The sequence below is a fragment of the Patiria miniata genome, unplaced genomic scaffold (assembly GCF_015706575.1).
Source record: "Patiria miniata isolate m_02_andy unplaced genomic scaffold, ASM1570657v1 HiC_scaffold_26, whole genome shotgun sequence".
Taxonomy (NCBI): domain Eukaryota; kingdom Metazoa; phylum Echinodermata; class Asteroidea; order Valvatida; family Asterinidae; genus Patiria; species Patiria miniata.
The window spans coordinates 3,246,681-3,318,769 of NW_024037065.1; the positions used below are offsets into that span (position 1 = coordinate 3,246,681).

At 39.9% G+C, this 72,089-nt stretch overlaps 2 protein-coding genes across 2 annotated transcripts; one reads left to right on the forward strand and one right to left on the reverse strand.

The window, feature by feature from the left end:
- Window positions 1-22,170: 22,170 nt before the first annotated feature.
- On the reverse strand, window positions 22,171-46,236 carry LOC119733831. The gene is made up of 6 exons (XM_038207201.1): window positions 46,173-46,236; window positions 45,428-45,526; window positions 44,282-44,346; window positions 43,785-43,801; window positions 39,035-42,312; window positions 22,171-22,388 (listed from the first exon to the last, which is right to left on the reverse strand). The coding sequence occupies exons 1-6, from the start codon at window positions 46,234-46,236 to the stop codon at window positions 22,171-22,173; spliced, it is 3,741 nt and encodes a 1,246-aa protein (XP_038063129.1).
- Window positions 46,237-54,865: 8,629 nt separating this feature from the next.
- LOC119733779 lies at window positions 54,866-59,031 on the forward strand. Its single transcript, XM_038207141.1, has 5 exons — window positions 54,866-55,078; window positions 55,441-55,581; window positions 55,833-56,045; window positions 56,269-56,327; window positions 56,713-59,031. The coding sequence occupies exons 1-5, from the start codon at window positions 54,911-54,913 to the stop codon at window positions 56,879-56,881; spliced, it is 750 nt and encodes a 249-aa protein (XP_038063069.1). The 5' UTR covers window positions 54,866-54,910; the 3' UTR covers window positions 56,882-59,031.
- The last annotated feature ends 13,058 nt before the right edge of the window (window positions 59,032-72,089 follow it).

Genomic DNA, 72,089 nt, shown 5'->3' on the forward strand with positions numbered 1-72,089 from the left:
TTATGAGAAAAAACTTGCAAAGGGTAACACATGAATAGATTTTTTATTAAAACGAAACTACACTGGAACTAGTTTCAATGGAAGCCTGTCCCACTCCTATTAGGTTGGGATGTGTGTGAACCTTGATATTTGTTAATGTTGAGTACAGAATGCTAGCAACGTCAATGAAACTTTTAAATGAAAAGAAAAACCCTCAGGGGAAAGGTATGAACTTTGCCCCTATTGAAAGATCGAATGAAAAAAATCGTGGCAAGCATAATCAACTTTGCCACCATTGTCGTGGCCGAGGTTATTTTTTTCGGGTCAAAGCTTCCATCATGGCGGAAATATTATAGACATGTCATGATTTTAGATAGATTGAGAGAAATATCGATTCTGCACTGCCTGAAATTTAGAAAATACCCCCTCTTGATATTTTACAGTGTTACTTTGTGCTAGACGTTCGAAGCGCCGCGCTTAGCCGCGGCAAAACTAGAAACGAACAAAACGAAGGAGATATTTTTAGAGCAAGCATAATGTATAGCGCAGCGGCGCAATTTCAACGTCGTAGAAACTGCTGGCTGGAACACATTTTGCCCGGGAGTAGGGGGTGCTGAAGCATATTTCAGCACTCCAATCAAAAAAGTTGGGGGTGCTGCAGCACCCACAGCACCCCCCCCCCCCCCATTCCCGCGGGCTTGTTATTTCCGTTTCGGACTATTGAACCTTCGGACTGATTAACCTTATTCTAAATTCGAACTATCGAACCTTCGGATAAATAAACCTTCAGACTGATGAACCTTCGAATTAATGAACCTTCGGACTTTAGCATCAAATGTTCGGATTAACGAACCTTATTTCATTTTCGGACTAACGAACCCCCCTTATGGAAATTTTGTGCATTTTAACTATCGAACCTTCGGACTAAAGAACCTTCGGACTATTGGACCTTCGGATTATCGGGCGGACCCCGTTTGTAATACATTGTTAAAAGACGTACGATCACCATTTCCGGCCACTCTGTTAATCTATTTCAGGTTACCACGTTCCTTTCTGTCTGGCTCCTAACCCATACCTCATTACCCGTAGTATACAACATATATAAGAATGTTACGTCTTCAAGCTATAGTACATGGTCAAAACAAATGTATGTGGTAAAGACCAAATTTAAGGAGCCGCACAATTTCACACAATTTATTTTCTGCGTGACAAATACCGTCATTATAGCACTTCTGTCCATAATCAAAAATGCTTAGATTTTTCAAGAAAATTTGAAAATAGTGACGTCACTGCAACGGCAAATCTGCTTATTTTTACTTCAATGTCACTAATTATATCACTCTTTGATTCCCTGACCCTCAAAATGTCATATTAATTACTTGGAATCTCATCATGACGCTTCACGACCTTATTTTCTACAATTAATTACTGTACGAGCTCGGAAGTGTATTGTGACGTCATTATTACGTCATAAAGTACCCTTCCTGCCATCTGAATTTTGCATCTAACCCTATTTTTGATCGTAACACATTGGCAAGGCTTTGGTGAAAAAAATGGTGCTTTTAAATACCATGTTACGATCCTTAGCATTTTTGTTACTTATTAGCTCGCTATAAGATGCCTCACTTTTCCGCTTATCTTTGGAACAAGTTTAAACATAATGATACTAATAATCAATTACAAAAACACTTTTGGCATAGAATTTGAACTTTTCTCTCGAACTTAAAAACAACATCTCACAATACCACATACTGTTTGCATATTTAAATAAAGTGTCAATGTGACTACCCAAAATCCATGATTTTAGCCTAAAAAACGTGTCTTTTGACCAAAAACGTTTTTTTTTACCCACAAAATCACCCTTAACTATATTCCATCCCCATGACATACCACTCATATGAATGAGCTTGCTGTCCCCTTTAATTTGATACCACATTTGTTGCTGTAATGCTTGTAATTCTGAAGATTATTATCAATTTATTTTTTTTCGTGTTATAATTAGCTAATGACGTCGTAATGACGACAAACATGCCCTTCCCATCATCCAATTTTGTGCGTCCGTCTTTTTTCGAAAAGGTATACCATGGAGATGCTTTGGTGAAAAAAAATTGTGCTTTTGTCCACTGTGTCACGATTTTTTCACTAAGGTACCTCACTACAGACCCCGCATAAAAAGAAGGCAGGCCGAAATCAAAGCACAAATAAATGGTATTTGTATATTTGCGTTGTTATTTCTTGTAGTCTTTTTTATCCATACCGGTGTATATCTTCGATATATATTTTCCTAAATCGACATAATAAACCCCCCAAAAAATAATTTTAAGTGCTTTTTCCTTCAAAGATTGATGTTCCTTTAAATTAAAAGGCTTATTTATAGGTGTAATTTCTGCTTATTGGGGTGCGTTCAAATCACTTTTATGGAAAAAAAAACATGAGTTTATCACTGTCTAGCATTTTTGCAATCTTAACAATTGAAGTTCATGCACCAGATTATATTGGTTTACACAACAGATGTTCTCATCAGTGGAAGTGACATCAAATGTGCTATCAAAGAGCCGAAACAGAACTGCAGTCTTTCGTTAATGGTAAAAACCAAATTTAATTTGAAAAAAGGACCAGATTAACTCCTGTCAACATTCACTCGGTAAACATGATGAAGGGAAACAAACACAAATATGTACCTGTGTATGCTACTCTGATTCAGAACGACTTTCAATTCTTGTAAGTTGTAGCCGTTGAAAGAATCGGATAAACTTTTGAGGATACATTGCAGTTTACAACTTGCAAAATTGCAGTTTCTTAATTGTTTAACTTTGACGTTAGCATTTTTACCAATACAGTGGCTGTAATTTAATCATGTAGCCTCTTTCCACTTGGATGAAAACTGATGATCAGCTCATCAGTGGCCATCAGTGGCCATCAGTGAAGATGGTGACTGACCTTTTTTTATAGTCTTTTCCAAAAAAATCACAAAAATCGTGAGAAAAGTGCACACGAAAATAGTGTACTTGGACGTGTGTCCATTGTGTAAAAAATAAGATCCAACTTTGGGACTTTTACAACGTCACAATAGATAGGAAATTTAAGAAAGGTTTTCCAGTAAATTTCACACCACCACAAAATTGAGTAGGGCTAACCTAGCAGATTAATTGTTATGATGGATGTTACAAAAAATCCCTGTGACTGAAACATCTTTTCTATGTGATCTCCCTAAATTGTCTATTCTGTACAGTTAAGTGCCCCTCCCAGCCTTTGAAGAGCAACGTCATCCAGATGCGTAACTTGATCATTTTGAAGGTAGTGGGGATGCAGGCACCCAGAGCAGGTGTAATCGAGCACGTTACTGTTGGGGAGTATCGAAGACGCAAGACCGTTGTGGCCCCGGACACTTTCGAGGATGTGACAGTTATAGAGATTGATAACGAAATATTTGTACAAAATGTGTCCTTGAGCACTATCATAGTGACTACAGGGTAGTTATTTACATCTCTTCAGTTCATTCTTCAGGCAGATTAAGTAAAATACTTTCGTGTCGCCCAAACAAATGTTTGGAGGTCAAAGAACATCTAGGGGTCATTTGAGGTTTTTTAAAAATGCACAAAATTTGACTTTTTTTAAGAACACAAAAAATATATCTATCGGGATTGACTGCGGAAAGGGCGACACACATTACACCCTTATACACTGGGTTTTTTTCTTCAAATTGAATAATTTAACATTATGTATGTACTTGATTGATAGACAATCATTTTCAATATTGTGTTTGCACTATAACCAGTTCGTGCCGGATTTATTTTGACAGTGACCAGGCGCGGATAATTTTTCTGAAGGTCGATGCCAGACGGGTTAAGGCCAAAATCCGTAAGTAGCACACCCTGATATTTCTGGCCTCGCTCGCTGTAAGCGGGTAGCTGATATTTATGGCCTCGCTCAATGCCTGTTTATCAGCCATCTGTTTTGATACCGCAAAACCTTTCGGTGTATACACGTCATTCGACGCGAAATGGTTAAGGCAACTTTGGGATGGCTATGGCTATGACAGGGATGGCTATGGGGGCAACGTAGTTTGAGCCAATTATTTTTCGTTTGCGATTTTCTGACTGACACAGTTGTCTTTTTTGTACCATAGGTTAGTAATCACAAAACATCCCACGCAGGACCAGCGACCATAATTCTCAATGACATACAAGAGAATCAGTTAATGGTCTACACCCGAAAGTTTCGGCAGTACACAGAAGGATGCCACGGTAAAAAAAATACGTCCATGATATACATATAGTGTCCAAAGAGTCCATGCTGCATGGTTTACAATATGTGTCTTTAATTGTGACTTATTGTCCTTGTGAGTTAGCTAGGACTCCCTCAAGTATTCAGTTATGATGAATCATGGTAACATCGATTATAAATCAAGTGTAAATTTATGTTGTGTAAAACTGTTGTGTAAAAAAAGGGTCATTTCTGCCCAATATGGAGCAAAATGAAAATTTTGCTTGTACCTCCTACTTGTGTCAAATGTGTTACACATGAAAAGGGTAAAAGAGTACCCAACGTTAACTACAAGTCCCAGCAGCACAGGCAAAAAGTTAAAATCATCGTATTATTACCCAAGTGATGGGTTAAAGAAACTGAATTTACCCCACCACTGTGTAACAATTCTTTCATTGTACATGTCGAAGAGTAGAATTTACCACGACATTAGTAAAATGTTACCAATGTGTGGGGTAATCTGACGCACGTGACAACGTTTACCCAATATTGTGCACGCGTCATCACTCATGTGCAAGATGGCCGCCGCTTGTGAGACCTTCAACAATATGGGGATTTTGAAGACATGATTAGTTTGTTCCCGGTAATTCAGTGAAATGAATTTCAGTGTTGTTTCCTCCAAATGGGATGCTGATGTATGATGATTAATATCGGGGAGATTGGAGAAGTGACATGCTTATTATTTAGACATTTACTTGCAACTTGGACGTCACGGCTCTGCCAACCACGATTCCATGCACATGATGCATGCGTTTCATGTACCGTATAGTGAGTGTTCTCAGATCTAGAAACACGGAGTAAAGTGACCTACATTTGGGGAATTGTTTTTGAATGAGTTGATTGAGGGAAATTCTAACACCCCTACCAATCATTTAGCCCACGCTCCTCGTAAAAGTCCTCATGCATCAGCACCATATTTCGGGAAATATGATCTTATTCATTTTACTGACCTTCCAACCCAGGACTCAGTTATTGAAATCCCTCGCGATTGATGTCTCTAGCATGCAATTCACATTGCAGAATTCAAAGTTGAATAAAACCGCAAGGATCAATAACAAAGGTACACAACATCTAATTTAAAAACAACCCGAGTGATGGGTAAATTAAGTACCCAACAATGTAAGGTAAAATTAGAACCCAATATCTGGGTAAGAAACTGACACAACACTTGGGTAAAAGGAGGGTTGGGTAAAGTTTACCCAATAATTGAGTTCAAAGGGAACATGGTCGTCACATCGATAAACTTTCTTACCCAACTTTGTTGTGCAAACACGTAACACAATTATGGGTAAAAGTTAATTTTACCCAATATTGAGCAACTATTTTTTAGAGTGTATATTCAATAGGCCATATTTTTGTGTAAGCCAATCACTGTAACACCACCATTTTCTGTGTACAAATACTATTTAAAGAAGTTTGTTGCCTTTGTTCAAATCAAAATATTACAGATTGCAAAAATATAACTTTTGCCTTGAAGTAACAATATTTAAACTAAAATAGATTTACAGTAGTACATTTACATGAAAGTAAACACAGGAGTGCAGTGTATTCTAATTATCCCTTTTTTTCCTGTACAATACTGAATAGGTATGGACATAAACGCAGAGCACACCCTACTTTTTCTTGGGACAAACTGTCGGGGGACAAACTGTGTTGCAGCGTACGTACCTGGAACTCTCTTGGGCTAACAGGGAGTATAACCCCTACTATTGTTCGAAAGACAGCAGCCACAAAGGTAAGAGTAGTAATCGCAAGGGCGCAGACGTTCGAGTCTGACGCGTCATTTTTTTTGGAATGCACCATCAACTTAGGGAAGCCCTCATATGTTGTGTGAAATAAACCAATTTCGATAAGTTTTGCCTGTGTGTGAAGTGTATTCTTTCATTGGTGTCCTGTTGACCTATTTTGAAAAAAGGGTTTTTAAAAGCTTTAAAATTTCTCTTGTGAAGTTTCCTCTTTGCGTGGAGCGCACGCGCGTCAGTAAACATCGCGCGCAAAATTCCCCTCATTCGCGAGTTGGCCGAAAACCCCCTACTTATAAATCGATGAGGACACGACTTCCACCCAATACATGTCAATGAAACTTCCAAATATAGTTCGTGTGACCTTGAACCCCAGCCGTTGGAAAAAAATATTGGATTCGACAAATTGCCGTTACGGACTAAGCCACAGGATTGTTTTTTCCTGCCAAGTCGAAAGATCGGAGGTACCAGAAGAAAGAGTAAGGGGACATTCAGAATTTTCAATGTTTTAAAATTTCGACTTTTTTTTCCAAATTATTTTGACCCACCCACCCACCCCTAATTTCGATTAATAAAACACTGAACATGTACATGTACATGCACTTGCATGTGCATATACTTGAACATGAACATGTATACCCATGTACATGTGTGTCTAGTTCAGTGACGGCGTGAAGTTGTCGGTCTTCCTCTTTTGCACTGGTGACCTTCAGTTTTCTTGTGTTTTGCCAGCTGATATGCTGTTGGGAATGACAGGTTGCAGTTTTGGAAGCCACAAAGATGACCGTGTTTTTGTCGTTTTCTGGATGAGGTGGATGACATGTGACATACGAGGTTGTGCCTGTCACGTGAGGTAGCTGAGAAAAACATTCGCTCGTACCCCCCCCCCCTGTGCTTACTTTATCACCAGTGCTTACTTTATTTCCAACCGCGTTTCCAATAGTAAACCCTGGATAGGACACTTTCTTCCTGTATCCTGATTTGATACCGCAATTGGCTAGTAATGGATTTTTATCGTGTACTTGGTGCTATTATTCACAACGTGCAGTACGTGTTTTCGCGATCATTCGTCCACGCCTTCTCGAAAATACTAATTTCCTTTACAATTTGCTCATATTAATATAAAATATGATACTGCATGTTGTCTCGATAAGATCGTAACAGTTTGATTTCAAAAATCGTGTTTTCGTAACTCACGCCGTGCTCGCTCTGCTACGAATTGACTCTGTTTTTACCCAAGACACCGCATACAAAAACAAACGCTAATGTGTAACGCTTATCCAGGCACCAGACTGTTCCTCATTTGCGTACGTGTTCAAAAATCTTGCACATGCAAATGATCCAATACCAGGGTGAGAGAGCAGGTAGTGGTGGGCGCGTACTGCTCGACACCCTGGGGACGAGGTTGTCACATCACAGGCTGCGGTCCTCGTAGTCTTGGAGTCCAGTCCAGTTTTTATAGCGATTGGTAATCGACGCCCGCGGCGTGTTATAGAGCCGATCTAGTACACCTGGTACCCTGCTGCCTCTGCAAACGCCCAACGTCCAAGTCTACTGAAAAACCTCTCATGCCACAGTGGGTCTATATACACGTACATGACGTACATGTACAGTACATACAGGGGACGAAGTTGGAAAAGAAACACGCATCGCGATATCGGAACGCTTGCGCGTAGTTCAGGCAACTCAAAAGATCTATCTTTCTATTCTTTTTTTATCTTTTTCCACGGAAAGTAAATTTCGATTTTCAATTATTTAGCTTGACCCACCCACCCACAATTTGGAAAAAAGATCGAAATTTTAAAACATTGAAAATTCTGAATGGCCCCTAAGACCCCCCTTTTCGAATAATACCTAATTTAGTCAAATATCTTCTGTTGAAGACGTGTCTTTGGCGCGAAGAGTAAAACAATTTTTCATTTGGTCGACAGCCTTGACGAAAACGCAACCGCGGCTGTGATGGCCGCTTGACGGCAACGTCAACGCTATCCTTGCCATAACTGGGTGGAATTCCGGGGAGTTGTCAGCTCTTATAACAAACAGTATGTCCACGTATGTTTAAAACCCTGTAGTTTAGTATTAAGCATTTTGTTTTCATGTTTGTGTTGAGAAATAGTGATTATTTTGTTCATTTGAATTCACGATGAAGAAGAAATTTCACCGCAACGAAACGGTGGGTGTCATACTGCACGAAGTAATTTCCCATGTGCTTGCACACGTTCGTGCATGTTTTCGCTCCTGTTGGGCTGTCCGTTTAGTTGCCTGGGTCATCTCTGATGACCGAACTCCCCCTGAAGAAATCTTTCCCAACATGAACATTGCTTTGTTCTCTGGCAATAAGGCATTGATTTGAAGACGCATGTTAAACACAAACTGGTAATCGAATTTGTGGGAGCAGCCAAGACCTTGAGTTGGATTTCTGCACCTGCACTTGTTATCACGAACAAACGCCAACTCCTTTGCATCATCTTCAGACAGCACACAATTCAGTCCTACGGCTTGCAGGACATCTTCAGCCAAATCTAGGGGTTCTTCTTCGGGTTAATCATTGTCGGGGAGGCCTACCTCTGCGTCACTGTCCAAATCCATGGGCTCTTGCTCGTCGAGTTCGATGTCTGGTGTAGTTTCGAACACTGACCCACTTTCCACATCATCATCGCTGTCCTCGTCTTTGTCGTCTCCAAAATAGTTACATATTATAAGTTCTCGATTTGTATTGTCTTCATGTCCAAGACCAAGTGTACGGATGAATTTAGTGCCTCCAAAATCCGGCTCTCACTAGCCATGCTAGCGGCAACGGGAACCGCCGCAAAGCCTGTGCTGGTCGGTGAACCTTCACTGTTCCGGCCGAAATTGGTCACAAGAATGTCGTGATCAGAAATCTAAAAATCATTTTTTTTTAACGACAAACCTCTTATGATATAATGTCGTTGTTAGTTGTAAGCAGGAAATTTACCAGAAAACTTCCAAATCCCTTAAAATTGTCACTCTTGCTGCACTTGTTGCTTGAGATCGATACATGAAAAAGCTAAGTCACGACACGTACTTCGCGTCCTCCTGTGTTTATATCACTACTGCGCAAGGTCAGTTGGACACGTGGTGTATTACTCCAATGAAAAGAGTGTTTCTAAGGACTTCGTTCCGATTGTTTACTGACAAAAGCTTTTGTAAAACAGCTTGTTATTGGCCAGGAATGTCATGAAGCGAAAATAGTCAGTGGGAAAAAGATTGCTGAAGCTGTAAAGTTCGTCTAGGTACCAAACTTGTAGAGGTTAACGGACTCTATGTGCTGGTTGCAATAGCGGCAACTTCGTGATATTTTTGAGACATTTTCGTAAGTTACAGCTGGTTTCATACACGTTTCTGAACTGAGGGCCCCCAAAAACATAAAATTAACTACTTTTAGAATAAGCAATCATTTCCATTTTTTTCTGAACTAAGGGAAAATATTACAAACTATACATTTATGAAAAAAAAGGAAAACAACCAACTGTCTGATTTTTCGAGCTTTTCGTACCGTTGTGCACAACTTACAAGTGCGACTTTACAGCCCATCGGTGGTGGACGGTAACATTTAGCATCCAGCCCTCCCCCACCCCCTCCCCCTGCTAAGCGAGGTTTGAAAGGCCAGGTGTCCTGAAAAAACAACGAGTCCACCTTTCCAGAAGAAAATAATATCCGTTGACCCCCCCCCCCCACCCCTTGAAAAAAAGTCCCGGATCCGCCCCTGATTTTATAACAACAGCATTGAGCCATGTTTTTGGTCAGTGTCCACCCTCAAGAAAGTGTCCCTCTGATTTAGTTTTTAAAAGTCAGACTTATGTTTGGCACAAACGTAAAGTAACTCTAGTCTGGTCAAAAGTAGTCAAGTATGGTATGAAAATAAAGGACACGATGTTAACTTTTCAATTACCTCGCCATCTTGGGCAGCCACTGCAATATTCGGGTACTTTTTGGAGTATATCTTTAGACCCGAACGAAATCTAAAAATAACTCGCATCGCCTTGCTAAAGATTAAGCGTGACAATGGACCAAGAAACTGCGGTTAAATACGTGCCCGACACGGTCATTGACCGGCTCAACCTATTACCACCAACCGAAAGTTATGTTACGACCGCGAAAACACACCCCTAGAGGGTCAGCCCCTGGGAAAAGCCGGAGAGCGCTTTGTTCATGCCGACAGATCCACCTAAGCCCTGCCCCCCCCCCCCCCCCCCCCCTGTACAATTCTGAGATATTATTGGTCACAGTAACACATAACCTGTCAATCATTATGCCCCTGGAGCTGCTGCACCTGGGGACAAACAACACAGCTGGCCTGGCCCAAAGCCAGACTACTACCATGAGGTTGGCTGGCCTCGGGTATCCTCTGACTTTTTTGTTTGTTTCAAGCTTAAGTTAAAAAAAAATTCTTTCTATATAGAGAGGGGGGGGGTTGAAGATCGCATGAGGGAAATATTGCCGGGTGATTTTAGATGGTCGAAAGAATGCATGGAAGTAAAATAGCATCTACAAAGAAATTCCCCCCCCCCCCCCTCACACACACAAAATACACATAATTTTTGGGGGGGACATTTCTTAGGGGAAAATGCAAACTTGCAAAGAAAAATTATAAAGGTCTGCTCAACTAAAAAGTCAACCCACCATTTCCTTTCACAATATTACAAGACTGAACGGTCAATAATTGACTTCAGGGTCATGCATTTAAGATAAATCTTGCCTTTTCTTTAATTAACTTGAATTTTTTTCAACTCGCAGTTAAAACTTAATTATGACAGAAAAGTTTTGTGTTTATTCAGATTACAAGTACACATGAACATAAATTGCATATTTTAAAGTTATCAACCTAACCATTGCTGTAACAACCTGGCAATGAATGTATGCTCGAGGGGCCTGTTTCGTCAAAATATGCAAAAGATCTGCTTTTCAGGATCTCACTTCTTTTTAGATACTTGAGGTTGTCAACAATTCCACAAATTTATAAATACTAGGATATAGCTTTCCCTGTATAAAATATCTGCAAGACTAATTCTCAAAATTCAGCTCTCCCTTTTAGAAATCTGCAAATTTTCTAAAAAGTGTGGCTTGATTAAAGTTTAGCGTAACAAGATTTGTCAATAATAAAGAGAAATTGTCTCGGCTCGAGGTCATTTCAGATTACTGTGGCATTATGTTATTATTACACATAAAACAAAAGGCAAAGTTTATAGAACATGTCAAGAGGAATTAAGATAAGCCTCTTGTAAAAACTCTTTTCTTAAAACGCTAAGTATAAACGGTTTAAACATGTCTTTAAAGTTGAACAAAATTGCATGTCAGAAACAGATGCACGTCAACACGAAAACGTTTAAATACTTCTTACTTCCACAGAAGAACACTCGAAGTTATATGTTGTAGAACTCGTTTTAAGTCTTGAAAAAGTTTTTCAAGCAATAAGTTGTTACACTTGTGTCACAAAATCAAAAGGATTTATTTTAATGTCATTCTAACAATACTTGGTCTAAAATGTGAGCAGAACAGAATGTTCTATTCACACCTCCCAAAAGAGTGTTGAGCCCCTCCTGTCAACCAAACAAAATCTAACCTTATTGGCCTACAACTAATCCTAGTTTTAGCGATAACACCACTTTTATAACATATACACAAAGAAAACAACATAGCCACATTCACGTCTGTGGTAACAAATCCTTCTCTTTTGACAATAAACTATTTCTGTAGCAACATCCATTTGCACACAACTAGTGTTTTCTGCCCTAAACTTTTACCCTAAAAACACAGTATAGCAACGATCTTCAAGTTTGAGGCTCAAAGCAATAACAAATAAGGGTTTGTCGATGTCTTCGGCAATGCTTATACTCACTTCAAGTCTATTCCAGCGAAGTTGTATATTCCTCGTACAGGGGGCATCTCTGAATACATCCCCATTGGATCATATTCATCTGGGACCGCCCTACACAGAATACATGACTGCATGTTGTCACATTTCTTTATACATTCATAACAACCTGCCACATTCAAACAACACTTTGTAGTGAGAACTGGGTGCTTGCTTGTTTCAAAGCAATGTTGCATTTGAAAATGGCCGCGATGTCATCTGTACCTTTTAGACTTGGACAAGTCCTTGACTAGTTCTTCTATTTTCGTCACACCTTTGTATAGTGACTGAAGTGTTACTGGCGGCGATCCCTCACGAAAACGCACCGATTCATTTTCCGACGAGGAAGATGTGGATGTAGGAAGATTTAACCCCTTCCGTTTGCTTTTGAACCAGTCTGAGGTGCGCACAACCTTAATCTTCCGATTTGTTCCCCAGTAAGTGCGGCCTGAAGAAGAAAACATATAAATATCATGACATTTTAGAAAGTTGTATTTATAGTGTTCATAAGGGAATAAATGTGTGCTTGGCTGGTCTTAAACATAAGATAATGACCTGAGCCAAAGGCAAGGGTCATTATCAGCTTACAAAGCCCACCCAGTCTTAAACAGACTTGTTTAAGGCCGGCCAGGTACACTTTTATTCCCATTCATCATTACCTTTGAGCATGCTTTGAGTCAGAAAGTCAAAACAATTAAAAGAAATTATAAATTTCTAACGACTTTTCCAATTTCCAACAATCTCGAGTGATGTGACGCACAGCGAGTCGGCTCTATTTTTAACTGTTTAAGACCCGCACGTAACGGGCTCTTGACCAATAGGAATGGCTGAACTGTTTTAGGTATTGTGGCGAATCCCGTCCGGGTCGAGTTTGACTCGGTACTGCACAGGCGAGCGGCAGCCCTACAGCACTGTGGGGGAGGTCGTTTGGCAACCATATATCGCCGCGCGCAACACTTTTTCCCGGGGACCCTATGGAGCGGAGATAAATACCAGGCAGAGCAGCGCAGGAACCCAATAATCTGACAAAGAGAGATCACTCAAGAGCCGCGGGGTTTTCCCTTTATTATAACTAAGACGCCTTAATCACTTCAGTTAAGTTGCAGATTCCTTAAGGGATTGCTGTTCCTTAAGGTATAGCCTTGAGGTTCCTTAAGGGTTTCCTGTATCCTTAAGGGATATAATCGAGTTTCCTACTGAGCCTTAGAATTACTGATAGAGAGGTTTATTACTGAAGGCACTTAATAGAAATTATTACTGAATGTGATAGAATGTGGGGAGGTTCAACGATATCGGTCCTGAACTGTGCTCGTCACTAACTTTATCAAATACGTCAGCTTGACATACCCCGCGCTATGAGCTGCTGCAACTAGATTCGGCAAACCGCCGCCGCCACGGACTCTCTGACACGGCTCCGACAGTCCCGCTGTCTCAGACACTCCGATCAGCCTCTCTCACGCTGCTCTGGGATCCGGCGGTCGGTCGCTATACCGCTCCGCCTCGCTGCTACCAGCTCCCACTACACACCAACAGCGACGCTGACGCACACAAGCCTAGCGCCCTACAACAACTCTCTTAGAGCTCCGCCGTCACACGTCTCTTCAGTCCGCTAGCTCCACAGCAACTCCCGCCACGTACACACACGAGGCACAGCGCAAGGAAAATCATGGAAAATCAATTTATTCCCAGTGAAACGAGTAAATGAATTTAATTTTGACTCAGAAAGAGTACAGGGTTTTTCCAGTGCAAAAGTCAGTGGGGTTGGGACCTTGGCTGGGTGGGATGCACCAGAATCAGCGTGTTTCAGAGATACATTGTATTAAGGGAGTGGTTACTTGCAGTGGGATCATGCCAAACATTTTCATTTTTGATCCCAAAAATGAAATTTAAGAGAGCGAGTTCGCGAAATTTTCAATTATCATTTTTTTCTAAATCGGGTTTTTGCTTAGGGCATATCCACCTTTAGCCCCCCTTGGATCTGTAAGTGGTTGACTGTTCAATTTTTTTCTTCAGGGTTCATCATAAAAGGAACCCCCCAAAAAACTTTAAAAATAAGCAAGGATTTTTCCCTGGGGGGGGGGGGGGGGGGGGCGTAACCGCAGGCAATCATACTTGAGATACTGATAAAGGTTGTATTACATTGGTACTACTGCTACTGGGTACTGCTATTTTCATGCACACTCGAGCATGGCATCATGGTGAGAATAGTTATTGAAAGCATTTTGTCCGTTTGAAAAATAATTTTCTCACCTTTAGTGGCAGCCGTATTTTCGATCTCCAGCCCTTTGGAGTCAAGTAGAGTTACTGATCCCTCACTTTTGCATGCTTTGAAATAATCAGATTATTGGATGAGCAGTCTTTTTATATCCCTTGTAGTTGTGTCATTACCGTGCCAAAAGTTGTAAAGGAGAAACGGAGAAGAAAAAAAAGTACAATTAAATGTCTACAGTGACAGTACGAGGACGAGTGCAAGTTTTACTCAACTTTTAAATTTTTTTTTGGGGGGGGGTTACTGGAAACCACCTTCAAAACTTGGGGGTGCTGTGAAAGGTGGATATATTTATGTGCTACAAAGTACCGTTGAGGATAATTTCTATTCCATACTGTACAATTTGGTAAGGATTAGTGCACCTAACAATCTTCATTACAAAAAAACATTTTAGCATTTTTTTCTCATCAGAATTTTTTCAGCAGTATTGTTTCTTTTTCTTTTTTTCTTTTTTTTTTTTTTGGGGGGAGGGGGGCATTTTCAACCACCAAACCCTCCCCTTCCTCCACTCTCCCGAAGCACAATCACTAGTAAAACTGTTACAGCAGTTACACAAATAAAAGTTCGAATTACTACAAGATTTGAGTGATTTCTATCTTCTGATTGATATGATTGGTTATTTATTCTGGTACTGATTGGAATCAAAGCATAACAACAACGGCCATATTGAATTATATCCCAGCATGCTCTACCCGGCCCACAATGCGTACTACACCAACCAGCGTGACCTCATGAACACGAGAAAGTGCATCAGGCACCACATGTTGGACACCACGCCGATAAGTGACATCACAGTTGAAGTTCTGTAACCGGAGGACCCATCTTGCAAGCCTGCCAGCCAGTCGGGCTTTCCAAAAAAGCCACGTTAGAGCCTGACGGCAGGCGCGGTTCTAGAACCAATATTTTTGGGGGGGGGGGGGGGGGGGGGGGGCTAGCACGTGGATCCAAAACTTTTTCAGGGAGGCGTGCTGAAATGTTGACCGGTTATTTTTTCCAGACACTTAGGCCTCCGAAAATCAATGGGGGGGGGGGGGGGGGGGGGGGGGCTCATGCCATATTTTCAATGGGGAGCGCAAATAAAATCCTTAAATCATTCACACTATATTAACTAATGCACCCTTGTCACGGCTATTTCTTTTTTAGGGGGAGACCGTTCGCATGTACATCACAATCCTTCTTTTTGCTAATGCAGTTTTTTTTACGGAATTTATTCGTGCTATAGTTTCGTTGCAATTTAGTCGTGCTATAGTTTCGGTCCGGTGCGTCAAGTGAACGACTCGCATAAGCGACTGCGTGTAGCTCTCCATCAGTCTCGTGAAGTAAGACAGCACCGAGACCGGTGTCACTGGCGTCCGTGTGGACAACAAACGGTCGGTTTAGGTCAGGGTACATCAGGACTGGTTCAGAAGCAAGAATCTGCTTCATCTCATGGAAAGATGCAGAACACTCTGATGTCCATTGCCATGCAGCTGTCTTCTGTCTAAGTCGGTTAAGCGGTACAGAGATAGTGGCGAGTTGAGGAATGAACTTCCCATACCAGGTGACCATGCCCAAGAACCTCTCCAGTTGTTTGCGATTCTGTGGATAATCTGGATAATCGGAGATGGCCTGGACCTTCTCTGGTGAGGTGCGAAGTCCATCGCCACCAACCACGTGACCAAGGTAAGTCATGGAACTGCATCCAAAGGAGCACTTCTGTTGATTCACAGTCAGTCCTGCCTCATACAATCTGTCTAGAATCTGACGAAGATCAGCAAAGTGTTGGGCTGGCGATGACGAATAACACACAATGTCGTCTAAGTAGACGTAACAAATCTTTCCAATCAGGCCCTGCAGGACAACTTCCATCAGGCGCTGAAAACTTGCAGGCCCATTGACAACTCCAAAGGGGAGCACCGTAAATTGATACAGGCCCTCCTCACACACGAACGCTGTCTTTTCTCGATCATCAGGGTTGAGGACCATCTGGTGACATCCACTCTTCAGATCCAGGGAACTGAAGATAGAGGCGCCATGCAGGTACTCTAAGATGTAATCTATAGTCGGCATAGGGTAAGCATCGATTTTAGTGACACTGTTGAGCTTTCTGTAGTCGACGCATAATCTTTAGTCACCCGGTTGAGATTTAGGGACCATCACAACAGGTGAAGCCCACGGCGAGAAAGACGGCTCAATTCGGCCATCACGCAGCATCTCATCGATTTGGCGTTTCAATGATTGTCGTCGATCGGCAGACAGACGGTAAACTGGGCCACGGACTGGCCTCGCGGTCCCAGTGTCGATGTTGTGATAGATCAGATCCAACCTACCCGGCGTTTCTGAAAAGACCTCAGGAAATTCCTCAGGACGCTGGCTCACCTGAAGAAAGTCACTGTCGTCGGGCATCGGTTCTGTGACTGGATCGGTGTTGTAGTCAGGGTCAAATCCGGTGACACCTCACTGGATAGGGGGATGCAGGAATATCATGGGGCGGGGTCCCATCTGTGGCGAGGCCAAGGAGGAGCCACTTAAGACGGGGTTCATTCGTACTGGACTCGATCCAGTAGGAGTTATCTACGAAGTCGATCAGCAACTTTGCCTTTCGAGCAAAATCTCTCCCAAGTAGCACTGGCATGGGCAGTATCTTGATCTGATGGAGACTTACAGAAACGTCAACTCCGGCAACCTCGATTTTGTCGATGGCTATCCCAGAAGTGTGGAACTCGGTTCCATCTACAGCGGTTAACGGTCCTACGGAGGACCCGGGGGTTACAGCTAACCCTAACTCTGTGCACAGTTCTTCATCGATGAGAGAAATGGCGAAACCGGTGTCCAGTAACGCCTTCACGTCGCGACCATTCACTCTAGCGATGATGTACAGGCCACAATTACTGTCATTGCCTGTCTCTGGTTTCGGCGTTTCGACGAAGTTCACCTGAGACCCCTCAGAGGGCTTGACAGTCTTGTCAGCTGACTTAGAGGGCTTGACAGTCTTGTCAGCTGACTTAGTCTGCTTAACATCAGATGCCTGTTTCACAGTTGGCGTTTGCCTTGACGTTGAATGTGGTTGGGGTGGGAGGGGACAATCTGCCACTTTGTGACACCGAAAACATACAGCCTCGAACCTTCCTGTGTGCCGCGGGAATGCACCGGACGCAGGGTTACGATTCAGACTAGTGTTCTCTGTCTTTGTGTCCTGTTGTCGATTTGTGTTTGTCTGATGAGATGGATGAGACGGATGAGACGAAAAAGACGGTTGTGGTCTTCCCTGGAACTTGATGGATGCATCAGTCTTGCGATGAAGCATGTGTTCATCTGCCAACCTTGCGAGGGCTTGCACGGTTTTGACCTTCTTCTCCCGCAGTTTGCCGCGAAGAAAGTCACTGCTGATCGATGCCAAAAACTGGTCGATCAGGATGAGATGTGTCATCCTCTTGAAATCAGGTGACACTGTTGTCTCTTCTTTGGGCACCAACCATCGGCGAAGATAGAGTTCAAGTCCAGTTGAGAACTCTTCGAAACTTTCGTCCGCCGTCTTTGATGCAGTTCGGAATTTCAAGCGATACTTCTGAGCCTTCCCTGTCAAGTACGGCTCAAGAAGGCGGGGCCACTGGTCTTGTGGTTTCTTTTCGGCAGCAGCCATGCGTTCGAACGTGGAGAGATAACATGTGATGTCATCGTCGGCCGAGAGCTTATGAAAGTCCGGGAGTTCCGGTCCAACTCGGACTGATGAAATGGATGATTTGGTTGCAACAGTCATAGCTTTCAAGAGGGACTTGGTTTCAGCCTTGCGCATGGACTCCAAATTCTTTAAAATCTGTCACAAGTCAGGCTGAACAGGAGCTGGACTAACTGGGTGGCTTTTATCCCCCGGTTCCTTCATATTGGGCAGACCACATAGGCTTTCAATGCGCTCTTGCTTTGACTTGACCTCGCTTACATCGATGTGATTTATGGCACACAATTTCGCTATGTAATCTGCGGTAAAACGGCTCAATTACACCATCCGTTCAGCTGACTGTGCCATCTTGAAAACAGTGTTTATATCTCGGTGAAATTCCAAGGATTTAGGAAGGTTGAAAAACCTAAATCAACAGTTAATGTTCGTGTTTAGCGGCCACGAATCAACGGCACTCACCCCCAGCGTCCGGCGTTTGCGATCGGCGATCTGTCACATAGGATGTGAAATCCACGAAAATCACCCGTTTCGAGCAGCAATCCTGCCGACTACGCCAGTGTAACAGGAGTTACACAAATAAAAGTTCAAATTACTACAAGATTTGAGTTAATTCTATCTTCTGATTGATATGATTGGTTATTTATTCTGGTACTGATTGGAATCAAAGCATAACAACAACGGCCATATTGAATTATATCCCAGCATGCTCTACCCGGCCCACAATGCATCTGGAACATACAATTATAACATACAGTTGATGTGTAAACGTTACATGTACATGAACAATGTGTGTGTAATATCCCGTTACAAAACCCTTCATAGGGAAAAGCTGTGGTTATTACGATTCCAATTGTCGTTTTCTTTATAAAATACAAATTCGAACATCTTTCACATACAAAAAAAACACACCGATTGATACTGTATTTAGGCCTACCTGATGAAAATTTTCCCTGTGCCACGTGTGCTGCCTTCTTTTGATTGCGGTACCTCTCGGACGGGCCCGGCAAGAAGTCTTCTGCCCCACCATTACCTCCGCCTGTACTAAAAGCGAATGGATTGATCTTTGGCGTTTGGTTGCGCAACGCATCCCCAGTTATCTTCCATGTCAAAAAGCTACTCAAATTAAAAGTTCCACTGGAACATGGGACGACAACGGAGTCGTCAGAGCCATACATAATTATGGAGTCTGGTACAAGTTTAAACGTCCCAGTGTTGTACAAGACATCTGTACCTTTCTAAGTTTGAGGAGTCGGTCGTCGTCTGGTCCTTTAACAAGGAAGGAGCCAGTGTCCTGAAAATCTCCCCAGTCACTATCGTATGTCACGTCCATCTTGCTTTGACGAAGAAATAAAAATTAATGTGTATACGGCTAGTGATCTGCCATATAAGTGGTCACGCTAGTTTTACCAAAAAAAACTTTCCCACGCTTCAAATAGGTGACTGACACCCATGGAACTCAGTGAAAGAGTCGGCTCCCACAAAGCAGCCAAAGAGAAGTGAAATTCCGTTTGATTCGGGCCGATCTCTTTAGCACTACACGTTACGTAGTATACGTCTTTTGCTTCTCTTACACCAGTGCCAAATACCATTACTAGCTAGAAATCTCACAAGTTTATAAATATCCATTCGCAACACGGGTAAAAAGCTTGGTTTAAGACGAAATTAAATCCCAAAAAATATCCAGGAAGTCGGGGATGACAGAACAGAGATCCTACAATTTTTTCCTGCAGAAAAAGAATCGGCGAATCTTCGAAATGAAGAAATTAATTTGAATTATTAAACAACGAAAATTTAATAAATAAATAATGCAGCAATTTTATATACATATAACATTTACATATTTAGAACGCCAATTATAAAAAATATTTTCAGCCAAGTTTAGAAGCAGGGATAACAGCGGGATCCGGGTTTTGTAACTTGAAAACTGGTGTGTTTGATTGCAAAGCGGTTTACTGGTCCAAAGGCTTATTTCAGACGCTGCCATTAATATATTGTAACTTATTTTAAAGTAATTTTGTATACCTTAGCGAAAAAATTAGTGAATTTCGAGACAACACTGGGTACCAAAGAAAATATTCAAATTAAAAAAAACAACTAAAACTAAAGAAAATGTAAACAAAGATCTCCGCCAGGAAAAAATTAATCCGTGAAGTTTGAAGTAACTAATTAATTTTCTTTATTTAAAAATAAATTAATAAATAATGCAACGAGTTTTATTTGAGCATTGCAAACCTGGATCCCCGCAAACACCCCCCCCCCCCCGCCCATCTCACTAGAGCCAAGCAACCCCTCTAGAAATTACAGACAAGTCCCGCACTCAAATTAAACTGTTAGGCCGGATATATAGGGCAAGTATACGCGCGCACGTGTTCATGTTTTTTTCTAATAGAACTGTCAGTGGATTAATTAGTTAGCACAATGTTGACGTAATTGAAAAAGGCGGGATGACTTGGAACCGTCTATTTTTTGGTAGGTACTGATAGCAGCAGTATGGAGGACGAAAAGTGGCCATCTGCTTTTCTGCTATCAGAATAGCATAAAAGCAGATTTCCTCGTTGTAACATGAATTTTTTTCACTTTGCTACTTTTCTGTACCTGAAATGCAGATTGAACGTTTTCTGAAAATGCATTTTTCTATTTTTTTGCTTTTCCGCTACCAGAAAAGCAGATTTTAATTTTCCTCCGTATGCTGGCGGCCCAAAAGTGGCCATTTGCTTTTCTCCTCTCTGAAAAGCAGACAATGGATTGAACATTTTGGCAACAACTGTGCATTCTTCTTTTCTGCTTTTTGGATACCGGAAAAGCAGATTTTACTTAGGTGGTCGAAATGTGGCCATCTGCTTTCTGCTTTTCAGATAAGCAGAAAAGTGGATCAAACGTTTGACAAGTGTGTATTCTTGTTTTCTGCTTTTTGGATACCGGAAAAACAGATTTTACTTTGGCGTACAGGCGGCCGAATAATGGCCATTTGCTTTTCTGCTTTCAACAGACCGTGAACGTCGCGCGTCCGATGTTTGAGTTTCCTTTGAGATCCCACAAAGAAGGCATGCTTGAAGACCAGCCAAGTCCAACCCGCCTTCTTCGTAGCCTTTCGCCCAGGCCATCGTTTTTTAGAGCGGCGGAGTTGCGAAGACCCGAAGCGACTGGAGCAAAGATTAAGTCAGCATGCGCGAATGTGGTGAATCTTCTACGCTAGGGGTCTGCCGGGCATGCCTTCTCTTTTCTCCTGCGCTTTTTTGTTGCATGTTGACATTAAAAAAAATTGTCGGGAGTTTTTGCAATCTGTCTGGTAATATTGGCTCCATTTTTACATTAGTATGCGGCTCGGGGGTACCAGGGGGCGTAAGGGGGATTCCCTCCAATGTTTTTGTAGAGATTGCCCTTTTCCATTCAAGTGCTATTTTATCACTATGTGTTTAACCCCCTTCCACCTGTATGTGAGAGTGCCCTTTTCAGGAACTGTTTTTACTCATAAACAACCTTGCTGTGCCCCTGGCATAGCAATAAATCTCTGAAATATACAATTCCACATTCATACGACATGTCATACCATGGAGCAATAAAACACTGCTCCATGGTCATACCATTTCCTACCAGTTGAGAACAAACACGAGAAGAGCGTAAGCGAGGGGCAGTCTTGCATGTACAATAATTACAAGTACCTTGGAATCGTCACGTGTTTGACAAGTAAGCTATTTCTCATCTTGGAGAATAAGAAGTAGATCAAGGTGCCTGTAATGTTTTTCTTTCACTCGTACTCACCACACTGTTGGTTTTCATCTCGGCCGTAAGGCTGAGGAAAAACGCGCACAATTTTATTTAGAAAAAAAGTCGAAGAAACACACAAACACAATCAAAAACAAAACACCAAGCAAACAACCCAAGAAACACCCAAAACAACAAACAACAACCCAAAGAAACAACCATACAAGCTTATTTCTTTCAAGATGAAATTCACGCGTCGTCCAGGGAAAGCATAGTAAAAAAAATTGAGCTTGGGGACGAGTTTTTCGCAGGCCTTCCCCGGGACCATAGGGCAAGAATGCCAGGACATTGGCCGGGTTTTGTGGTGGTAGGCATCGCGGCATCTTCAAAGCTACGAAATTCTTTGTGTACCGATACAAAAATAAAATCCCACGCTCTAGACATTTCCGGGGATAGGAAACTCGAGTTCTCACCAGACATTGTATACATGTACTAGTCTAGAAAATTAAGCGATACGGATCCACGGTGATACGACATTCAGTTTTTTGGCAGTGGCAGACCAAACATGGATCCGAACAGTGACGATGATTTTATCGACTTCCCGAAATACATGATTTCCACAGGTGGAGATGACAGAATTCTTAAAATCTTTCGCACTCAACTGCATACCGCAACGCTAGGTAAAATCTTTAAAATTGACCCAGAGTCGTTGCTTCTGTACGGATCCGATGATTCCGTTGTCGTTCCAAATCCCGATGGATCTTTCCCGGCACTTGATAGTTTCGTTTCCTGGACTGTCACCGGAGATGCACAAAAGTGCTCGCCCACTAACCGGGGTTTGAACCCGTTTGGTCTTGACCGTGACGCTGGAGCTGGAGGATCTTCGTGCGATGCCTATGTTAGGAAAAGATTCAAGAAACAAAGAAAGTAAAAATGGACAGGTAAGGTCGTCCTCGCTTATTGATTGAGGATATAAAGCCCAGTTTATCCACCCAATAAGCACAAGGCTTGCCATCATAGCACCAGGCATCAGTGCCGGGCTGGTGGCTACAGCTTGATGTGGCTACACATTAAATGCAACCTTTTCCTTTGGTAACGCTGCTTTTTTGGCTCAATGATGCTCTGGGTAAAACAAACAAGAAAAAATGCAATTTTTATTTTCCTTTAAAACACATTTGCTATTGAGCCTACTGCATGACCTGTTGTTAACACTGCATGTTCGCTTAAATATAGCTCGGAGCCTTCAACTAGTTAAAGTTAATATCTGATTTGAAGAACAAAATTCATTTGTTTGTTGTACTATTTAACATTTGACCTAATAAAAATTGAAATTTTCAAATATTAAGATATTTGAAAACAGACAGCACCACGAAGATAAAGGCCAGGGACATAAAGAAAAGCCTGTGGATCTGAAAAATGCCAAATGATGATTATTTACTTTGTGGGTTCTGAATAAAATATCTGTTTTTAGACTTGATGCGAACACATCCTCAAAATGGATTATTTTATGAAATCTTTGGGGTGCATGAAAAAGCATGATCTGCCCCAATGATTGGCCTTACGGCCCATTAATCCTATGGACCATTCACGATAAAAAAAATACATATAGCAGTCCCCGTAAAAACTTTTTTCAAAGTTTCCGCAAAAATGGGAATACTGGCCTTAAGTTAGAACCAATGGGTTATAGGGCCATTGTGACGTAGCCGTAACCTGTTCGCAAGTCCCTATGTTTTCCCTGTCTATTTTTTTCACCAGTGTATGTTTCCCAGTCCATAAGGGTGGATTGGGGGGGGGAGGGAGATTGGGGCAATGGACCCCTCATAAAAAGACCAGATTTTTCTATTATGAGAAAAGAGGTGACTAGTTTTGTCTATTTCCCTGCCTTTAAAAAAGCCTGCAAACAGCCCTAAAAAGTAGCCTCCCCTGCCAGAAGGCCTGCAATTTTTTTTCTATATGAGAACATTTCCAAAATGTGTAGCCCCCTTAACATAGGAATTGGGGAACTTTTGAGCACCCGTTTGGGGGGGGGGGGGAGCATCAACTGCAAATTATAACTTAATATTGATGCCTATGAATCTAATATTTGAGAACAGTTTGGATTGGTGCTTCATTTTTCCTAAAATGTGCGTTAATCCTATATAGAAGAATGCTGTTCAAGTCCAGCAAATCAAAGTGCAAACAGTTGTTTAATTTTTAATTCCAATTGTTGCTGCAGGAACACCATCAACCAGTCATGGCAGTGCAGAGACTGGGTTTACCAAGAACATTGTTATCTGCAGTGTGGATGACGATGGGGCACTGCGAGAAATCAAGTCAAGCACCTTGATGATTTGGGAGGAGGCATCAACAACAGACATTAAGCGGCTACTCATCAAAGAGTCGGACCATTTCAAGCACTGCAAGAGTGAAGGGAGTGTCACTCTTTTAGACTCTAAGGGTCTTGAAATAGAAAACACCTCTGCTACCAAAGGGTAGTCTATACCATTTATTAAGCAGTTTGTTACAAGTCCTGAAAATCCTGTTTACATTCATCTCTTAAATAATTTAAGCTTTATGAAACCACAAGAAAAGTCAAACAAAATAATCAATTCACAACTTGACCCTAGACAATGTTTTGTATGTATCAAAGTAACCTCCAGATTGACATTAATGGATTTGTAAGTATTATACAGCATTATGTTTAGCTGTAATTTTATAATAATAAGGGCAGATCCAATATTTTTTTTGGGGGGGGGGGAGGGCACCAAACTTTTTTTGGGGGGGAAGCAACAAAATATTTATTTTTTTCATGTAAGCCTTTGTGGCCGCTCTCAGGGGTAAGGCAACATTAATTTTGGTGTTTTTTTCATGCTTTTTGAAGAAATAAGTGTGAGTGAGGTTACACTTCTAATGTTCCGACACCCCTATGTTCCGACTGCACATATTCCTATTCCTAACCCTACCCCTAACCAGGAGTAACACAATCTAGGTTGTCAGAACATAGGGGTGTCGGAACATAGAGCAGTCACCATGAGTGAAATCCAAATATTCAAATAACCCAAAAACACTCTAAGATCCAAACTTGAATTTGGAAACCAAATATACAAAGTTGAAAATAATAACAATCTGGACTGGCCTTAAGCAAAAGAGTTTGCCCCATTCAGCTGACATATCCTAAGAAACACTTGTTACATCCCGAAGTGGGCACACTGTAGCCTCAAACACATGTCAGTAGTCCACGAGCTTTGACATCAGTGTTTTGTAAACAAACTCTTGTGGTTTTACTGACTGTATAAAGAGCATTGGTGGAATTTCGTTGTGGTCACCATGGGGCCATCATCAAAGAATAGCCGTGCATCCATCCTCTTTGTTAGCACATTCACATATGAATCTCATTTTATTTCTTCATTAAGGCCCTTCGGGCATGCATGTGATACGTGATTAATCTTGGCGTTATATGATACGATGCGCAAGTTTTATTTGCACTTTGAAATGCCATCGATAAATTCCAATAACCGAATATTCGCTCTTTATACAATGAAATCTTCGAATTTTCAAAAATTTGCATCCTCCCAACACTAAAAGGAATGGACATGAAATAGACCAAAATTTCAAACTTTCATAAGTTTTTATTATGCAAGTTCCCCCCCCCCCCAAGGATCTGCTCTTGACCTGTTTTACGTTCGATGTCCACTGCATGGAGAAAATAACCCTAAATAAGTGTGCCAAAGTGCAGCTTCATAAACTGATTATTATTTGATTAGAATTGGCTGCACCATGAACAATAAAGGTTGATCAGTTGTGTGGTTTCTGATTACATAGCATTTGAAACCAATTGATCCATACCATTCTTATGTCTGTGATGGACAATTCAGCGGATTAGAGAAAGAATTATTGGCTTTTTCGCGAATTTTGCGAAAAAGGCATTCTTTTTGTCTTGATATTTGGCTTTTCCGCAAAGTTGCGGAAAAGCCTTTGTTTTTGTTCTCATTTTTTTTTTTTTTTTTTTTTTTTTTTTTGGCTTCTTCTTTTTGTCGCCTAAATCCCATAGACTTTGTGCACGTTTTTTCTCATCGCCACTTTTGGCATTAATCTTTGTCATACATCATTCAAAGTTAGCATAAGCATAGTCCCTATAGCAAAGATGTGTCCCGAAGATTGACGTCATGGTGACGTCATCGACTAATTTATTATAGATTTTTGAATATTTAATTTTTCCCATAGACTTTGTACACAGAAATTAAAAAAAAATTGTCTATTTGCAAAGGGCAGTTTTGACTCTTTGCCAGTAATTCATTTACACCAGTCTTTGTCTAAGCAAAGACCCTAATTTAAACAACATTGTGTAATGATGACGTCATGATGACGTCATCAGGTGTGTGTTTATAGGCAATTAAATTGTGACACTTTTAATATTAAAAAATGCATAAGAAATCAACCGTACGCGTCCGCAGCATTTTGTTGCCGGCAAGTGGTAGAATAGGTTGAGGTCTTTATTTCATTCAGTGTGCGTGAAATCACGTGACCCTTGCTTCCGGTCGAAAAAGGCCAAAACCGGAAGTGGCTTATTATTTAAAAATGGTAATAGATATGAACTTGCTTTTAACGGTGTTAGTCTCTTGGCCGATAGTATTCTTCAAATCATCTACCGATGACGTCATGCAATCTTCGAGCGCCCTCTAGCGACAGGTTGAAAATTAGCAAAAATGTATTTTGAATAGATGTCTGTGGCGAAGTTTGTCGGAATCACCTAAATATTGGTGTATATGATGACCTTGACCCACTTAAGACGTGTGCGAAGTTTTAGGCGAATGACGGCATCAGACCGGAAGTTATAATAAAAAGACCCTTTTTCATTTGAAAATTCCTGAAAAATCAACCATGGCAGTTTTTATGTTTGTTTTTACTTTAATTGTCGATTGAAGGGTAGGTCTAAAACATTTTAAAGTTTCGAGGCGATAAGCGAACTCGAACATACCCTACGCACGCTTAAAACTTCACGTTGACAATACCTCTGCTTCAAAACATGCACAGGACAGGACGTCCACAATGTACATGTACATGCATTGCACGTACGTTGTACATAGGCACATAATCGTATGTCAGTCAGCCTACAGCGCACGTGTTGCTGAGGTCAAATCCTGTCCACATTGACCGTTTTAACTTTGACAGATTTTATGTTCATGCATGCGCATAGACAGGGACGTATTATAGCACTTTTGGCATTAATCTTTGTCAGATATCATTGAAAGTTGGCATAAGCATAGTCCCTATAGCCAAGATATGTCCCGAAGAGTGACGTCATGGTGACGTCATCAAGTGATTTATTATGGATTTATGAATAATTAATTTTTGTCATAGACTTTGTACACAGCTTTCTCCACAAGTCTTTCCCTATACAATTACACTGATATATCTTACTGAGTAGTTCTGAACTTCGGCTGAGAATTACTATGAGAAGGAAAAAGAAATCGTATTTCTTTACGCCTGTCATTTGATTGAAAATATTCCCAAGAGTTAGAATAGCAAGTAATATTTTATAAAAATGTTTCAGTTTAAAGGAAAATCACGCATTTGAAGGTGCAGTTTTTCTGCTGTGGGATTTTTAACCCATTGACTTTGTACACGTTTTCAAGCCACCATTTTCATAACTTGGCGATCTAAAATCGTCATCAAAGTTACAGCCAAGGAAGACCCTCATACAAAAATTATGCCAAGACTATGACGTCACGATGACGTCATCACCTAATGTTTTTATTGATTTTTGAAAATTTACGTACATATTGTGAAGTCATATCTACAGAAATGTAAGTCTGATTGGGTTGAAACTTGGTATGTGGTTGTACCAGGATGTGTTATAGATTAAAAATGAGGTGACGTCATGATGACGTCATCCTGAGATTTTATATGAATATTTATTTGTTTGGACCTTTTAGCCATATCTCCCGAACGCAACATGCAAAATGCAAAATTCTTTTTTGCATTTGGTCTGTTATGTAATAGCTTTTCGCACAAAACTGGAAAAATGTGTGACGTCATCATGACGTCATCAAAATGCGATTTTTCAAAACTCATATAAGGAAAGGTCCAATTGCCATGAAACTTGGTGGGTAGGTAGTTAATCATACTAGTATGCAAAGTTCGAAGTGACGTCAGGATGACGTCATCAAAAACTTTAAAAAATATTAGTGGATTTTCAAAGTGCGTTTTGGACTCTTTTGCCAGTAATTTATTTACACCACTCTTTGTCCAAGCAAAGACCTTGTACACACGCACATACATCATATTGCCGAGGTCAAATCCTGTCCACAGTGACCATTTTAGCCGATTTTCGGCTAACTTTGACAGATTTTATGTTCATGCATATTCAGGGTATTATTGATTAAAAAAAATCATAATGCGGAAAAGCCCTATGTTCTGTTGCAAACAGACATAGACCTCTAGTTGGCTTTTTCGCAATTTTGCGAAAAAGCCTTTCTTTCTGTTCTCATTTTTTTTGTATCTTCTTCTTCTTCTTCTTCTTCTTCTTCTTTTTGTCGCCCAAATCCCATAGACTTTGTACACGTTTTTTCTCAGTGCCACTTTTGGTATTAATCTTCGTCTTACATCATTCAAATTAAGCATAGTCATAGTCCTTATAGCAGAGATGTGCCCCGAAGAGTGACGTCATGGTGACGTCATTGACTAATTTATTATAGATTTTTGAATATTTAATTTTTCCCATAGACTTTGTACACAAAAATTAAGAAAAAATTGTCGATTTTCAAAGGGCATTTCCGACCCTTTGCCAGTAATTCATTTACACCAATCTTTGTCCAAGCAAAGACCCTAATTCAAACAACATTGTGGAATGATGACGTCATGATGACGTCATCCAGTGTTTATTTATAGGCAATTAAATTGTGACACTTTTAATATTTAAAAATGCATAAGAAATCAACCGTCCGCGTCCGCAGCATTCTGTTGCCGGCAAGTGGTAGAGTAGGTTGAGGTCTTTATTTCATTCAGTGTGCGTGCAATCACGTGACCCTTGCTTCCGGTCGAAAAGGCCCAAACCGGAAGTGGCTTATTATTTAAAAGTGGTAATAGAAATGAACTTGCTTTTAACGGTGTTAGTCTCTTGGCTAAAAGTATTCTTGAAATCATCTACCAATGACGTCATGCAATCTTCGAGCGCCCTCTAGCGACAGGTTGAAAATTAGCAAAAATGTATTTTGAATAGATGTCTGTGGCGAAGTTTGTCAGAATCGCCTAAATATTGGTGTATATAATGACCTTGACCCACTTAAGACGTGTGCGAAGTTTTAGGCAAATGACGTCATCAGACCGGAAGTTATAATAAAAAGACCCTTTTTCATTTGAAAATTCCTGAAAAATCAACCATGGCAGTTTTTATGTTAGTTTTTACTTTAATTGTCGATTTAAGGGTAGGTCTAAAACATATCAAAGCTTCGAGGCAATAAGCAAACTCGGACATGCCCTGCGCACGCTTAAAACTTCAGGTTGACAATACCTCTGCTCTAAAACATGCACAGAACGTCTATATGTACATGTACATACACGTACGTTACGCACATACTGTACATCGTATGTCAGTCAGCCTGCAGAGCACGTGTTGACGAGGTCAAATCCTGTCCACATCACAGTGACCGTTTTAGCCGATTTTCGGCTAACCTTGACAGATTTTATGTTCATGCATACGCATAGTCAGGGGCGTATAATAAAACATCATAATGCCGAAAAGCCCTATGTTACGTATTTAAAGGTGCAGTTTTTCTGCAGTGGGATTTTCCACAAGTCTTTTCCTATACAACACTGATATCTTACTGAGTAGTTCTGAACCTCAGCCGAGAATTACTATGAGAAGGAAAGATAAATCGTATTTTTTTCGGTCTGTCATTCGATTGAACATATTCCTAAGGGTCAGAATATCAAGTAATATTTCATAGAAATGTTTCAGTTCAAAGGCAAATTACAAATTAAAGGTGCAATTTTTCTGCAGTGGGATTTTGTTTAGCCCGTTAACTTTGTACACGTGTTAGCCCATTGACTTTGTACACGTTTTCAAGCCACCATTTCTATAACTTGGCGATCTGGAATCGTCATCAATGTAACAGCCAAGGAAGACCCTCATACAAAAATTATGCCAAGACTATGACGTCATGATGACGTCATCACCCAATTTTGTTTATTGATTTTTGAAAATTTACGTGCATATTATGTTGTCCTGTATCTACAGAACTGTAAGCCTGGTTGGGTTGAAACTTGGTATGTGGCTAGACCGGGATGTGTTATAGGTAAAAAAAACAATTAGGTGACGCCATGATGACGTCATCCGGAGATTTTATATGAATATTTGAGGTTTTTGACCTTTTAGCCATATCTCATGAACGTAACATGCAAAATCAAAAATTCTTTGTGTATTTGGTCTGTTAGGTAAAAGGTATTTGCACAACATTTTGAACAAAATATCTGACATCATTATGACGTCATAAAAATGCGATTTTCAAAATACACATATAAGGAAAGGTCCGACTGTCATGAAACTTAATGGGTAGGTAAATAATGGTACTAGTATACAAAGTTTAAAGTGACGTCACGATGACGTCATCGTTTGGTTTTTATAATTTTAAGATATTTTAAATTTTATTGTGCTTCCACAAATTGCACACTTTCTTTCACCGGATTGACATTAAACTTGGTTCAAACCAAAATCACAATGACAAAATGTGCATTGAGAAGGTCTTAAGGATGACGTCATTGCAGGGCAAGTGACATCATTTGATAAAATTATACTTTAGGAATTATTCTAAGCGTTTTGAACAACCTTTAACTGCATAAAGCACTCTGAAAAGTGACTGCAAAAGGACAAACGAAACAAATATTTGTAAAATGCGAAAAAGCCCTGTGTTCTGTTTGTAAACAGACATACAGCTCTAGTTTTTTTTTCTTCCTCTTCCTCTTCTTCTTCTTCTCCAAAAAGCCCATTCAATTTGTACACGTTTTTTCTCTACACGACTTTGGTGCTTTTGCAACTTCGGATTTTCATCAAACTTATACCAATGAAGGACCCTTATGCAAGGATGATCCTAGAACAATGACGTCATGATGACGTCATCGACTAATTTATTGTATATTTTTGAATATTTAATTTTTCCCATAGACTTTGTACACAGAATTTTTTTTAAAACGTCGATATACGAAGGGCATTTTCGACTCTTTGCGAGTAATTCATTTGCACCATTCGTTGTCCAAGCAAAGACCCTAATTCAAACAACATTGTGTAATGATGACGTCATGATGACGTCATCCTGTGTTTTTTTATAGGCAATTAAATTATGACACTTTTTAATATTTAAAAATGCATAAGAAATCAACCTTACGTGTCCACAGGATTCTGTTGCCCGCAAGTGGTAGAATAGGTTGAGGTCTTTATTTCATTCAGTGTGCGTGAAATCACGTGACCCTTGCTTCTTGTCGAAAAAGACCAAAACCGGAAGTGGCTTATTATTTAAAAGTGGTAATAGAAATGAATTTGCTTTTTACGGTGGTAGTCTTTTGGCCAATAGTATTCTTCAAATCATCTAACAATGACGTCATGCAATCTTCGAGCGCCCTCTAGCGACGGGTTGAAAATTTTCAAAAATGTATTTTGAATAGATTTCTGTGGCGAATTTTATCGGAATCATCTAAATATTGGTGTATATGATGTCCTTGACCCACTTAAGACGTGTGCGAAGTTTTAGGCGTATGACGTCATCAGACCGGAAGTTCCGTTGAAAAGACCTTTCCTTTTTCAAAAATTGCTAACAAATCAATCCATACAGATATAATCTTGATTTACCCATTAAATGATAGCGTAAACATTTGCCTCAACAGTGCCAAGTTCCGAGCTTGTGAAATTGTTCACACAGTTGACGCGGCGTCGGCAAATTATACCCTTGCGCAAGTTGCTGCAGAGAGAGTCTCATCCACATGTAAAGCAAGCATATACCGCAAGTGTGTGCGCGTATACATATCCATTGACCAGATTCGGCATCGCCTGCTTCCCATACACCACACACGCACGTGGTCGTGAGGGCGCGGACCAAGCGCCACATTGTCAACTCATGGATATTAATTTCCCTTGTTGAACTCACCAATAAGCATAGCCCCTATAGCAAAGGTGTGTCCCGAATGGTGACGTCATCAAGTGATTTACTATAGATTCATGAATAATTATTTTTTTTCCCATAGACTTTGTACACAGCTTTCTCCACAAGTCTTTTCCTATACAAGACTGATATATGTTACTGAGTAGTTCTGAACTTCGGCCGAGAATTACTATGAGAAGGAAAGAGAAATCGTATTTTACCGCTTTGTCATTTGATAGAGAATATGCCCAAGAGTCAGAATGTCAAGTAATATTTCACAAAAATGTTTCAGTTTGAAGGCATATCACGTATTTAAAGGTGCAGCTTTTCTGCAGTTGGATTTTTAGCCAATTGACTTTGTACACGTTTTCAAGCCAACATTTTTGTAACTCAGCGATCTGCAATCGTCTTTAAAGTTACAGCCAGGGAAGACCCTCATACAAAAATAATGCCAAGATTATGACGTCATGATTACGTCATCACCTAATTTTTCATTGGTTTTTGAACATGTAATTTTTCCCCATAGGTTTTGTACACGTTTTTAAAAAGTTGGACTTCGGCAGTCTGGTCAATCCGAATGATTTCTTATTTGTGCACACTCGTGGTGCACGACGTACAGAGGGTCCCAAACAATATCTTCATATTGATCGAAAATGCATATTTTTTTCTCTATACGTTTTGTACACGTTTTTATCGATCTTAATGATGTGAGTAGTCAATTTCGGCCGGGAATTACTGTGTGAAGGAAAGAGAAATCAGAGTAAATTTTTCCTATAAACCACTTTATCTCCTAAAGTACCAGGAAAGATACACAGGGAAAGATTTTGCAAAAATAATGACGTTATGATGACGTACCCATCTGATTTATTATGAAACTTTATTATGGAGCTATTGTTTTGAATATTTACATTTTTCCATGATTTTATTTGCAAGTTTTAAGGCACTTAATCAGTTAGAAATGTCTGATTATTATTTATCCCCTGAACAAATTAGTTTATTAAAAGATCTTTTAATACATGTATTTAAAAAGAAAAAAAGCTTTGTTAAATCTTTGTACCTTGACGTGCTCAAATTCTTAAATCGTCAAGCTGTAGTTATTTTATTAAAATACAAAAATTTGTTTCTAGATACTGTATTGAAACCGGGTTGTTTTATACATCATACCATGACCATGCAGCATGTTCCGAATACTATACATGCTTACACATGTGCCGTTTGTGTTAGAAAGTTTTAAAAGAACTGGAAATAAACCATACTTTTGAAAGAATTATAATTTGAGCTGTACACAGCACGTTTCATATATACATATTTTTGTGAAGAAGCAAGAGAAATGTGAAATATAACTGAAGATTTTTTGACTTCTTGTTTTGTCACAGAGCCGCATTGAGAAAATAATTTTTCCCAGTTAATACAATACATCTCTTTGTAAATAACACTTTACGAAGAAAAACATGCCTCTGCCATTTGAATGAAAAAGTGATTTGAATCCTGTCCGAAAGTGATTCCTCCTTTTTATTTGTATAACTACATGTAATTAAATGAAGCTGATAACAAACATACAGAAGCTTTATGTGAGCATTTACATTTGCATACTATTTAACAGCATGATAACTCTTTAGGTTTTGAAAGTAAAAAAAAATGAGGATTGGCAGGTCCGTGAGTGCTGTTGACTGTTTTCTAAAATTGATACTGTATGCCAATTGATATAATATAGATATGAAATAGTTGGAAAACAGTGAAAACCGGGGGGGGAAGTCAGTTACGATGTACATTTTAACCGATATACCCTACTGAAAATATTTCAAAACTTTCTGCCCTTTGTTAATGACGGAAATGTTTCTTCTACACTTATTGCAAACATTCTAGTGCAATTTTAGGGTAGCTCTTCTCATGATTTGCTTGTTTTTTTATGGCCATCACATGATTAAAAAAATATTTACACTAAATACCATCTTCCCAATGTTTGTTAATAAACTTATTTGAGAAAAGCAACCAACCAGGTTTATGAGAATTGCCATATAGTATTTTTGGACAAATGTATCTTCCAAAAAGACTACAAAATATCGACAATGATTTTAGAATTGTATATAAATCTTACAATAAAAGCCACAAAATTCATGTTGACGGAAATACCAGTAATCAAACGTTTTCTACATTACGAGGTTAATATTTAACAGACATTCATGCTTTTTCAAAGTTCCGTGGTTCAATAACGTATTCTAGAAGTTACATTGCTCTGTCAAAAATTCCAAGGAGAGTATTCTGATATAAAAATGAAAATTACAGGGACGTATCAAAAAATGAAGAACCACATCTACAGCTATGGTGACGAGAAACTCTTCAATCAACCAGCTCCAAAAGAGGCAGGCACATCAATACAGTTGGTTTCTACATGTTTAAAAAATCAAATAAAATTTGTTGAATTCAAGACTGATAAACAAAGTGATACTTTTGTGTTTTTAACAAGTAACCCAATGCAATTTCTCCAGATTGGCTTTGAGGTCTGCAATACTAAGTTCAAGACAACAACATAACAAACTGTGTACATGTACTGTTGCACATGTATCTGTTGCACATCACTGTAGTACACAACTCATGAAAAAGAGGTAAACCCTTCAAAAAATGGCAACTGCCACCTCTCAGCTTCATTTCAATAAAAAAAAGTTCGAATCTGTAAAGTGATTATTCATTCACCTCAGTACTTGATCTTGCGAACAGTAAAGTCTTCAAGGGCTACAAAGTCACAGAGAAGGAAAACCTAACAGAAAGGAGGACCAAAAACAAGATGAAAGAAAAAAATTAGAAACTGATGAAGGCAATATTTGCTTGTTTGCTTACAAATGATATATGGAACTGAAGGTGATACTGTGCAACTTGTAAAGATCCAATCAATAATCAATAATCAATAATCTGTTTGTACAGATGGCAATTACTTATCAAACATTTTTTAGTTTGACAGGTTTGGGTAGCTTTTTTTTCACGGGAGGCTCACAAACCATCTTAGTAAAGTGACAGTACTAAAAACATTTTGACATTTTGAAGTTTAATTATTTGTACAGATACTAACCAACAATCCTAAGAGTGATGGTGGTTTGGTTATTGTCATCAGCAATCATGACTGTTGATGTGGACAGAAAGTTATTTGAAAGAGCAATGATGTTAAAGACCTTCACTATCCAGGTAACTTAAGTGACACCAACATGCAGCAGGTGAAAGGGCATCATGTCGTGGATGTTGCAGATACATGTAAAGTTTGTCAGGACTAATGCCAACAGTTATCACAAGAGAACATTATCATTATACTATAATCCAATTACAAGTGGTCAGCCATCTTGGCTAGTTGCATTGTGGCTTACAATTTACAATCCAGTCCTGTGACAGTGACTACTACCCATGATGAAAAAAAGAGAAGATTTAATATTTGCAAGGATGCTCGTGGCTGTAACTTCATAACACTGACTGCTAGTCATGTTGATGACAAAAAAACCATGTCCATGCAGTAAGGATGCTGATGATAACATAAGGTGAGGCTGACTGCCAGCCATGTTAATAACACCGTAATCATTTCCACAATGATGGAGATAGCTGTAGCTGATATAGACTCCCAGCTACAATGTATGATGATGATGACAAGGATCGGAACGGGCTTAGGTGAGACAGACTACAAGCCATCACGATGATTGGTCAATATGTCCATAAAGATGGTGGTTCTTTAACCGCCAGCCATGATGATGTCAATATACATAGGCAAAAGGTCCACAAAGATGGTGATGCTTCTCGCTGACACTGATGGCCAGTTGGAGGGTGGCAATATCCATGTAGCCACCAGGTCCACAAAGTTGGTGATGCCTTTAGCTGATACTGACTGTCAGCCATGAGGATGAAAATACAGCTAGCAGGTCCACAAAGATGATGATGGCTTTACCTGACACTGACTGCCAGATATTAGGGTGGCAATATAGCCACCAAGTCCATAAAGATGATGATGGGTTTAGTTGACACTGACTGCCAGCCATGAGGGTGGTAATATAGCCACCAAGTCCATAAAGATGATGGTGGGTTTAGTTGACACTGACTGCCACCCATGAGGGTGGTAATATAGTCACCAAGTCCATAAAGATGATGATGGGTTTAGTTGACACCGACTGCCACCCATGAGGGTGGCAATATAGCCACCAAGTCCATAAAGATGATGATGGGTTTAGTTGACACTGACTGCCAGATATGAGGGTGGCAATATAGCCACCAAGTCCATAAAGATGATGATGGGTTTAGTTGACACTGACTGCCAGATATGAGGGTGGCAATATAGCCACCAAGTCCATAAAGATGAAGATGGGTTTAGTTGACACTGACTGCCAGATATGAGGGTGGCAATATAGTCACCAAGTCCATAAAGATGATGATGGGTTTAGTTGACACTGACTGCCAGCCATGAGGGTGGTAATATAGTCACCAAGTCCATAAAGATGATGATGGGTTTAGTTGACACTGACTGCCACCCTTGAGAGTGATAATATAGCCAACAAGTCGACAAAGATGATAATGGGTTTAGGTGACACTGACTGCCAGCCATGATGGATAATTGCCCACTCTACTCCTTTGGGCATTTGACAGTTGCTTTTCATGGAATTAATCACCTTTCATTTTTCTAATCCCAACTACCGCTATTAATATTTAAGGTACTGCAGACTATTTACTCTGATGTTTCACTTTCTGAATATATTTTAACAAACACAACATAATCGTAAAAGCAATTCTACTTCATCTTAACTCAAAAAAGTGCATGAAAATATGACAAATTATGTAGCAGTAATTCAAATGCTTGAAGTTCACACAGCAGATGAATGTACCACTTTTTCAGTCTTCGGTGTTGGCAATTATGCATGTCATCGTGTCTACAAGAATGATGATACCTTAAGCTGACACAGACTGCCAACCATAATGATGACGACAACTTATATCATCAAGTTCATAGGGACGTGATGGTTTGAGCTACATGTATATGGTCACAGACATTTTGTGTAAGTCATATCAAGTCCACAAGAATGGTGATGCTCTTATTAGATGACACTATTTGCAAAGCATGTTGATGCATGACACATAGTGATCATGTTTTATAAGATACCAATAGCCTGGATTTGATTCGGGTACGTATACAGGTACATTTCTTTCAATAAGCATGTTTGTGTAATTTAAGTACTTAAATAAAACTTTCAAGATTTGACCTTAAGTAAGTACAAGTCTGTAAAAAAATGGGCAAGCAAAACCTCTCTTTAAGAAGACTTTCCATAATTCTTTGAATCACAACAATCTGAGGATTGTCCATGCCACATGATAAATGATTAAAAACTTGGCAATTTAAAAATTAAACCCTGTTTGTGCACAAAGAATGCTTATTACAAATTAGTTACATTAATGACATCACTACACATTGTGTTGTCTGCCGGAGACAATGTGTAAATGGTAATCAATGTGCAATTATGAAATATGCTGAAATTCTATGGAACTTGCATTTTATGCTCGATCAAAGTTTATTAAATTGTTGATTAATTTACAATTCTTTTTACAAGTACTGGGTGCTGATTTATCTTAGTAAATGCTTTACTCTTTCAACTTATAATCCACTCACAGATGACTCATGTATATCATTTTTTATTGTGATTCGAATGCCTTCATGGTAACTGTAGTATGTAGGAATTACATCAGCATGTACATTATCCATATTTCTAATGTACACATGATCAATTAAAGTCCCACCTTCAGTTGTTGCATTTGTGATATATTGCTTATAGCCCTTGATTCGCATGAATCTTTCAACACGTGAACATCCTTTTGAAATATCTTCATTGAAATCACCCATTATGATTGATCTGTTTGATACTCTGTGAATTTCATCAAGGAGACATTCTGCATTAGCAATAAAAGCGTGGATAGGATATGATGCTGGCCGATAAATTACCACCAAACAAAAAGAAATTTCACAAATCACCTGCAATGCAATATACTCAATGTTCATTACAGGTAATCTTAGTCTACTGCAAGTCCTGTTCCTCCTAACATATATAGCAACACCTCCATGACACTGTTGTCTCAACATTTGCGTTATACTGCTTGAATCATTATATGAAAGATTTCTGATCTGATGATAGCATTTAAATTCTGTTACTTCTGTATCATTGCATAACTCATTATCAATCCATGTTTCTGTCAAACTAATGAAATCTGATACCATAAAATCTTTGTTATATTTTAGGTCCATAAAATGTTCTTTCAATCCTTGAATATTATGCATCATGATCACTGTCTGCTCCAAGGGCTCTGTGCTTTCATTATTTTCATCAATAAAATGTGGCATGTTACGCAATGAATCATGAATTGATTTATTACAATAGATATACTTTTCATCAAAGCCTTCAATCAGAAGCCCATTAAGTGATGTCACTCGACTCATTGCAACATATGCTTGACCTGATGAAAATGTGCGCTGTAATGACACAACAGCTTTTTCAGTTGTCAACCCTTGTACTTTGTGAACTGTACAAGCCCATGCTAATTTCAAAGGAAACTGACGTCGCATCCACTTTTTGGTCATATTTTCTTCTGCTCTCTCAATTACAATAGAATCATCATTCACTGACAATTGACATTTCCTTTGCAATTTCATTCCAATATTTTTATTGTCAAAATGAATATGTATACCCTTAGGAGAAGAATTATCTGGCAGCATAGAGATTGCAGACACAGTTCCCATTACTCCATTGACAAGTCCATCTGACACATCAATATTTTTTGTTAGCATGACCCTTGCACCAATGCCTAGCCATAACGACTCAGGTAAGCTGGTGAAAATTGCTCTCTTTGGTATTTTCTGTTCTCCACTTTTCTTAGTTTTACCCGTATCTCTCTGAAAATCATTTGATAAAACACATGTACAATCAGTACACTTTGCAAACAACATTTTCAAATTATATTCATCCACTTGTTTGTTGCATGGGAAAATATGTAGTGCATCATCCCAATCTTCACCGGTCTCTCGTGATTGTAACATTGTTACATCTTCATTCTGTATTTTATCCTGCTTGGATCTGACACGTAACCTATATAAAGTTTCTGCAAACTGGATATCTTCTTTCTGTCTCATAATCTCTGTTAATTCAACGCTCTGAAAATAATTATTCCACAGATCTACTGTTACACCCATGTTGTACAAAGCCTTTCCTTTCACTGGAGGCAATTGATAAAAGTCACCAACAGCTAAAATACTGACATTCCCAAAGGTTTTGCTATTATCTCGTATTTGCTTCATTTGACGAAGACGCCCATGGATATAACAAAGCATTTTGTGATCAACCATTGATATCTCATCAATAATCATAATTTGAAGATCCTGCAGTGTAACTCTTAATGTATTCAATTTGTCATCACCGAGGGGTTGATAAGGCAATCTTGCATCTGTAGGAATTGACAATGCACTGTGAATTGTACTTCCATTGATGTTAAACGCTGCAACTCCTGTAGGTGCAGTGATTAATACTGATACATTATCCGGATTATGATTCATTTTTGAAAATAATCGTGTTGCTTCATAATATACACACTTGATCAAATGGCTTTTCCCGGTTCCAGCTCCACCAGTCAGAAATACATGAAATGGTTCAGGACTTTCTCCATTAACCTTTTGTAAACACCAGTCACGAATCTTGTTAAAAACATTCCTCTGTTGTTCATTTAATGATCTCAATAAAAGTAATGCATCTTGTTTTGATATTTTAGCAGAATGTGGTTCAATATTATGTGTTCTTTCTTTATTGTCAGGCTGCAGATCTGGAATATCACATTCTTCATCATCTTCTTCAACTGGTTTACGTTCTCTTTCACATTCCAATCTTTCTTGCTCACTTGTTGGACAAATCAAAGCCCATGCATCCTCATGCACACCAAATTTTTCCACATATTTCTCTGCTGCCTCAAGACTCTCAGCATTCTTCTCATACTTGGATCGATTATCTTCAACTGTAACACTAACTGATACCATATCACCATTTAAGCAAACAGCCCCATTTCTATAAAAGTCTTCATATGTCTCAAATTGTTCTGGCTTCAATTGAGCATCTACGAGATGTGGAAGGAACAATTGCAGTAAACTATGGTAGTATTTTTCAGAGTATTTGGTTATTGAAAACCGTGGATATCTTATGACTGCTGGTTCAGTTCGACTACGTTTCTGTATATGACCCAATCCATTTTTCAATGTGAATAGTCTTGACTTTTTTGATTTGTTACAAGTATCTGCACTATAAATAATTCTATAATGTGAACAGAATGTTGCAAGGCACATGTTTTCAAAAGTATCAGTATCTGGTCTTGCTTTATAACGATCAACTCGATTTTTCATAAATATATCATCATCATCTTCTGATTTTTTCTGAATTACACTCAATGGTAAACTCATTCTTACTGGACTTTCACCAACAGGAATAAACTCCACTTTTCTTGAACCCTCTTTTAATCGCAGACTACAAACACGAAACACTGCTTCTTGGGCAGATACCTCACGATTATGCAAGTACACACACCCGAGTTCCTTCATACTTTTTCTTGCATCCAAATTACCCTTCCTTGCTTCACTTAGAGTATGAGATAATAACTGGCCCATTTCACGCTCAGACTTAGACATGTAGGAAACAACATAAGCTGCACATGCATATTCATCACATATATACTGTATATCCATATTTGCGTTCCAGCATCTTATCAGATCAGGATTGTACTGATTGACCCAAACATCTTGAGGATCTCTTTTCATTATAATACTAGTTTTTGTACTTAAAAGATCATTAGCCTTTTCAAAATCAGTCTGCATAATATTGATACTTTTAAACAATTCTAAGGCTGACATGTTTGCGTTATTCTTATCTTGTATAGCCTCCCAAACAGATTTCAGTAACTCCTTGGCTTCATCATGCTTCTTTCTATCACTAATTGTGCCACTCTCATCAACATCAATGCAAACATCTTCTTTTACGTTCTCAGTACCATCATTATCACTGCGACCACTTTCATCAAGGTCATTATCATTATTAAATTCATTCTCTTCTGCATAAGAATTCTTATTGACTACATAATCAGCTGATGGATCTGGTTTCGATATAAAAGTTCTGACAGATGGAGGTCTTGGAAAGTTGAATCTACACTCTGTCCCCTTCTTTTTACAAGATTTGGAATGTTTCCTACTATGCAACTGCACGTGACTCACAATGTCATTCAATTCCTCATGTTCTTCCTTTGAGGGCAACTTGCAACTAACATATCTATCAATAAATGTTACAACTTCATCATCTGTATCCACTTCAATTCGAGGAGCGTTTTCAATCCAAAATAAACAGTGAGTATGCGGAGAGCCTCTTTGCTGAAATTCAACTCTATAAAAGTAATCTTTCACTTTTCCAACAGGATTCGCAGGTGACAAAATGACATCCTTCAAAAATGTATGAAATCTTCGATCAAACATTCTAGCCACAGTCACAGGATTACTTCGTAAGATTAAACATTTTTCATTCCAATCCAAATCTTCAATTGTTCTTGAATCTCCCTGTTGCCTTAATAGTGTATTTATAACTTCTGGCCATCTCATGTCAGCTGAAGAAAATGAACAAAACCACGTAGGTATTCCAAGTTGTCTTATCATAGCCATAACATCTCTTTGTGCTGACTGCCAATAAGGTGGTGTACCTCTAATAGGTTTCAAGAATTTGTAACCACTGTCAGACTGCAAAATCTCATTTAACTGGTCTTTGTCTTTAATCATTCCAGCTCCCAATTTGCCAATATTTGAATTTCTTCCTGAACTTTGACGCATTGCAATTGAAACTTTTGACATTACATTTTGAACTTCTGACAGGTACTGTGCATAAAAGATGTACTGAATATTCTTTGCAAATCTATTATCAGCATTCATTAATCGGTTAAGGAAATATCTTGAAAGTGTTATGCGCACTGGCCGATCATCATTAAAGATTGGAGTCCCAGATGGAAACAATGCAGGAAAACATTTGGCTTCATTACCTTCTTCCATCAACACTCTAACAGGATTATTTCCTTCACAAGGTGCTACATTAAGTACATCATCAAAGTGTTGATCAAGCACTTCTTGTCCAATATCTACAGGTTGTAAGCATGTATCCAAAGGAATACCACACAAACGATCATCTGTTTCATCATCACTTCCACCCGACTCCTCATCTGAACATTGTCCTGTTGTACTATCCTGTTCTTCTAATTTATGATCATCATCCAATAATGGATTTTGCCACTCTTTATTCACTACAATGTCTTTGTACCAAATATTATTCGCCTTGAGATAATGCAATGCATTTTCAACATTATCCTTGCTCACCAGTTGATATTGATAATATCCTTTGTAAGTTAATTTTCTTTTCAACTTCACTCTTATCAACTCATTACTACTGTTACATCTCGGCAATGCTGTTAGTGTTTTTGTTATATTTGATGGCACACATACAACCGGACCATGAACTCCATTCTGGCCTCCCCTTGGCAATGCTAGCATCTTCATAAATGGTATATTAATTGAGATCAGATGTTCCTCTAATATATTCAAACATCTTAATTCCTCAGGAATGTCAACCAATTCCAAATTATTCATCCAAGCTTCTGCAGGTATCTTTTTTTGGCACAATTTCCTGTGACACGTGTAACAGATCCACAAATATGATCCACTTGATTTCCAAACAAAGCACTGCTTTCCAAGTGTTTCCTTACCAGCGGAAGTATCAAAATATTTTTCAGATATAGAATCAGTGTTACTGTATTTGCCTTTATTACATCTCATTACTTGATTCTTAAATAACAGTTTACAACAAACAGCACACACATACTCAGGTCCCATTGAAACTTCTTTTCTCCAAGTAAACATGACATTCTTCATTTCGCAAGCCATTTTCTTCTGCTTCATTCTCTGTGCTAAGTTTCTCTGTTTCATTTTTTCACGATATTCAGCATTGATACGATATTTAAACTTTTGAAATCTTATCACTTTTTTCCTGTATGTCAAATTACAAAAATACTTCCTTCTTATAGACTGAATGAGAGCATTTCTATATGCTGATTTGCAATGATATTTCTTCTTTACATCATCCTTGTGATACCTGTTTTTCACTCTATTCAATTTTCTTTCCCTGTTTTCCACATCTTCATGATATTTATTTTTTGTACTTTTAATCTTTCTCTTTCTATGAGCACCATCTTTCTGATACTTACTTTTATCATGATAAAGCTTTCTTTGTCTGTGTACATCATCTTCCTGATACTTAGTCTTGGCATGATGGACCTTTCTTTGTCTGTGTACATCATCTTTCTGATACTTAGTCTTATCATGATAAAGCTTTCTTTGTCTGTGTACATCATCTTCCTGATACTTAGTCTTGACATGATGGACCTTTCTTTCTCTGAGTATATCATCTTCCTGATACTTAGTTTTGGCATGATGGACCTTTCTTTGTCTGTGTACATCATCTTCTTGGTACCTCATCTTAGTATGTTTAAGCTTCTTCTCTCTGAGTACACTGTCTTCTTGGTACTTAACTCTTGTAACCATAACCTTTTTTGCTCTATATGCTACATCCTAATGATACTTCTGTTTCTTTCTGGCTGCATAACTAATTTCCTTTACTTCAGAACGATTTTTCTCTTCTTTATTTTTTTTATATCTTTCTCTAGCTTTCTCTTTTTGCAGTTTGCTTCTCATCTTATGATTGACACGTTTACGTCGTTTCTTATGAGATTGCTTTGGCTTCTCTAATTCTGAGTCTCTCTTCATCACACCATCACAGCTACTGTTATCTTTTGTTATATGCTCAGTACAATGTCTATAAACATCCTCAGTTGACTCAGTGATTAACTCATGGACACTCTCAACTACATCATAATGAACCTGTCTCCTGTGATACAAATAAATGCCTGAATCTGACAATCCATGACCATGAGACAACATACCAGTAAATATGTACCAATTACTGACCTCATTGTATGTATATATGCTCACATTTAATAATTCAGCCATTGCCATGATTTCTACCTCTGTTGCCCATGTACCACTATTCAAGATTTCTGACCTTATAACATACTCTTGCACTGTTGAGTATTCTTCTCTTACCAAGCACTGAAACCTAGCTGAATTTTCCAACAGATGATTCACAACTAGATTTCTAAGCTGCATGTGATTATTTTCAGATCCAGATACAGCATAGGATATTGCTCTAAAAAAACAATTCCCATCACCTTGAATTCTCTTAACATGATTAGGTCGGCCCATGTTTTCACATTGTACAATATTCTCTTTACTTGGCAAACAAATCTTTGTTAAACCCAATGTATGACACAATGCTCTCCTATCACCATTAGTTAGTGGAGCAAATTTAAAATTAGTTGGCTGATTTATTCCTACTATTTCTACATCACCTCCATTATCTTCCACTGTCTGCACATCACTGCAAGCATGACAATCTCTTCCATTAACAATTTCAACAATATCAAGACATTTTCCAATATCTTCATCATCATCTATCCAAATTGAGACCCCTGTAATTTCAAATTGTTCAGTGCCACATAAATTCATGGACTTACCCAGTTCAATACAATAATAATACACACCTTGCCAAGAAGACACACACATGAGTAAACTCTTTCCTTCACTGTCTTGTTGTCCATGCTGATTTCTAGAATGTGAATCAAAGATATAATACAAACTGTCTTGAAAAATTACTGAAAATGTGTTTCCATTAAAAGTGAAAAAACATGCAGGATGTTTTTGGACTGTTTGTTGCACTGCACTACTCAATGGAATCATATTAAAGTCCGTGAAACCTTGTTCTCCAAAAGTACCAGAAACAGGATCATCTATCCTTATTTGAAAATTTTTGTTAAAAACATCTATTTGATCAGGCAACTCAGTAACCAACAAATAATCATCTTTTATTGTTGAACTACAGGATAAAAAGCTATACAATTCATTTCCTGTAGTCAATACAAAATCCATGTCCTTAGAAGTCCACAGATTTAATTTCTTCACTTTCTGATACAATATTGCACAAAGTGAGTTTGCTACGCATTGCTTACCAGAATTTTCTTGAAACCTATAATCACCTTGATGAAAACTACCTTGCACAAGTTTCTTATCGTCTTGTTCTTTTATGTTTTTCTTCACTTTTTCTTTGTCAATGGCATTAGAAAGTGGACGCAAATTTTCTATTTGTGACGCAAGTTTGCCCCTTTTCTTACTTGCACACACATTATTTTCAGAGCAATCTTGTACATGTTCTGCCTTTCGTTTCATTCTGGTTTCATTCTTAGAATGTTCAGTTTTTTTCCAATTGATGTGTTACTTTCTGGCAATTGGCTCTCTGACTGTTTTTTGAATCAAATATCTCTGCTTTTTCATTTCTCTTATTTGTTTCATTTATCTTTGTTCTTCCATCAACATTGTTTTTTTTACTACGCAGTGAATATCCGCCAGTTTGTCTAGGTACAAACTCTGAATTAACTGAACCCATCAAAGTATCCTTTTTAGAAATGATTTGAAAACATTTCAAGGCATGTCTGCACTCTTCAACTCCAACACTATTTGATTTGCAATTACCTTCCGTGCTACTCACACATTCATGACAATTTTCAATTGAACTTTTCCATTTTCCTTCCCAGTATTCTTTTGCAACTGTTTTCTCTCTTGCTTTCTGTTATCTATTACCATTTTTGCAGCATTTTCACTATCAGTAGGGACATTTATTATGATTTTATTACCTTCACTTTTGTTTTCTGTCTCAACATTTTGCGCAGTGGATGGTTCCATCATGTCTTCCTCAAAATCATTCATCAAGGTCTGCTCGTACAGGGTCAAATCTACAGCAATATTAAGATGGTAATACAATGATTCACAATAATTAATTTCTTGGCATCTACAGCAAACCCACATAAGTGATTTCCTGAGCAGCATATCATGGGTACTACTACATGCAAGTCCCATACAATCAACATGATACCACAATCCACAGCTACATTGTACTTTGGGTTCAAATGGCATAATCAGTTTATCACACATCCAACATTCTTCATCATGTCTTGCAATATGTCCCTCTGATTTATCATTACCTACTTCAGTATCTACATGTTTCTCTTTCTCTTTCCTCAGTGATTTATACTGACTCTTCCTTTTCACACGTCCACATTTCAAACTATCCCTCTTTTTACAACTTTGCACTCCTTTACACTTTCCAGTCAACTTCTTGGAGATACCATTAATGACAACACTTAGAATCCTTCCAGTCTGACTCTGCTCATACTTTCGTCTCTCTTCATTTGTCTTCCTTTCCTCTTTGCTCACATGTTCCTCAATCCGCTTACCACACTTCAATCTGTTATACTTCTCTCTTCTTTGTTTTCTTCTCATTTTCTTTCTATTTGGCTTTGATCTTTTCTTTTCATCTCGAACATACTCCACAACGGACTCTAAAACTTCATTTCTCGAACAACATGTCTGTTTCTTTACCTTCAATCTTTTCAGTGCTGTGTAATGCTTCATCCTCTTCTTGGTCATTTTCTTCGTCCTCCATTTCTTTAATGCAGCAATCCTTTTCTGTAACTGACCATCTGAATCAACTGCAGACTTACATGTATAATTAACTTCAGATCCCACTTCCAACAAATCTGCCAAACAAATCATCATTCCATAGCATATTGACAAAGCAATTGAATGACAATACACTCTATGAAGAGGCACATTCCAGTAGTATACTCCCCAAGGAGGCATATTCCAACAGCATACTCTTGAAGGAGGCCTGTTCCAGTAGCATACTCCCGAAGGAGGCCCGTTCCAGTAGCATACTCCCGAAGGAGGCATATTCCAGCAGCATACTCCCGAAGGAGGCATACTCAAAAAGGATACTGTCGGGGGAGACATGTCCAACTATTGTTGTTGTCCAACACTCTTGAAACTGTAATAGATAAACAAACAATCCATTAACATCAAACATGCCTCCCAATACAATTATGCCTTCAAGGCATCCCAAAGTCATCTGCCTTCCACAAAATACACAACATGCATGATCATTGTATAACAATGCTAAATTTGTAACTACAAACCTTTTTGTCTAGATGTACCAAAAAAAATCATAAATTATTTGTAATTCCAGGCTACTACTACTACATTTACTAGTACAATTGATGATTACGTCCACAATTAAGCTAGTTCTGCAATTTAAGAGAAATAGACTTCATATTAATGATGTGCATCGAGTCGTGTTGACCGAACCAAACTGACCCAAAACATTAGAAATATAAACCGAATCCGAACCGAAACCAATCTTGACTCCCTCAAACCGACCCGACCCGACCAAACCCGACCCGATAAAAACCAAAAAAAAACAAAAAACGAATACCTTAATTGCTGGGACAAAGTGATCTCTTTTCTGTGCCTGCCCTTACCCATGTGGCATGAATTCTTTTGGAAAACAATTGTCTCTCTTTGTCATACGCAGTGGGTTGATCAAGAGTATTTCCGCTTATGGGACAAACGCATGGTACTGTTACAATGTATCTATTTTACTGTCAATCCCATTCGACTGGAGAATTTAATACCGTAGGAACTTGATAGTGCACTCGGTTGCCACTCCACACAATGGGCTGCAGTCAGAGTGACTGTCAATAATATATTGCATCACCTAAGTTTCTCAACTGTTTCAATTTATTTCAATTTATTTCGGTTTATTTTGGTTTTTCCCAAAGATGGCTAAACCGACCTGACCCGACCCGAAAATAAAAAATGCAAAACCAAAACTGACCCGACCCGGCTGAAAAGATGGACAAACCAACCCGACCTGACCCTAAGTCGGTTTCGAGTCGGGTCGGTTTCGGGTCGAGTTTGCACACCACAACGTCATATGCACAATTGCCGGCAATTCAATTCACTCTTACATTGTAGTTTAAGCAAAGACCCTTTGGCAACTCCTTGACCAAAACTAGAAATAATTTCTATCAATAATGCCTTTCAACAAACACTATTTAGCAACTTCTTTGTAATACATGTACATGTACATGTACCTTGTTTTTCAATGGCAATTCAAGCAAAGACTCTGAGCAAGTTCTTGCAACAACTTGTAATTTCTCACTGAGACAGTAACCGATACATTTGAAGTTTGAATATAATTGTCTCTGAAACAGTTACCGAAAGCTTTCACTTTTCTTTTTGCTTCATATAACAGATAACTATTAATACAAACATACAACCTGTTCTTTACACACCTTTTGCTACATAAACAACTTCAGTGAGAGGACATGGAATGAGAAAATGAACACGAAAGGAAATACAGTGGAAATGAAATGAGATGATCAGAAAAGGTCAATGGGCGAGACGAAATGGCGAACTGGACGTACAAATAACCAACAAAAAGATGTCGTGGAATAACAACAGTACATGTCATGCATGTAGCCCAATAATATGAATGTATGGTCTGCACCATAATCTGATATCTTTTTGCTATCATTGCTGCCCACCCTGCCCACTACTGACTGTCATAAAAAGTCAACAACTTTCAGTTAGTTTAACAGCTCATGTTTTTTATACTGATTCAAAAGCCACAAGTTTTCAATTGCATTTAGAGAAACTTTTTAAGAGTTTACTTAGAAAACAATTAGAATTTTACAGACCAGTCCCATAGGGTTTGTACACAAAGTGTCAAGTGATGTCCATAAATGGTTCTTTTTCCCAACAATGCTCAAAATGCAACGTGTTTTATAGTATTTCCATCACATCCATACTGTACTACATGCCATAGTTTTAGGCCTACTTGAGCATGACTTGAGATAGCCCCATAAATGTGGCCTATTTACTGGACTGCCTCCGTAAACATAGGCCACACATCCACAAAAACGTGTCGACTTTGCCAAATTTTGATTTTCACATTTAGGCTTAGTTTGTAGGTTTTTTTTGCTTTAAAAGCATTCTCACCCTCTATTTAGGCTAATCAGAAAGTGCTGCCTTTTTCAGATGTCTAATTTTTGTGAAATTTCATGTTGAAATTTTGATACGCAAACGTGTGCAAATGTATCTGGAAATCTCACGAAAAATGGACATCTGAAAAAGGCAGCACTTTCTGATTAGCCTATATAGAGGTTGAGAATGCTTCTAAAGCAAACAAAACCTAAAAAGTAAGCCTAAATGTGAAAATCAAAATTTGGAAAAGTCGACACGTTTTTGTACATGTGGATGTGTGGCCTATGTTTACGGAGGCAGTCCAGTGAATAGGCCACATTTATGGGGCTAGACTTGAGACACTAAAATAAAAAAAATCTCTACTAATTTACACCCTATGAATCTTCAAATCAAAGAAAAACTAGTATTTATTTCCAATACAATCAAACAAAACAAACACAAAATTTCAATAAACCCGTAAAACTACGAAAATGTGTCACATATTTTACTGGTTTTGCAACACGCCACTCCATTCTCACCGTATCGATAGCAGTCTGGTGCATTGTGCCGAAAGTACACGTACGTCAGGTGATGAACATTTGGTACACGTTTTTGAGTTCAATGCACTTCAAGTGTGGTACTCATAGGCCGACACGGAGGGCGCCCTATCACTCGCACAGTGCTACCGGCGCCTAGCAGCCCCCGATCCGCGGGTATATCTCCAAGTACCAAAGATCCTAGAGCGCGCGTAGAGAGCGCCGCTACGCGGCACTATACCATCTTTGGTAGTACTACTAGCAGTCCAAGTCCATCGTTTAGTAATTACTTCAATCGGAAGAATTTCATTTCTTCTTCCAACTGGAACAAGATATTTGATCATGATCAGCATCGCTTGATCATGTTCAAACACCAACTTGCCCAACACCAAAAAAAAACAAGAAATGAACCCGCTTGTGCCACCTTGGCGCGTGCGCCCGGCTTACGCTTAAATGGATCGAGCAAGATGTCCACCTCCATCGGTTAACTCCTCGACTTTAACGCTTCGTGCATGCTTTTTCCTCGACGGAAAATCTAAAAATCCGCGAATATCTGCGTTTGTAAACTACAAACATTTAGGCCAAAAATAAGTCTCCGGTTTCTGCTATGCGCGCGCGTCGCCGTAGCCTTGCGCGTCGGCAAAATGAAAACAGTTTTTTTTTTTCAATACAAGATGATGTCTCAAAACCGCCAAATTCACTGGTTTGACTGTAATCCTGCTGCTGCACAACGGTGTTTTTAGATGGGGTTATGATCGAGAATAAGCTTTATGTGGCCTCTCTGGACTCCCATATATTTGCACTAAGTTTAGTCGGGCACCATTTGCAGTCATCAGCCGACAGTTGAAGCCAAAAAAAAAAAAACCAGGTAAAAAAAAAAAAAGCCGCGTCGCCGCACCACTTTTGGGGCAAGCTCCATACCAGAAACCGGAGACTTTTTTTTTTGGCCTTATACAGTCTTTTTTCTTTCTTCAAAGCCATTGTGTGTTTTCGTCAACATTTTTTTTTTCCTGAAGTGTATGACCTTTCAGATCCCAGTTTATTTTCAAATTTCAGTAACTCAGTCAAAGAATTGTTTTAATTATATACCAAAAACAATCCCACCCATCAACAATTAACTTACAATTCTGCAAGCAGCCGTTTTTCAAAAGACATCCTTCCACCTTTTCCAGATTCTTGCAACAATTTTTCATTGCAATTTGTCATAGATTTTGCCCAAAAATAGCAGCCGCTGAATCCGAAAATCGATCTTGCACCATTTTAATTTACTCCATCCCACAATTTCGTCAGACACACAAATTTCTATTTTCAAACAAAATTGAGAGCTGCTTTCCAGGCGCAGTGGCTCGACACCAGATTTGCCCAACATTAGTACAATGACCCCCGTACTTGTTAATTCAGTAGTGAACTGTCCGTCCCGAATGCTCCCTCGACAAAGAAACAAATTATAACGTGGTACTCAGATGACCCTCTAAAAATTGCTCCACAAAATGACATAGATACCACTTTCAAGCTACACCTTTATCACGACATTGGCCTATTAGCAAATACAAAAACAAGCATGTATTTACGAAAAGAAATAAAAGTGACCCCGTGCATGATCTATTATCCTTGAGGGATATTCGACGCGACTGTCATGAGTCTCTGTTATTCTTAAGGAACCAGACTTAACCGATTTTTAATTCATTTGGGTCAATTATCCGAAAAGCACTTCACGAGCTACGGCTACGTCTACTTCTTCGCATTTGTATTTTTAATTATATTTTGCATAACTGCTTAATTTCATAAACATTTTATTCAATGAATTTTATCCTAAATGTATTAATCACTGTTATCCAATTAGTTTGGAGCCCCTCGGCAGAAACTTGTTTCTTTTGGTTAATCCTGCGCGAGCTTTTTGGGTGTTGTTGTCTGTTATGTTTCTGTTATGTTTACTACTCAGTATTATTTATACATGTGATTGTTTTGTCTATAGTTCACTGTTTGCAATATCCCGGAAAATAAATAAATAAATAAACTAGAGGTTGTAGGAACAACCACACGTTGTTGGGCCATGGATTACCGCAAACTTTGCCACACACATCAACTCAAAATATGTATGTTTAAATCCATGTTTGACTTTTCAACATGCCGCCACAGGGCGCTCTAACATTTGATGACGTCACCTGTAAAATTGTTGTACAGTACTGCCTAGGCAGACACTCGAAACGTTGAAAGCAAGTTCGCACCTTCTGCCAATTTCAATTAATAAGACACTTCCGGTTTTGACCGGAAGGAAGAGTCACGTAATTTTGCACTTAAAACCAAAAATGAAGACCCTGCAATATTTTATCGATTGCCATAAAAAAACAAAATCAAATCTGTAGCACTTGATTTCATATTGATTTTCAAACATTAAATATGAAAATATTTATTTGCTTGTAATATGACACTTGATGACGTCATTGTGACGTCATCGCCAGAAACCTCCAGAGCTATATTTACTCTGCTATATATAGCCACATCTTGATTATATCTCTCACGGTTGATTTTTTTAGCAATTGTTTAAGGTTTAAAGGTCTTTTCTTTATAACTTCCGGTCTGATGACGTCATCCATTTTTTTCGCGCACAGGTCTTTTCTGCATTAAGTTCATCATGTATGTTACGTTTGAAGCGATCACCGCAAATTTCGTCACATACATCAAGTGATAATGCGTTTTTGACGTTTTTTAATCTGCCGCTAGAGGGCGCTCTAACACTTCATGGCGTCACCCATTATTTTTTTTGAAAGGTCAATCCAGGCAGACACTTAAATCGTTAAAAGCAAGTTCATATCTTTTTCCACTTTCAAATTATTAGGCACTTCCGGTTTCGACCGGAAGGAAGATCATGTATTACCATGTCGATTCCCGCAAATTTCAGGTTCCGATCTCTCACAGTTGATTTTATTTGGAATTTCAAAGATTAAATTTATTAAACTTTCGAGTGACGTCACGTCACCCATGATGACGTCATGATGACGTAATTACAAAAAAGACCATCTGCGGTGGATTGGGCATTCATGTATTGACAAATGAAGTTCATATATGTTTCCATTTCTCCAAACAGTTCCGGAAACCAATTCCGGAGAATATGCTGAGAAGATTACAAACAGTAAAATCTTACAAAAACAATAGGTATTGGGCTCAAGGCCCAACACCTAATAAATAAACCTCTTATGCATTCCAAACAAAAAAGACTTAACTCTAGACCTTTCTGCGCTAATTGGTTGGCAAACTGCATTTTTGCCAACCACGTACGGCCTGCAAAACTATGGAACGTCCAACACTGCAAAAATGAAGGAAGAGATATTACAGATCACCAAATTATATTTTGATACTTGAAAATACAACATTCTCTACAAAGCTACAAAATGTTTCCTACATATGCCTTTTTACTATGTGTTGCTGGCGTTATGAGAACTTTTTTGGAAAAATATGTTTCCAACCACGGCTTCAATTTATGCGCTTACGGCAGCCCATACAAAATGGCGCCAAAGTTTATAAACAAAAGAAAGGCTTATTATTTGCATACACCTTTGACACGCCAAACAACCACATATTTTAAAGGACTGTCAGCGCCATTTCAGTCCTCCGCGCAAGTTTGAACCTGCACGCACGCAAGTTTAAAGTGGCGCGTGCATTAATTTCCTTGCTACAAATTGCGCACGCAAGTTTAATCTTGCGCACTACATAGATTTCCCCCATGCGCAAGCAAATAAGCCGCCGAACTAATTTCTTCTTTCTGGTAAAAAATGCCGTTAACTCGTGCAGATATGTAACATTATTATTAAAGCAGATGTGTCACCGATTAATAGCACCACTGTGCTTCGTGAGACATTGCCTTTTTTCAAATACTATATTAACAGTAGGCCTATTATGCTAATGAGTGACTGTAAAGAGATTCAGATAGGGCTGGCAATTTAGGCACCATGATGTGTATTATTGTTTATGGCTTATTGGGTTTTTATTTAATAAACAACATATTTAGTCATTAAGTCGAATTAATTAAATTAATACATGAAATTAATTATCATTAATACATATATTTAAAGTACTTTTTAAAAAAAAATAATTACCATCTTATATGCATAGCATTTTAATTTAAAACATGTGAACATTAATCATAAATTATTGAGCCTGCAAATATAACAATTGTTAAAATAATACATTAAATTAATTACCTAATTTAGTAATGCGTTCATTAATTTTTTTTTTCAAATTAGGCATTTTTGAAGGGTACACAGCGTTCGAAATATTATGCAAAGTATTGTTAAAAACAATATGAGTTATTGTACCGTCCAATTAGTTAATTACTAAATTGATTAAATTGGTATTTTCTTTTTGTTTGACTGAACAACTTCAGTATACTTAAGCAATCGCCGCTATATTGTGCTTATTGATTGCTATCCCTTCCCCGCCGCGCCCCCGCCCCCTAAAAAAACTTCCCTGATAAGCACTGCTTAAAATCTCAATGTTTCTTTTCATTGACGCTAATTGAATTTCCCTTCTTATTATTTCTTTGTTCATTAATTTTTTTTCCATTATTTATTAATTAATTTCTCCATGTATATGTTCTGAATTTGTTTTTTTTCATCAATTACATTCCCGTCCGCAAGGTTCTCAAATTGCAATCGCCTTTGCGCAAGTTGTAACGAGCGCAAGCAAACTAAAATGGCGCGGTGTAATTTGCGTGCTTCGGGAGTCCCTCGCGCAAGTTTAAGCTTGTGTGCGCAAGTTTAAACTTGCGCGGGGGCCTTAAATTGCGCTCGACAACAATAAGACTAAGAGTTGAAAAGTACCTCCGGCGTTTCACAGCAGCTTCCAAGGTAAGTTCTACTTCATTTCATCCAACGTAAAAGAGGAAATATTGCACTTTGTCAACTGAGGATTTCAGTGGCGCTATACACCTATTCTCACAAACCAATTTTCTTCAACCTAACCATGCCACGGCCATGACGGTACTACTACTACTTGTACTAGCCTAGCCCCATAAATGTGGCCTATTTACTGGACTGCCTCCGTAGACAAAGGCCACACGTCCACATGTACAAAAATCGTGTCGACTTTGCCAAATTTTGATTTTCACATTTAGGCTTAGTTTGTACTCACCCACTTTATAGGCTAGGCTACTCACCCACTTTATAGGCTAGTCAGAAAGTGCTGCCTTTTTCAGATGCCTAATTTTTGTGAAATTTCATGTTGAAATTTTGATATGCACTGACGTGAAAAAAAAAGGAATCTGGAAATGTCACGAAAAATATACATCTGAAAAAGGCAGCACTTTCTGATTAGCCTATAAAGAGGGTGAGTATACTTCTAAAGCAAAAAACCCTACAAACTAAGCCTTAATGTGAAAATCAAAATTTGGCAAAGTCGACACGATTTTTGTACATGTGGACGTGTGGCCTATGTTTACAGAGGCAGTCCAGTAAATAGGCCACATTTATGGGGCTAGTACTAGCCTAGCCTAGCCACACTAGTGGGGCTAAGCCTAGCCTTATCATGCTTATCGCAAATTCCTTTAGACCTACCGTTTGATTGAATTTGTACAATGGTTGAAAGGCACTGTCGCAAGAAAAAGGATCCAAACATTGTATGTTTTTTTCCTTCCAACATTGCCTTCCATCTTTTGTACAAATTTTGCCATAAGGCTTGTTTTTATTACTGAAGCTTTAATGTGCACTTTTCAATTATTCATTTCCACAGATGGCAACCATCTTGTTCAAGGTACTATCTGATTTAGAAGAACGTGGTCAGTCGATGGAAGTAGATATCCTTACCTCCACCAATAAAATAATGGAACTCTTCACAAATGATGAAAGACACTATCCCAAGTTGACCAAAGGCCAATTTCTCCAAGCTACCTCCTGCAACTTCGTAACACCTCAGGAAGGACCTAATTTGTATAGATTGTCACACAAGAGTAAGGTAATTGCTTTTCAATGAAAATATTTCCATGTTTACATATCAACAATTATTATTAGGAACCACTTTCCTGAAAGAAAACACACCCCCCCCCCCCCTGAAAGATGCGCTGGTAGGCCTAACTAGAGAAGTCATGGAAACTCGGGTAGAAGCTGTATAGTATTTGATCAGGTGATCAAATCACGTGATTTGTGAAACATTTTGTGGGACAATATCCCTCATCCTATAGCCCTTTCTCTGGCCTTCATGGATCTCAGGAACTTCAAACTTTTAACTGCATAAAGCAATTAAACACATTACGTCATTTGTGGCTTATTCTATGGAGATACACATGGTTTTTGAAATAAAATTTGCTCCTTTCACAGCTATACCGTGCCCAAATCTTCACCTCTCCCACAACCATAGAAATGGAGCAAAACTACTACAATGCAGATATTGTTCCACTCTCTGAAGCCATGAATATCAAAGAATATTCCCGATTCTCAGTACAAGGCACAGTGAGTTATGTAAGTAAACAATCATAAATTCAAAATCTAAGAAAAGATGCTCCCTTAAACCTTCATTTATATTCTAATAAATTATTTCCTTAATAAATCTGTCAATAAAATATTACCTTCATGTAGCATTTAAAAGACATAAATATCATGAACCAATAAAAATGTTGTCACCGTCCTTTCATTTAACAAATCTACACTATTGCAGAATATCAAAACAACAAATCCTGTAATTTCATTTATATACTCATACTTTTTTACAGGTCTCACCCATCAAGACATCAGAGAAATCTGAACGAAGAGATGTTGAAATCACCGACCCCAACAACGATAAAGCCAAGATAAGAGTCACCCTATGGAAGCGTTTTGTGAACAACAACATCCAAGAAAAGCACAGCATCACCATGAAAAACATCACTATGAAGCCATACAAGGGAAGACCACAATATAACTCAACACAAAACACATCAATCAAGGTATTTGCTCCTTACACATTTTTTTTTCTAAAATTTTTATAGACACAAACAAACACAAATTTTGTAAAAAAACCCCTCAAAATAATTCATTTTCAATCACAATAAATTCACACAACACTCACCCACTGATATTCCTTTCAATTTTCCAAAATCTAAAAGTGAATATGTTTTCTTTCAAATGCTAATTGTACATTTCTTTTTATATTATTATATCACATTGCAGGTTGAATATCCAAAAAAGCAACATGAAATCACCATCTCAAGCTTCGATCAACATGAAAGGTGTGTAAAACCTCCATATCCATTTACATCCCAACAATCATAACCACACATTTCATTACCACATTTTACTCACCCCCTTCCTCCAAAAATATATATAGCCATTCCTATTCCTAATAATAAAAATCAAAATCATATTCTTCTACAAACCTAGCATGTACTGCCCCTTGATTTTTGGATACAAATTGTTCAACCCCCATACCCATACAAATAATTCAACAACCATCTTTCAACCTTTCTGTCCATGATTTAATATCTAAAAACCAATTTTCTTGACATATACTAAAATGTTAATAACTTATTAATTTACAGTTTATTTTAAAAAACACACAACCGTTCTCAATTCATACTCCTTGTTCTATCCCTTACCCTATCTATTCCATTCCAGCAATATGCTCCTGCTATTTGGAGAGGACCAGACAGAGTACAAGATAGAGCAGGACCTTCTCTTCACCAAATTGCAGTTCAATGATCTAGATGACCTTCAAGCATCCCTACCTTTAACAATCAGAGTCAGCTCAACCGATATCAACATTGATGATATCAAAACAGAGTAAGCATTTTGTTAACTTTTATACACAACAATATTTTCCCTCTCGATCTTTTCTGCAATAAAATTAACTTCACAACAAAACCGCTCTTACAATCCAAATTCAATAGAACTATAAGATTACATTGTTTTCTTTCATTTCTGCAGACTTGATGAGGTACTGGATGAAACCGACGAACTGGATGAAACCGACCACCTCAAAAAACAGTAGCCCTGCGCACAGTCAGCATCAACATTCAAACACAAAACAGTTAAAAAGCCTGATCTCATGTTACCGAAATAAATCTACACAAATAATTCTCTCATAAGTTAAACCCTTGCGCATAATTCTCTCTAAAATTCAAATCGCCAAAACATAATCCTTTTCTATTTTTATTAGCATTTACAATTCGTCTTGCTAACAGCAGCCACCATGTAGTACCATGCAGGAAGAAACTTGCCTATTTGCTTTTCTACTATCAATATAGTAAACAGCAGATTTTCAGTGTTAGTACCCTACAATTTCCAACTTTTCTGCCAACAGAAAGCAAATTTTGCTTTTTGTCACTCTGCTCGCTGATACAAAATAGCCATTTCTTTTTCTCATATCTCAAAAGCAAACAGTGATTCCAACTTTCACAACAAATGTACCATCTACATTTCTGCTTTTTGGATACTAGAAAAACATATTTCATTTCAACATCCAAAAGCGCCTTCCAGCTTTTCTGCCTTCAAAGAATCGTCCATCACATTTTGCTCATAACCATTTCGTTTTGGGATGATCCAACATATCGAGCACAATACCCTGTTCATCCTATTCTTTTCAGTTCATCAGTTATATGAATTCAAAATTGCAAGTGAATCCAAACATGATGCAACTAAAATCTTTCAATTGCCCAGAAACGCATGTTCAAATCCCAAAAGAAGTCTCCACGAAACACCCAATAAACAACTTAAACTAACTTGCAAAGACGCCAATTGGAACGCATCTCAACCTAAATAAAACAGCCTGTGCAATTTCCTATTTCCTACTAAATATCCCATTCAATATAACAGCATAGGTAACTTTATTTCTGTTTAGACATCTTTAATCTCTCCAAAAGCAAATGTTCGTAAACTACACAGAACCCATAATTCCCTAAAATCAGAAAACCATTTTTCCACCACCTAATTCTAAAATCTCTTTCTCTACTATCCAAAAAGCAGAACATCAAAACAACACATGTTATAAAAAGTTGACTCTATTTTCAATTCTTCTAACAAAAGAAAATCAGTTGCCAAATTTCCATTCGCCAACAAACAGAGCCAAACTGCAATCTGCTTTTCTCATGCTGATTCCACACCAAAAAAGTCAACATATGCATTATCACAATCATCAAGTCTCCTTTTCAAGTACCACAACAATAGAAAGTCAACATTTGCAAGCTAAAAAAAAAAACCCAAAAAACAATCTGCTTTGCTGCTATTCTGATAGCACAAAAGCAAATAGCCACTTTTCATCTATCACGTACTACATTTCGTACGGTAATTACTTTAATTCGAACAATTTTTTCAAAACTCTTTTCAATCGTAAAAAAAAAGAGTTGTTAATACGTTAAATTGAAGCATTACTTCAGTTTCTATACTTATTTACCTTATACCTCTATATCGTTTCTACAAACTTTTATATTCTTCAATATTAGATAGTTCCTCTGAATATAAAATCAAGACAATTAACCCAACGTCATTAAAGCTTGAGCAGATTTTGTGATTTTAATAGTGTTTTCCTCTTCTTTTTTTACACCTTTTCATAAGAGTATTCTCGTTAAAGCATTTTATTCTCTACAGTTCACTTAAACATTTACTTTTGTGTTTATAGCTTTCCTATTTTTTTTTACACCTTTTCATAAGATTATGCTTGTTACAAACATGCTATTCTCTAGTTCACTTAAACATTTACTTCTGTATTTATAGTTGTCCTCACTATTTTTTTACACCTTTTCATAAGATTATACTTGTTACAAACATGCTATTCTCTAGTTCACTTAAACGTTTACTTTTGTGTTTATAACAATAAACAATCCTGTTGACGGGAAAACTTGCCTCAAAAAATTCTCTGATCTGTACCTGTCATAACATCATCGGGATGACTTCAAAAAATGCATACGGTATGCATATTTCCTAAGCATAATCAAACCACCAACAACGAAAAAGCCATTTGCTCCGTCCGTAAGACGGACAAAACTCTAGTTTTATTTATTGCTGTTATAAAGAAACAGACCTAAACATCATGACACAAGATGCACCATGCCGTGCAGCATGGGTAAATGGTGGGGTCGACATAATGGTGCTGTCGCTGTGCAACATGCACACGTACATTTCCTTGATTGAGCCTAAAATTTTCATAAATTTCTGTGAGCCATTGTCTGTGCAAACCATACAGTTATTACCTTGGTTGCCAATATAATGCTTGTTCAGGGCAATGTACGTGTACATGCATATGTCGACAATGCACTGCCGTAAACAGTTTATGTCATTGTGTTTTAATCTACTATTGAGTGAAACATATCACTGAATACAGTTTCCCAATCTTGTTTTGTTTACAGGACGTGGATTCTGGGGTACCAATCGTAAAATCAAGGCAATCCGTACCAATAACTGGGTGAAACTGAAGAGGAAGAACCGAGGTCTCCCCGCCCTCAAACAGACATCTTCATCCTCTGAAAATGAGGCGACAGCAGCTGCAGGTCATGATGATAGCCCGGATGTCTCTCTGCAGTCCTTGTCCCATGGAATGCAAAAAAATTGAATCCAAATGAGTGGCGATCTTGAAATCCTTTTCAAGTGTAAGGTGTGCTTTGAAAAATGTAAGCCACCAATTTTGGCAAAAAGGTGTTGCTTAAACATAGTGGGGTGTGCCAAATGTGTAGGACAGTGCACAAACCAATCATGCATTTTATTCCGAGCAGATCCTGATGACCATCCCAAGGGATTGTATGTTGAAACGCCTCAAATTCGGGGACTACTAGCTCTTGTAGGGATTGAACCCATCTTGCCTTGAAAGCCAATTGATAGCCAGGAGTTCTGGCTTAAAAGAGGCATATACTTGTATTAAAGTTTTTTTGTATTGTTATCTTTAAACACATGTTCTTACCTTTAAATATTATCAAAAATATTAAAACTTGAGCTTCTTTCAAATATTCGTAGTCTTCTAGTTAAACAAAGAAATTGACTCGAACAGGATTTCAACCTGCAACCTCTGTACTACCGTTAATTCTGGTACTTTATGACGTAAGCCATCCAGCCCCTATATTGTAAACCTCCCCAAATTAATAAATTCTTTGTTCAGCTTCTGGCGTGCATCCCACTAAACACAGAATTGACTATTACTGACGGTTACAGGTTGTTTCAGTAAATTTTTGAATGTTCTATTATGCGGCCATAAATGTGCCCCCTCGAGCATAAAAGTGCCCCCTAGAGATAAAACAAAAATGCCCTTAAAGTATTGTAACATTTGAGCAATTGACATAATTTGTTTTGACTTGGCGCGCCATAGAAAGCGATAGACGCGCAATTAGTTTGTCGCCGCCAGCGGGCTAGTCAGTTGGTGAACGCTACTCGTACTGGCAGGACCAACCAAGCCTACCGGAGCGTCAATTCAAGGAGGCGAAAGGGCGTACTGCAGTAAGTATATGTGCCTACCTACCTTTAGCGTGGGGCATATAGCGGAGCCAAAGGCGCGACTGTTGGCCGGACGCCTCGAGGGACGACGTACGCTAGCGAGCGTACATCTACTGAGGCGTCGCTCCGAGCACTGAGGCGCAGGGCTGCTGTAGGTACCGCTGGAGGCGTTAGGACTCATCGAGGAGTTACACGCTACATATAAACCAGGCTCACGAGGAGCCTACCCTTTCGAGGCCCGAGGAGACGAGAGGCGTTGCCGAGGGAGCAACTGTGCGCGACATTTAGAAGTGCATAAATGCGGCACTTGCGTGGTGGATAAGTGCAAACTAGTGGCGGCGGAGGCGCTATACACTCACTGGAGGCGCTATAACACTCACTAGAGGCGCCATAGCAATCACTTGAGGCGCTATTTAGGGCGTATTGAAGTAAATCACTCTAATCATAATATTTGATCTAATTAAATAAATCAGTGAAACCTTCGTCCTTTTGTCATTGCGTCACAGTCATTTTTACATGTTTGTCAGTCTGTATTGTCTGTCTGGAAGTCAGCGATCAGTGAGTAGACTGAGTATACGTGGTGGTATATTTCCAACCGAACGGACCTGCACCTCGGCGCTGTTAGGGTTACTCGCCTTACCCGCGAGTGTTCGCCGAGGACAACCGACCTGGCAATAGAAAAATCCGCCACAAATGGTGGCAGCGGTGGGATTTGTATGCTCAGCTTATTACTGGACGCTTTGAACATTATTTTGTGTGTGCACTGACCTCTTTACGAGCGTACGTGTAAACATACTGATAACTAATCTCGATTGCATAATCAAATTTGGAGTTGATCAAGTGTTGCGAGTGATTAGACAAAGTTGGACACTCCGATTTTTGCGGAGGACTTGGAAGGATAATTCTCAGGACGCTGACACTGAATGGCCAAGGCCAAGTGTTCGGACGAGATGAGCAGTAAACAGAGAGAAAGCACAGGTACCCTCACAGGCGAGCGTCCTGTGCCGATATTGCAGGAGGAAATTGACCTACTGCGTATGGAAGTCCAACTGAAAGAGGATCAGTTGGCAAACTCGATGAGAGAAAAGGAACGTGCCGAGACCCGGTTGGGGCAATTTCTGTCTCAATCCCCGGGGTCTCCGGAAGAGGAACACCACCAACGTGGGTGGATACACAAAAGGCCCGAGAGGGATGACAAGGAAATCGAATTTAAGTATGATTTAACGCGTGACATGGAGACCTCTGGTTATGGTTCCATGTTTGGTCGCGCAAAACAGATGCAGCGAACCGGTACGGAGACAGGCCGGAACACATCTACACCGATGAAAACGATGATGAAGAATAAAACATACTTGCCACAACCACAGTCGACGGCACAGACACATCCGACTACTGATCGTGGAGGAGCTATAACGCCTCCGGTGGAGGGCACTCCAGAGAGTGCAGGCGCCACCCCCACAAACGACAAACACGGTGATCTGATGGAGGGCAGGCCAACGTCTCCTAGCACCCCATGGCCATTGAAGAGAGAGGAGCGGATTCAATCGTCACAAGAGTGGCAGGACCGATTTGGAGGAAAAGCCAAACGACCTAATATTGTTCCGGATCGATTCAGCGGAAAACAGCCCTGGATAGATTACAGGGAACACTTCGAGTCTTGTAGGCGAGTAAATGACTGGAATGATGAGGAAGCTGCAGCGTTTCTGGCCGCAAGTTTGCAAGGATCCGCTGTGAAAATTTTGACTAATCGCCAAGGGGAAGGAAAAGCCCGGCAATACAAGTATACTGAACTAATTGGACTACTCGATACACGTTTTGGGCCGGGGCAGATGGCTGAGAACTTCCTTATGGAACTGAGAAACCGTCGCCAAGGCCCAAAGGAGACTTTACAGGAACTTGGAGAAGCAGTCCGCGAGTTGGCTACCCTATCATATCCGGAGTTAACGGAAGACAGTAGGGATAGATTGGCTCGTGGGCATTTTTCAGACGCAATCGCCAGCCAAAGCATTCGGGAGGGAGTTTTCCGGTCAAGGCCGTCTTCTCTGAATGACGCCGTTCGTGCGGCGCTGGCGACGGAGAATTTTGAACGGATTGAGGAACAACGATGTGGAAAAAAAGGACAAGAAATGCCGCATGGGGCGAGATGAGGAGGAGTACTGGGACACCATCATAGCTGATGTGGTCGACCATCAAAAGCAGTACTACAAGAATATGAGAGACGAGCAGGCAACTAAGGAAAAGTCACCTCAGCCTGAAAAGAGGAGAGACACACGCGTATACCACCCGAGACCGCGTAGGATAGCCAACCCGGATGATAGGTGTTACGGGTGCCAAGGAAAGGGACATTTTGCAAAGGATTGCACAAACCCAACTACCCCTGCACGGAGGCGCTCGGGAAACGGCCGCCAGCCGACTCTGCGACCCAAGAGGAGGCTGGGCGAACAGAAGGGTCAACCGACAATGGACTCAGAAGTTCAACAGGACAAAACTCATCTCAACCCTGACGACAAAAGAGAAATATTTGCACCATTGGTTGTTCCAAAGCAGGGACTTTACGTACAAGGAGAGTTTCGGTCAGTCACTATCCCGTTCCTGGTGGATACCGGAACGACGGACACAATAATCTCGGAGGAGGTTTACTATCAGATACCGACAGAGAGACGCCCACCGTTGGAGCAGGATGGCATCCGAGTCGTGCAGGCAGATGGTAGTGTCATGGAAACAGTAGGTGTGGCAAACATGGACTTGCGTATTGGAAGGACAGCGTGCCCAATACGGGCAGTCATTGCCAAAGTCAAAACCAAAGGCATACTCGGGATGGACTTTCTGCTCCCAACTGGAGGGACACTGGATTTCAACAAGTGTGAACTTTTGCTTCACGGAGAACACATACGGTGCACAACTAGATGGGGAACTACCTTGCATGCCAGGGTGGCTGTGGCAGAAACGACTGTCATTCCGCCCGGACACGAAGCTCTTGTTCAAGGAAGAGTGACCCGTGATTTCGAATCAGGTGACCTGGGGATTATAGAACCGATTGAAGGAGGTGGTGAGTTGGCGCAAAAAGGCTTGATTCTTGCAAGAACGTTGGTAGATCCTGAGGAGGGAGTACTTGCCTTGCGGTTGCTTAATCCGGGCAGCCGAGAGTGCATGGTTCGGTCGGGCACGACAGCCGGACGCCTCACACCGGTGGTAGAGAGAGATGTGCTGCAGGCACATGCAGTTGAACCAGGAGATGAAAACAAGGATGTACATGTCCCCAGCCACCTTGAGGATCTCTGGAAACGCAGTGTGGAGAATCTGGATCCCTGTTATCACTACGCAGTGGCTCGACTGCTCACTGATTTTGCAGATGTATTTTCGGAGGGCGATCATGACATTGGAAGAAATGATTGGGTGAAGCACCATATCGACACGGGAGAAACACGACCTGTCAGGCAGAGGCCCCGCCGGCAGCCATTGTGCAAGCAACAGGAGATTGACCGACAGGTGCAGGACTTGTTGAAGAGGGGACTGATTACGCCATCAGACAGCCCCTGGGCCTCAAATGTGGTGCTAGTAAGGAAGAAAGATGGAAGCCAACGCTTCTGTGTAGACTATCGCGGACTTAACGAGACAACTATCAAGGATGCGTACCCAGTTCCTCGCATCGACGACACCCTGGATGCACTGTCAGGTGCGAGGTGGTTTTCCACCTTAGACCTCGCATCTGGCTACTGGCAGATCGAGCTCGATAAGGATGCGAATCAAAAGTCAGCCTTCGTGGTGCGCGGGGGCTTGTACAGCTGGAGGGTCATGCCCTTCGGCTTGTGCAATGCCCCTGCCACCTTCGAAAGGCTGATGGAAAGGGTCGTATCCGGACTACAATGGGAGACTTTACTCGTATACCTCGATGACGTTATCGTGTACGGGAGAAGCGTCATGGAGGAGATACAGCGCCTACGCGAGGTGCTGCAGAGATTTAGATTGAAGTTAAAGCCGAAAAAGTGCTTTCTCTTCAAGGAGACCGTGAAATATCTGGGACATGTGGTTTCACCAGCCGGAGTTTCCACTGACCCGGACAAAATCGAGGCTATTAAATCATGGCCTACCCCGACAGATGTGAAAGGAGTGCGAAGTTTCTTAGGGCTTGCCTCCTACTATCGCAGATTTATTAAGGGATTTGCAGATGTGGCTCGCCCACTCCACCGGCTCACAGAGAAGTCAAGGGAATTCCTTTGGGATGATAGCTGTGAGGTGGCATTCGTGACTCTGAAGAATCACTTACAGGAGGCGCCCATCTTGGCATACCCGGACCCAACAGGTGACTTTGTACTGGACACGGACGCCAGTGGGGAAAGCATCGGAGCAGTCCTGTCGCAGATACAAGAAGGAGAAGAACGGGTAATCGCTTATGCGAGTAGGACTCTTTCCCGTCCTGAAAGAAACTACTGTGTGACTCGCCGAGAGCTTTTGGCAGTCGTCTTCTACCTCAAGCACTTTAAACAGTACTTGTATGGGAGAAAAATTACCATCCGTACTGATCATGCCGCATTACGCTGGCTGGTCAACTTCAAAGACCCGGAAGGACAGGTAGCCCGCTGGCTACAAGTGATTGGAGAGTACAACTACGAGATCATTCACCGCCCAGGCAAGAAACATGGCAATGCGGACAGTTTGTCGCGCAAGCCTTGTAGTCAGTGTGGCCTGGCGGATGATGTTAAGACAGAGGTTGGAGCCAAAGCCGAAGTAACTGACGTTCTGTCAGGTGAAGACAGTGTAGTACGAGAGGAGAAAATGGTGACCAGGTTGTTGCAAATGGAACCAACCATAACATTGAAGGATATCGCCGAGGCCCAGCTCCGGGACCCCACACTTTGCGGGATTGTTAACTGCAAGACAGGATCAGAAGAACGTCCGGACTGGAGCTATGCTCATGCACGAGGCATAGTGGGCAAGATATACTGGGGGCAATGGGAACGGTTGGAAATAAGGGACTCAGTGCTGTGCCGACGTTGGGAGTCGCATGATGGGCGAGATATTGAGTGGAAGGTGATCTTGGCACGAGAATACAGAGAGGTTGTCCTGGAGGAGCTACACGCAGGTGTGACCAGTGGACACTTTGGGGTGGAGCGTACACTGGCGAAAGTGAGGACCAGATATTATTGGGCTGGGATGGCGGCGGACGTAAGGTCATTTTGCCGAAGATGCTTGAGGTGCGCCCAGCGGAAATCCCCGCCCAGGAAAAAGGCGGGCACCTCTTCAACAACACCAGGTGGACATGCCCATGGACAGGGTTGCTTTGGACTTCGTTGGACCATTACCGGAGAGTGAAAGCGGAAACAAGTGGATCCTCGCAATAGGGGAATACTTCACGAAATGGATGGAGTCATATGCCCTTCCGGACAGCACTGCGGAGACAGTGGCAAAGGCCTTCGTGGAGAATTTTGTGTGCAGATTCGGAGTTCCGCGCGAACTACACTCAGACCAAGGAAGGAATTTTGAATCAGAAGTATTTGCAGAGATGTGCAAGATCCTTGAAATTGAGAAAACCCGAACAGTGGCCTACAACCCGAAATCCGACGGGCTTGTGGAGCGATTTAATCGGACCTTACTAAACACTGTTTCAATGATGATAGACCCTACCAAGCACCAAAAGGATTGGGATAAACAGTTGGTGTTTGCTACATGTGCGTACCGGTCTGTTCCCCAGGAGTCAACAGGAGAGACTCCTAATATGCTCATGCTTGGGAGAGAAGTCAGGCTGCCAGTTGACCTTACCACGCAAACGATTGCAGTGGAGGGCAGGGGTCCCAATACGGACTATGCGGAAAACCTACGCCATCAAATGCAAACTGCCCACGACCGGGCGAGGCAGAAGCTTAGGACCAGTGCGAGACATCAGAAGAAGACATACGATAAGAGAACGGCAGGGACTGGTCTCGAGGAAGGCCAATTTGCATGGTTATATACGTCCATGCTAAGAAGAAGGGAGTTTCCCCCAAGCTAACATCTCGTTGGGAAGGCCCATATCTGATACTCACGAAGTTGTCGGACGTTACTTACAGGATCCAGAAGAAGCCTAGGGAAAAGATGCAAGTAGTGCACTTTGATCGACTGAAACCCTACCAGGGCCCACAACTACAACCTTGGGAGCACCGTCCAAGGAAGGAGGTAGCAAATGAAGGCGTGACCCATGGTGACCAGGCAGTACCGGTGCATGAGGCTAATAATCGAGATAAACCAGAGGTGACTCTAGTTCAGGATTCCATTGGGGGTGGAAACTTAGAAGGAAGCTCCGAAGCTTCCAACAACTTGGTTCCTGAACCACCAGTCATGGAAGATAGTGACCAGAACAACGGCACAGCGCTTCCGAGACGAAACCCGGCTAGGATACGGAAGTTACCTTGCCGTTTCCGATAGGATTGCCAAGAGAGAAAGAGAGAGAGAAAGAATAAGGACTGTAAATATCTGCATGGAGAAAGCAGAACTATATTGTTTATATTTGATTGCAACTTATTTTGTGTTTTTGTGTGTTTTCCCCATTGCAGTCGAACAATGGAGAAGCCCAGACGGCAGGAGAAGAGAACCTTTGCCTGTGAAGAGTGTGAGGAGAAGTTCAACCAGAGGAGGAGCCTCTACCGACACATGCAGATAGCGCATGGTCCAAAGTTGTATTGCTGGTGTGTGCAATGCGACTTCTATTGCAACAGGAAAGATAACATGAGGAGGCACTACCGTCAGGAACATCCAAATCAACTTACTGAAGTGGAATCAATCTTGCTGGAGACGAAAACAGAAAGGAAGGACCGCAAACGCAAAGAGACAACATCAGGAGGGACAACACATCACCGTAACCCACCAAAGAGGGTTAGCAGCGCACATACCGAACGCGATCTTGGAGACGCCACCAGTTGGGAAGAGGTGGGAGAGATGCTGCGAAAGGAGAAATGGACGAGAGCACCGGCGGCTTGCAGCAAGTGCCCAGAGGAGCAACCGCACACGGAGGTGAAGCGAAGGAGAGTGGCTGACACGCCAGTGGAATCTCCTTGCACCGTCGAGGACTTTAGGCACGTCCAGGAGGAACCCTTGAATCTGACATGCCCCCAATCGTCCAGTGCCCCTGCCGAAATCTCGTTGTCACCTGCTTCTTTGTCGCTGGTGATAGAGGAAACAGCGACTCCTCGTGGGCCACCTAGGACAAGTGGCAAACCCCTGGCATTGTTAGAGAGGATGCGCCAGGAAGAAGCAGAGGATGAAGCCAGCAGCCATCCCGAGGACTCGTCGGAAACTAAGTCAAGCCCCAACGCGGAACCAAGAGAACCGCAGTTCCGGCCGGTAGAACCAATGGCCCTACAAGATGTCCTCCGAGGTCACCTCACCAGAGTTACAGAAATTAGCACTCAGACAACCTTCCAGGATGGGACCAAAGTCAGCGAAACCCGGGTAGAGCGAATCTACGAAGTCAACTTTGACCAGCTATTCGAGAAGAAATAGTCTTCAAGGCCAACCCTACCAGATGTTGCAGATCTTCGATTTCCACTTGTTTTGTTGAAGTTACTAGTTAAAAAGAAAAGAAATGTTTTTGTAGAATAGATTGTTCCCTAAAATTTGTTGGTCAGAGACTTGCCTCGTTTATATAACGTTTTGATAAACTAAATTTATGAGGAAACAATGTCCTAAGTTATGAGACACTATGAGGCGACATGGGGCACTTGATGTTAGTCCACTTAAATTATTGATGGCGAAAAAAGTGGGATAATTTAGAGACGTCGCCATGTTGTGTTTAGAAGCCGATCATTTTGAATAAATAAGTTTTTAGTGTTACTAATTTTGCCCTGCTAATTTTCTTTGTGCATAATTAAGTAGCAATTGCTAATGTTTGTAGTGATTTGTGTCAGCTGATTCTGAACGGGACGTTCAGGCTTAGAAGGAAGCTGTGTAACATTTGAGCAATTGACATAATTTGTTTTGACTTGGCGCGCCATAGAAAGCGATAGACGCGCAATTAGTTTGTCGCCGCCAGCGGGCTAGTCAGTTGGTGAACGCTAGTCGTACTGGCAGGACCAACCAAGCCTACCGGAGCGTCAATTCAAGGAGGCGAAAGGGCGTACTGCAGTAAGTATATGTGCCTACCTACCTTTAGCGTGGGGCATATAGCGGAGCCATAGGCGCGACTGTTGGCCGGACGCCTCGAGGGACGACGTACGCTAGCGAGCGTACATCTACTGAGGCGTCGGTCCGAACACTGAGGCGCAGGGCTGCTGTAGGTACCGCTGGAGGCGTTAGGACTCATCGAGGAGTTACACGTTCCATATATACCAGGCTCACGAGGAGCCTACCCCTTCGAGGCCCGAGGAGACGAGAGGCGTTGCCGAGGGAGCAACTGTGCGCGACATTTAGAAGTGCATAAATGCAGGACTTGCGTGGTGGATAAGTGCAAACTAGTGGCGGCGGAGGCGCTATACACTCACTGGAGGCGCTATAACACTCCCTAGAGGCGCCATAGCAATCACTTGAGGCGCTATTTAGGGCGTATTGAAGTAAATAACTCTAATCATAATAATTGATCTAATTAAATAAATCAGTGAAACCTTCGTCCTTTTGTCATTGCGTCACAGTCATTTTTACATGTTTGTCAGTCTGTATTGTCTGTCTGGAAGTCAGCGATCAGTGACTAGACTGAGTATACGTGGTGGTATATTTCCAACAGAACGGACCTGCACCTCGGCGCTGTTAGGGTTACTCGCCTTATCCGCGAGTGTTCGCCGAGGACAACCGACCTGGCAATAGTAAAATCCGCCACAGTATCTTACTATTTCTTTGAAGTAACAATGTCCCAAAAATGGTATAATAGATAGTTTTGATATAAACGAGGACTATAAAAAACCAAGCCCCAAAACCCCATACAATATGCCCTGAAAATGGGCACATAATGCATATTTAGCATATAATCATCATTTTTGAAGAGTGCCCCCCCCCCTTTTTTGATTTTACGGAGGCCAAGTGGAAAAACGTGTCGACCTTTCAGCACAGATGTGCAAAACAAAAAAAGGGTGAGCAAAGTGCCCCTTTTTGGTGATGCCCCCCAGTTTCAAACCCGTTCCCCCGCCTCTGATAATGTTAATTATTTACATAACGTATCGAATCTTTTTTGTTCCAACAAAATATGACAAAACGGTGATTTTAAAATCTTGAACTAGGGGTCTTTATCATGGAAACGTCTTACCATGATAAATTAAGTCAATATAGAGTAAAACTTCATGATGTCTATTATAATCCCCTTTTCAAACAATTAAAATGCTCACTCTTAATATTCAAGTGTTATGTTTATCGTGTTAAATAAAAAGTTTTTTCTCTATAACTTGTGTCTTATTTCTTTTACTGTTTACTTCAGTTACCACATGACCTTCTTTGTATAACCGTAAGTTCCTTTGTGAGGTTTCAGAATCATGACGTCATCAGAACAGAAATGAATTTACAGAAAACTTCTAGGGCTCAAGTCTTTCCTTTAACTTTCAATTCATCCAATTACCATGGATATAATCATAGCCCAATCAGTATTTCTTGTGCGCATTGTAACATATGACGTCATCATCAAACTACAAATAACAAATACACAAAGTCTATACGTGTACTAACACTTCATTCCTAATTGATGCATGTGCTCATAACAAAAATGATTCTAATAGCAAGACAAAATTTTCTGATCTTTTTTTGTCCTGTTGTGAAAAAAATGCATCCTTTACAAATACCTAATCAATCCAAAAACAAATCAAGGAAGGGAGGGAGGGGCCAACGCGGGTCATCCCCCCCCCAAAGAAAAGTCAAAAGTTTTTTGACAGCCAGGAAGCTAAAGTATTTTTGTTCTTTAGACACTGCATAGTTAAGTTTAATCATATCACAGTTAAATGCATCATAGCTTGAAGGGAAGATACAACATTTGCAAACATCAAAAAACGAAATGATCAAATTATCACGAAATATCTTACTGGATTGTTAGGCAATGAGAGTCGTAAGCATCCTGTAAAATCGTGGCTCCTGGTGTTCTGACAGTTTCAAGAAAACTTGTATTTTTCCAACGCTGGTCGGCCGACCAGCGTTGGAGAAAACTGACTGTTTTCAAAAACTGCCCCTAATTTTTCATATATTCAGTTATTCCGCATTTTCTTTGCAATTGATTACAAACTTGTGAAGGAGTACAAGCCTTCTAGAAGGATTCTCTGACCTCGCAATCCTCCAAAGTCTATAAATTGTTCCGTTTCATCTTACGTGGGGTCAAGGAAACAGAATTCAAAAAAATGGTTGGTTTTCTTAAATTTTCCAGCATTTCCAAACCCAAAACTTGAAGCAAGTCAATTTAACAATATTTGCTTTAACATAATAATCTTCTCAATCCATTTCTTTCTGAAAATGGTTTTGTCAGTAAAAGATTGACTTTGCAGTGAATCACGTCAAAGTTTGTGCAACAACGTTTCAAGGAAATGTCCCCGAGGGCACACATTTGGTCATTCAAATATCAAAACAAGTTTATTTTACTCAAATTTGTCAGTGGTTGAATTCAAGACCAAAATCATCACGCAAATAAACCAGGAAAATCCAATATGGCCACCAACATAAATGCGGGGTTTCCAAACCTGGATATTGGAGCCATTCATTTCATATACCATAAATGTTTTAACAAAGTGTACATGAACTTCAAAAACCAGTTATTAGTTAAACAGTTATATTTTCAAACACCATAAACAATTAATCAAACCAAATCAATGAATCTAAATCAATGAACTTCTGAATAAGGTACCTTGAATTGGGAAGGAAAGTAGGTGATACTTGATTATTTGTTTTTATTAACATAAATAGTGAATTGCTAAATACATGTTCTCTGATTTTGAAACTCCAAATGTACATGTTTTACAAGTGTCCCAAAAATGTCACTTTGGAAGGGTGTATAAGAATTCTCATACTTTATGAAAATTCTTAAATTCAATTTTATAATTGACAGGCACAAACATTTTTAATACTTGCACGAAGTTGTTGTTGGATTCAGTTCAGTGGTTTGAAACAACTGTCATTTATGTAACATCAGACGGTTTTGCTCCGTTTCAAATTGTGGCATAGTATTACTCATTATTGTTTGGAAAGCCAGGGGCACTGGAATGGAAGCAGCATAGGGTTTATTCTTGATCTTTTAACATGTTCATATTTTCAGTTGTAACTCATGTACATGAGTTTGTTTTAAAGCCAGGGGCACTGGTGCTTATATTACTCCTTATTTAATCCAGGACTTATATGAGGGCATGTGTTTGCCATTTGAAAGGCCCGCCCCTGCCTAATGACCTCAATTGCTTCCCACTGTTGTAACAGGTGTTTGAAATACTCCTTTTCTATTATTACAGAAGATATAAGTATTCCCGTTTAGTTTAGTGACATAATAAATAAAAGTCACCTACGGTTAAATGTTAAACTTGGATTAGTGCAAAATACCACGATGCTAGTGAACTGCATAATTTTGAATCAAAACCGTTAAATCAAATCTGATTGATTTGAAAAACAAATAGTACGATAAATAGGCCCCTTTGCTTCACAATAATTAAGTA

Bases quoted from the DNA above. Each gene is read 5' to 3' on its own strand.
- LOC119733831 (XM_038207201.1), bottom strand. From the start codon at position 46,236: ATGGAGGACGAAGAAAATGACCAAGAAGAGGATGAAGCATTACACAGC. The intron at 45,527-46,172 runs GTAAAGAAACAG...ATATTGCTGTAG, and splicing joins CAGCACTGAAAAGATTGAAG to ATTTGACCCTGTACGAGCAG. The intron at 44,347-45,427 runs GTAATAAAATCA...TTCACATTCTAG, and splicing joins GACAGAAAACAAAAGTGAAG to AAATCAGCATGGACAACAAG.
- LOC119733779 (XM_038207141.1), top strand. From the start codon at position 54,911: ATGGAAGTAGATATCCTTACCTCCACCAATAAAATAATGGAACTCTTC. The intron at 56,046-56,268 runs GTATTTGCTCCT...ATCACATTGCAG, and splicing joins CACAAAACACATCAATCAAG to GTTGAATATCCAAAAAAGCA. The intron at 56,328-56,712 runs GTGTGTAAAACC...ATTCCATTCCAG, and splicing joins AGCTTCGATCAACATGAAAG to CAATATGCTCCTGCTATTTG.